This window comes from Brassica napus, chromosome C4 (assembly GCF_020379485.1).
Source record: "Brassica napus cultivar Da-Ae chromosome C4, Da-Ae, whole genome shotgun sequence".
NCBI classification, from domain to species: Eukaryota; Viridiplantae; Streptophyta; class Magnoliopsida; order Brassicales; family Brassicaceae; genus Brassica; species Brassica napus.
In genome coordinates this window covers 31,162,784-31,225,534 of record NC_063447.1, presented here as the reverse complement: position 1 = coordinate 31,225,534, position 62,751 = coordinate 31,162,784, and the positions used below count along the sequence as shown (strand labels likewise).

The following is a 62,751-nucleotide window of genomic DNA, read 5'->3' as shown; positions in this document are numbered from 1 at the left end:
TCAATTCTCCAAGACTTAGATCCTTGTTTGTCCTCGAACAAGGCCAAGCCTCAAGAACAGGGAGAAAGGTTTGAAAGAGTGGGAACTCGCTTTTCCTGAATAACCATGCTCTTACCACACAAGCTGTAGACTTAGGCCGCACACCCTTACCAGAACACCCACGATCTCTGTTCGAGAATCAGCTCCATACTCTCTATCTCATACCTGAAAAGGTTGAACTATCGAGACAAAACTCCTTAAACATCAATTAAGAACAGCGTGAGCTTCTCTTTACAGGCACTATTCAGAGTAGACGGGTTGATAAGGAACATGCTGTTTTATGGTGGAGCTGAGAGTGTTTAGGGGCTACCGTATTTGAGTGTATGCAGGATATCACGTAAAATAGCAAGAGAGTATGGATCTATTGATGTCCACACCCCTTACTCGTTTCTGCTTCACGGATTTGGTTGTTCTCCACTTCGGGTCAATCATATGACTGTTCTCCAGCTCTTGACTTCTTTTATTATTCCTCAAAAATCGGTACCAACTCCTTGCTCAACCTTTCCCAGTGGCGTGTATCTTCCGAAGTTACCTTCCCCATCTCCATCATAAAATAAATAAAAGCATACTGTATATAAATATTTTTTTTTTTTGAAGAACAGTGATGGGGTTTCGAGGGAAAGGTATCGGGGTGAATGTTTTGCAGCCACTGGTGGTCTATCCTTTTGTTTCTCACGGGTCACCATTGTTCCTCTGGTCAGATCATGCACCCTTGAATGTTCTTCTTATTAGGGCTTGATCTTGTCAACTGTTCTCATTATGCTTGCTCTCTCTTCTCTGAATGTAAGGCATTAACGAGTAAGGGGTTTCGTCAATCCTATCCTCTCTGACCTTTTTGCACATATCTGCACATATGACATTGAAAAACAGAATGCGTGAGGGTGAAAATAAAGGCTTAGGTACAAGGTTGGAACTAGCTAAAGATGAGCTAGCCACTCAGGATCAGCAAGATTGGTAAAAAGAATAAGAAGCCCTGAGCGTGGGTCTCGTTTCCCTGATCTAGTGCCCATAACAAGAAGAATTTCAGTCAGGATTAGGTTCAAGTTAGGTGGAGTTGAGTCTACCCAGTGTAACCTGATCGGATGAGAGCTTCTGAAAAATCAAATGAGATAAGTCAGAGGGTGTTCCAGGTCCAAGTGTGGGTCTTTCATCACTGCTAAGGTCACTGGATAAGAATGTTAGAGCACAAGGTGGTTAAGAGAATATATCACAAGGTCCTAATTCCCACAAGAGTTTTAGCTGACTCGATTCTAAACTGACTCAATAAAACATCCAAATGGCATAAGGACTGACTCAAAAACAAAGAAATAAAGTTTCAGCACACAGTGCTTCCCCTAGACTTAATTTACACCATCCCTGGTGTGAGATGAATCTGAGGTCAGCCTAAAATCAACACAAGGCATAAAAATAAAACATAAAAATAAAGAGTTCAGATGGATAGAACAATGAATAGAGAATAGTCCTCGCGGACTCACTCGGACTCGCCGCTCTCGGCTGGATCAAACGAACGTCTGTTGCGCGAGCGATGAACCTCCTCGGTCGAAGTGCCTGTTCCCATAGGCGCCTTTCCTGGTCGGTGTGATCGTGGAGTCTGCTCTGCTGGAGGCTGTCGCTGGTTACTTCCGCCAATGCAGCCTCCAGTGATGAGATGGAGGATCCTCCGCATGAGGCTGTTGTTCTTCCGCTACGAGTCAACCATCCAGCGTCGGTAAGCCTTATCATCGGTCACATCAGCCAGCTCTCCGAGGTCGTACGACGGTTCAGCTTCTGGGGTGATGTCCTCAACATCTTCCATGTCCGCGTCAGGTGCTGCAGCACGTGGATCAGTGCAAAGGAGCTCAGGTGGAGGGAGGAAGCGTATGTTGTCGAACACGCTGAACCTGGTGATCTCGGGGTGAGGCAGTTTGGTGAACAGCTGGGTACCGGCCTTATCAAAGAAGCTGTAGGTCTCTTCATCACGCATGATGTGGCATGCCATAAGGTACTTGATGTCAAGGTACTGAACCTCTTTGTTGACGCTGTACTTGCCGAGATCAATGCCGAAATGCTTGAAGAGCGGTGTGAGCAAGCTACCACTTCTGTCCTTTTTGTTCGAACCATGCATAAGACACTGCCGCCTCTCGCAGATCATGGTCATGAAGTTGAAACCGGGGTTCGTTTTGACCTTTTGAATTGGAATGCCGGACTCGGAAGCTCGGATTTCATCCTCAATACCAGCGTACAGGGTTTGCAGCTCCCCGTTGGTGACCGTTGAGGTGAGATCTTTAGCGAACAGGAGGTTTGAGATGATCTTTGCAATGACCCGAAGCGCCGGGTTCCTGATCTGCGACTGGTAAGCCTTTCCAGGTGTAAAGTTTTCATTCGCAATGCAATCCCAAAAGGCGTTAGAAGGGGAGAACTTTTTCGCCACCGCTACTCCTTTCGGTTCAGTGGCTGTCTCATAGATCTCATTGAGCTTGTCGATGGACAAGGAGCAGTACTCTCCATCGGCCATGAAAGAGAATGAGCAGTTGGCGTAGGAGGGTGCATTGGAATCCTCGTACGTGATCGTGGCGGTGGCGAGCACTTGGCGAGCAAGGTCTGGATAGAGCTCATGTGTTGTATAGCACAGAGGAGCTATCCCTATGGCGTGTAGCGTCTCGAACACGTCCTCGTCGATCCCAAGATCAACCAGAGTCTCCGCGTGGCAGAAACAAGTGGGTAACATGTCAACCCGGAGGAGGGCGTTGTAACGCGCTGCTGTTCCCTTATCCCATCTCTCGCAGTTGAAGTCCAAGAGCAGTGGGATGTCGAGATCAATCGGTTCACCCTCTTGTTCACGGGGCCATGGGTAGGTCATGGAGGTTTGTTGTTGTGCTTGCGGGGGTGCCGTACTGCTCGTGCAGGTCGCTCGCATTCTCTTGGCTGATTGCTTAGTGCGTGCCATCTGCAAAGCAAACAAAAGAAAGCTTTAGTTCTGTTATGCGCACAGAAGAAATGGAATAGAACAATTTCCATCCCTTCTTATGCAAACTGTAAATTGCCTTGACACGACAACCAACAAATCGAAACTCAACCCAATAACTCCATTCAACTATCCACAAACCGAATCCAAACAGTCCTATCAATTGCAAATCGCAAATGTGAAATGAATCATGAGTTCATCTTCTAAATCAACCCTAACAACAAAAGGGAAAATAGAAATCAAGTAGTAGAACAAGGATCGATCTATTGAAGCGGTTAGAATGATGAACTTTGCAAACTCAGTATTGCGATTTGGATGAGGATTGTCGAGCCTCTTACCTACAGAAACTGGTGAAGTGAACTGCAAAAAAAAAGAGAGTACTCGAAATTCCAAACAAGTGAGAAGCAAAAACCACTTAAAACGGTTGAGAGACAAAGATTTGGTGGTCGCTTAAAAATCGCAGGGGGAAAGGTCAGTGTACGGCGCATTGAAAAGGGGGAAAGTGGAAGGGTGTAGCCTTAAATAGGCAAACCCCTAACTGCCCTTCCTTTTTTATTTTATTTTTTTTTATTTTTCTTTTTTATTTTTTTTTATTTTTTTTGGTTCGGAACACTTACCTGGAACAGGCAATGGGTTGTTCTACCAGAAAAACAGTCCTTTGGTTGTTCTGACTGAAGTGTCCGATTTTTGACCTACAAAATAAATCTGAAAAGAAATAAAATAGACTATAGATAACAATGTACACACTAACCAGTGTGTTGCCTCCCACCAAGCGCTTGGTTAAAGTCATTAGCTTGACTTGGATCAGCCGATCAGGCTGATGGGGGATCGCTTAGGGGAATTTCTTCGCCCTCTGCGATAGTGGAGTCAGCAAGGTAATGCTTTAAGCGCTGCCCGTTCACTACGAACTCGTCTCCTTTTCTGTCCAGTAACACAACAGCTCCGTAGGGTCGAACTTCCTTAACAGTGAAGGGTCCGGACCATCTAGACTTCAGCTTGCCTGGGAACAACCTCAACCTTGAATTGAAAAGCAAGACCTTATCATTTGGTTTGAAATGTCTGGCAATGATTCGCTTGTCATGGTAGGCCTTGGTCTTCTCCATGTAAATTTTGGAGCTTTCATAGGCGAGGTGCCTTATCTCTGCCAGCTCATGGATTTGGATCATGCGTCGCTCGGTTGCTGGCTCGATGTCGAAATTCAGTAACTTGACTGCCCATGCAGCTTTGTATTCGAGCTCGACAGGGAGGTGACATGCTTTACCGTAGACCAGGTGATAGGGAGTTGTTCCCAGCGGCGTTTTGCGGCGTTTTGTAGGCTGTTCTGTAGGCCCATAATGCATCGTCCAGCTTAAGTGACCAATCCTTTCGTGAAGTGTTGACAGTTTTCTGGAGAATGCTCTTGATCTCCCTATTGGAAACCTCAACCTGTCCACTCGTCTGCGGATGATAAGCGGTTGCCACCTTGTGCTTCACTCCATTCTTTTTCAAGAGGCCCTGAAATGCCTTGTTGATGAAGTGTGTTCTACCATCGCTAATGACGACTCGAGGCACTCCAAACCTCGGAAAGATGATGGAGCTGAACATCTTAGTCGCCACTTTTGCATCATTAGTAGGGCTTGCTATCGCTTCTACCCACTTAGATACATAGTCAACGGCGACGAGGATGTACTCATTCTTGAAGGACGAAGGGAATGGTCCCATGAAATCGACTCCCCAACAGTCGAACACCTCAACCTCTAGAATGTAATTCTGAGGCATCTCATTCCTCTTGCTGATGTTCCAAAGTCGTTGGCATGCATCGCACCTGGATATGTAGGCTTGAGCATCCCTGAACATAGTTGGCCACCAGAAACCTGCTTGAAGGATTTTGGAAACCGTTTTGAATGTAGCGAAGTAGCCTGCGTAAGATGAACCATGGCAGTGATGTAGGATTCCTGGAATATCTGCCTCTGGAACACACCTTCTGAACAAGCCATCCTTGCCATGTCTGTACAAAAACGGTTCATCCCAAACATAACGCCTCGCCTCCCTTAAAAATTTCCTCTTGTCGTTTCCAGTGAACTTAAGGGGTTGCTTTTCAGCAGCAAGAAAATTCGCAATCTCAGCAAACCACGGGAGGTGAGAGTACTGCTTTTGGATCACGGTGACTGGATGTTCCGCGACGTGATAACAATCGGATCTCCTTCCCAGAGGTTGTTCCGCGATGCTAGAGCAGTCAGATGTGATTCGCAGAGGTTGTTCCGCGAAACGCAGACCAATCGCATTGACGTGTTCCACTGGGTGTTCTTCATCAAGAGTTGTGTCATCATCAATCTTCATTCTGGACAGATGGCCTGCAAGATACTTAAGAGCAACATGGTCTGTGTGCATCATCAATCTTTATCTCAAGATAGAATTCTTGGAGGAGAAGAATCCACCTTAACAACCTCGGTTTCGCATCTTTCTTTGTGAGCAGATACTTAAGAGCAGCATGGTCTGTGTGCACAATCACCTTAGATCCCACAAGGTAGGATCTGAACTTCTCGAATGCAAAAACAATAGCCAGGAGTTCTTTCTCTGTTGTAGCGTATCTGCACTAAGCTTCATCCATAGTTTTGCTCGCATAATAGATCACATGAAGTTTCTTATCCTTGCACTACCCAAGTACTGCTCCAACTGCAAAGTCGCTTGCATCAGTCATGATTTCGAAGGGGAGATCCCAGTCTGGCGGTTGCACAATAGGTGCCCTGACTAGAGCTCCTTTGATGGTGTGGAACGCAGCTAGACACTCACTGTCGAAATTGAACTTGATCTCCTTGCAGAGCAGTCTGGTGAGTGGTCTCGCTATCCTTGAGAAGTCCTGGATAAACCGTCTGTAAAACCCAGCGTGACCCAAGAAACTCCTGATAGCTTTCACATTTGTTGGTGGTTGCAAACTCATCATCACCTCGATCTTTGCCTTATCCACCTCAATTCCTTTCTCGGAGATCTTGTGCCCCAGAACAATCTCATCTGTGACAATGAAGTGGCACTTCTCCCAGTTGAGTATGAGATGTTTCTCCTCACACCTTTTTAGTACCCTGCACAAATTTGACAAACATACATTAAAGGAGCTTCCATAGACGCTGAAATTGTCCATGAAAGCTTCCATAATGTCTTCGATCAGGTCAGTAAAGATTGACATCATGCAACGATGAAATGTTGCTGGCGCATTGCACAGGCCGAATGGCATTCTCCTGTAAGCGTACGTTCCGTAGGGGCAGGTGAACGTAGTCTTCTCCTGATCGTCTGGATGTATAGGGATCTGAAAGAAACCTGAATAACCATCTAAAAATCAGTAATATGGGTGGTTAGCCAATCTCTCAAGCATTTGATCAATAAAAGGGAGTGGGAAGTGACCCTTTCTAGTTGATGCATTTAATTTTCTGAAATCAATGCACATGAGATGTCTTGTCACTGTCCTAGTAGGGATCAATTCATTCTTTTCATTTGTGATAACAGTGATCCCACCTTTCTTAGGTACTACATGAACAGGGCTGACCCATTTACTATCAGATATGGCATAGATTACACCTGCTTCAAGAAGTTTCATAATCTCTTTCTTAACGACATCTTTTAGATTCGGGTTTAACCTCCTCTGATGTTCGACAGAAGTCATTGATTCATCTTCTAGGTGTATTCTATGTATGCATAAATCAGGTGAAATGCCAGGTATGTCAGTTAGCGAATATCTTAATGCCTTACGATATTTCCTAACCTCACACAAAAGCAATGCAGTTTCCACATTATTTAGCTCAGCATTGACAATGACAGGATATGTGGAATTCAGACCTAAGAAAGCATATCTGAGCCCCTTCGGAAGGGGTTTTAGCTCAACCTTGGGAGCTTTAAGCTCGCTCCAGGGATCCTCTGGTTGGTTCGACAGAACAGGCGAGTTCGGTGTAGGGGTCGCTCTAGATGGAGTGGTTTCGACCCTGTTGCTTGCCTCCTCCAGACTTAGACTCGCTACCATTCTTCCCATACTCCTTGCGGAATCAAGCATCTTGGCATACCCATCTGCATCAATGTTTACGACACTCTGCTCGGCCTCAGCTCTTACTGGTGCAAGCTCAAGTGGGTCTTCTATAAGAATCTCCTCGATCATTCCTTCGCGAGGTTGCAGCGGGTCAATCCCTTCATCAACCTCAAAGGTCTGCCCATCTAACATCGGCTTTTTTAGTAGTTCATCCATCTCGAATTGCATGACTATGTCCCCAAGGTTCAGATCAATCTTCCCTTGTCGCACATCAATGATGGCTCCAACAGTACATAGGAATGGTCTTCCCAAGATGAGAGGATCCTTAGACTCTTCTTCCAGCTCCAGAACAACGAAGTCTGCTGGAACAGAGGTGTTTCAGACTTTTACTTGGAGATCCTCTAGTATACCAACTGGGGATTTGACTGATCTATCCACGAACACTTAGGACATCTTAGTTGGTTTGAAATTCGTGTATCCTAGACGTCGTGCTACAAAGTAAGGCATGAGGTTCACGCTGGATCCAAGATCAACCAAGGAGCATGCAAAAACTGTCTTCCCAATCTGGATAGAGAGGACGAACTTGCCGGGGTCTCCTCGCTTCTTTATCTGCCTGTTCTGAAGCACTGCGCTGCACTCCTTGGAAACTATCATGAATTCGCTCTCCTCTGATATTTTTCCTGAGATCAATCCCTTCATAAAGCTGCGCATGGAGGGCATCATCTGGATCGCATCCATCAAGGGGAGTCGAACAGTTAGGTCATCCAGCATCTTCCTGCACTTCATCTCCTCTCTGTCCTTACGAGTGGCCTTTGCTGGAACAGGGTAAGGGACTTTAGGAATGTATTCGCGAGGAGGAACAACCTCTGGGATCAGGTGAACAGCTTCAGCTGGTTGTTCTGGCCCTGGCGAACTTGTTCCAACTGCTGGTTCCGTATTCCTCTCAACTGCCGGGGTATCGGCTGGTAGTTGTTCCGACTCTTTATGCTTCCCTTTCTCAGCCGTGGTGAACCTCCTCTTCTCCGGCTCGGAAAGTTGTTTTCCGCTCCTCAATTGAACTGCATTGCACTCCTTAGGATTTTTGTATGTTTTACCAGGTAGAGTACCTTGCTGCCTCTTGACGCTCTCAGCAGTCTGAGCTATCTGAATGTCCATCTGTCTCATATGGCTCGCGACATTATCGTACTTGGTGCTCAAATCTCCGAACATATGGTTCATTCTGGTATTGATCTCGGTAGTAACCTGGTTCAGAGCTTTCCCTTGGAGCTGTTGTCCTTGGAGCAGCTGCTGCAACATGACCTTTGTCTCATCTTGCGGAGCAACGATAGGAGCGGAGGTAGCTGGTTGAGGGTTCTGGTGTTTCTGCATCTGGGGTGTGGTGTTCTGCGGTTTGCTTAGAACATAAGCCCGGGGTTGGTAGTTCTTTTGATACCCGGCATACTAACCTTGGTTACTCTGTGCAGGATCAGTTGGTTTATCTTGCTTAGGCCAGAAAAGCTGTTGGTTGTTCTGCACGTTAGGGTTTTGGTGGTAGTTTTTGAGCTGCCATCCTTGCCCATTCACGTAGCTCACCTCCTGCTGATCGTCCCCTGATAATTCAGCTTCAAACGCCAGGTCACCGGCACTCTTCTCAGGAGTTGCTTCTTCCATTATGAACACTTGGCTTTGGTTTCCCTTAAGCAGTTGGTCCACCTTCGCTGCGAGATCATCTATGCTGTTCATACTCTTCGAGCGGTCATGCTCCTTGTTCTTGTTTAGTGAACTTGATGCCATGTTCTCAATCAAGGCAAACGCACCAGGTGTGGTTTGAGTCATGAAGTCTCCATTACTAGAAGAGTCAAGGGTGTTTCAGAACTCATAACTCACTCCATCGTAGAGCACCTCCAATATATAATCATCATCAAACCCATGGTGTGGGCACTCTCTCTGGTATTCCTTATACCTTTCCCAAGCTTCATGAAAAGGTTCATCAGACTTCTGCTTGAAGTTGGAGATTCTGTGCCGTAGAGCCGCGGTTTTGGACTTTGTGTAGAAGTGGCTTAGGAATGCTGATCGAACCTTGTCCCATGAGGTGAGAGAACCGGTTGGGAGAGATTGCAACCAGCGAGAAGCTTTCCCTTCAAGAGAGAATGGGAACAACGTGCATTTGACATAATCTGGTGACACTCCATTAGAGCGAGAGAAATTGCAGATCCTCTCAAAGGCCTCTATGTGGTCCATTGGAATGTCTGAAGTGAGGCCGCTGAACGTGCTCTTCTGTACCAGACCTATCAGTGTAGGTCTGATCTCATAATCTTGTCGAGTACAGGGTGGATGGTTGATGGGGGAGCGGTTAGTAGCGAAGTTCCGCGGAAGGTTTCGCTCCCCAATAAAAGCACCACGCTCTTCTCGCGCGGCGTTCACGGCTGCTTGTTCCTGAGCAGCTTGTTGCTGATTTTGGATGGTCTGCTGCATCTGCAACATCTGTTGTTGCTGAGTCCGCATTTGTTGTTGAATGAGTGCCAATGCAGCAGTGAGGTCATCCATATTGCCGTGATCACCCATGTTGGTGTCGGTTGTTCTTGGCTGTTGACGGTTCTGTCTTTCTAATCTTGCGAGTTCGTCGTTGGTCAATTGATGTAGTGGTCCTTGTGCGTTGCTCCGAGTATGTCTACTAGTCATGCACTTGGATCATCTGTTCCAACAAAGAAATAAAGCAAGTTAGATATCTCAGACTAAATATTAAACCGAAAAATAAAGGTAAAAGCTTAGTCCCTGGCAACGGCGCCAAAACTTGATACACTAAAAATGAATCCTTGCTACTGTCAAGTTAACAGTGGTAATTGTAATATTTGAGATTCAATCCAAATGACCAGTTTACTCTTTACTCTTATGAGTTCAATAATAAGCTGAGAAAAAAAAATGGGGTTTTGAGAATTAATTGGGACGCAAGTAACTAGAATACCTAGATGGTTCAAATTCGATTTAAATGAAGCCGGCTTAGGGTTATTAATCGGGTGTCAATGCAAAACTGAACAACTATTCAAGAGCAATGAGGTGCAGTCTAGAACTCAGATCACTCGGTTAGAACAATCCACTATCATTGTCTTGCTCCCTTTGCAGATCGGTCTTGAATCCTAAGTTCTCACTTGGAACAAGACGCGATAACAAGCCTTAGAGACGAGATCTGATTAGTTCACTTAATACCCTAATATCTACTCTCGCTGATTAGGGATACAAAACTCATTCAATATATGTCAATTTATCTCCTAAGCGGTTAGCTAGGTGATTAAATCAGAAATCGAACATTAAGTGATCAATTCGATGTAAGCAGTAAGAACAATATGAATGAAGAACAGTTAAGATCACTTATTTGTGTTCAGTTCATGCGGCTAACACCCTACAACCCTAAGCAAGCTTAGCCTACAACTAAATCATAAAGCAAGATGACACAGACATGGTTTCTGAATAATACTGCATATAAAATAAAGTAGAAACACAAGGGTTCAGGATGATCTTCTCGTGAGGATGAAGCCGTCTCCCTTACAAGTTGCTTAATCCAAAGAAAATAGTTCTAGGTCTCTTGCAAAAACTAGCGTATGAAAAAGAAATGATAGCATAGGCCTTTTTATATGGAGGTGCTGGTGGTAAAGAGATAAGAGAGAGTGGAATCTAGGGCAAACTTCAGGAATAGGAAGTTTCCTTAATGATCGGGAACAGTCAGACGCTTGTTCTCTTCGGGAACAACCTTCGGGTTGTTCTAGATGGCTGTTCTGCATCGAATCCTTCAAAAAGACATCTGACTTCCTGAATCTCTCTTCTTTGCTCTTTCACCTGCTCCAAACCTGGAATGATATCAATTAAACACGAATTAGGACTGAGAATTAGCTCAAAGCACACATATAATGGTATTAAAAACACCATATATCACCACGCAACCGCGCGGGTTATTGTTTTCATTTATTTTAATATAAACATTTTGTTTTCAATTCTAAATTGGTATATATTATAATATATATGTGTCTATCAATTTTTAAAACATAATAAGTTTACGGTATATTTTTTTCATTGAATAGATTGTTTCAAACTTTCACATGTATTTGTATCTTCTTATATATATATATTTTTGGATTATTATATATTCTATTAAAAGAGATGTCATGACTTAATTCATGTGTGATTTTTTTAATTTGGACCAACCCTTAGAAAGTTGTTAAAATTAATTTTTGTATAAATACTTAAATTTTTTGAATCAATTTAAGACAAACAAATCAAATAGATATTCCTATATTTACTCTAAAATTATATCTGAATAAAATATTTTTATATCTTTTTATTTACAATATATATATATATATATAAATCATTGTTTATTAAAACAAACCTTTTAAATATTTAAGTAATTTCGTGTTTGTTTAACATAAATGTATATTCATTTTTCACTTAAACAAAACTTTTAAATATTTAGTTAATTTCGTGTTTATTTTAAAATTAAATTCATATTTCATTTTAACTAAAACGAACTTTTAAAATATCTAACTAATTTTTTAATTATAAGTAAACACATGTTCAATTTTGTATTAATCTGCTATATGAATTTAATTTTTCAATACATTTTTGATCTTTCACCAGTAAAATTTTTCAATTTAGAATTTTGTATCACTTGATTTAAAATATGAAAAATTTAAAATAAATAAATTAAATTATTGCATGTGAACTATAAAGTTTTTTTGTTTTAAAATATTATATTAAAAAATTAGTAATATGGTAAATATTTTAATTAATCATGTAAAACAAATAATTATGTGTGTAAAAATAAAATAATTATCTGCACGGTTGTGCGGCTCAAGATCTAGTTTCATTATTAAAATTGTAACTATATATATAAAGATTAGTAAAATATTGTTCTATTGTCATATTCAATGATATTGTAACATTTCACAAATTCAGAAAGTTTTTAAAAAATTAAACTTTTCACTTCATAGATTTATATTATCGAGTAAATAATTAAATATTTAGTTTTTGTTTATTTTTTTAAATAAACTATATAGTTTTAATTTTTTTCATTGATTTAAGGTAGTAAAGATTAATCATTATTAAATTGTATGATTTTTGTTATTTAAAAAAATCTGTATAATTTTAAAAGTTAACATCAACAAATATTTAAATAATTAACAATAGTATTACAACATAAAATTATATCTATTTAATTTATACTATCTATAAATCCAATGGATCATCTATTGTTTAAATTTAATTATTGATAGTCCAATAAAAATTTATGTTAGGCCCAAAATTTAAATGATATAACATGATTTTCTAGGAATATGTCCATTGGGTCTATTTTTAAAAAAATCACATATGAATCAAGATTCTGACTTCTGTTTTAATATATAAGAAGTTACATTACATAATGCAGTGAGCCAACGTTTCAATTGAAGTGCAATAATGGAAATTGATTCTCCATGACTCACTCACGTTGACAAAATAATTACTGTTTTTTGACCAAATCAATTCAAAGCGAATAAAATATTTTATATGGGGTTTTGCATTTTTATGTTCAAATAAAACATAAAAGATCATCATCAATAAAATTTGAAAGATTAAGTTATTGACATATTGTCCACCTAACAAAATCAATTTCAAATTCAAATCCAAATATCCAAAGTGATCCATTTGCTAAATGATTTATACTTAGCCAAATTTAAAACTTCATAAACTTTGCATATCACTAACTTTGGACCTCTATTTCTCATTCAACACTATTTGATTTTGACTAGCAAATACACTGACTCATAGTGTTCACGGTAACAATTATATCGTGCCCAAATTCCGGTCTTTTCGACAGACGTCTCCGTCGAAAAACCCATCGAAATATGGTCCGCACCACTTTGTCAAAAACGAGTTCCAACACCATTGGCCTTGGTTTGGTATTGTTTTGACTCCCACTTACTGACTTATAAGCCTTATCCTTCAAATGATGGTTTCTTTGCTTTGTTTCAAAGTCTCAGACATTGTGCATGACTACATACAAACGTCTTTCTTCCTATAATGACTTAGAAGACTTCAAGCAAGACGTCAGGTATAAATGCGCCACCATTATTCATAACAAAACCTCTGCTTATTCTTAACAAAGATTGTTTCTTCCTCTTCTTCTTTAAGGTTGTCGTTTGCACCGGTGAAACATGGAGGTCAAGCTTTCTCATGGACTGCAGGAAAACTTGAGACGAATGGTGTTTCCCTCTTTATTTCACCTTCTTCCTGAGATGTTCGAAGCCAGGTTTTTCAGGCTGCTGCTAGCTATGTATGAGGGTCAGCTCTCTGATTAATCTTCTGAAGATCTCCCAGTTGCACCATCATCATCACTAGTTTGAACTACTTTACTCCTCTCGCGGAACCGTTAATGTTCAACATTGTGACGCAAAAGAAAAGTGTAACTCAATTCAACCATCATTAACATTCTCTGTTCTTGAGGATTGTTTTGAAACTTTTAGAACTTATTGGGTCAAAAGCTAGATCGTATAGATGTTAAATGTTAAAAGTAAAAATCTATTACTAATTTCTGCATAAATCAACTTGGACTTTTTGTTGGGATAAGCTTGAAATAGCTTGGAAATCAAGCTATCCTAATCCTATATTATTGTGTTTATCTAAAAGGATTAGGAAAACATAAAACCTATTGAGTTTAGGAGTTATCTATAAATATATAAGGAGTTGCAGACTTGTTGCAACACTTAAGAAGATAAGGTGATTGTTTGAGTTGGCTTGAGTTTTGAGGAATTTTCTCAAGTAATTAATAAGAGAGCAAGTTCTTGTTAATTGTGTTCTTACAATCAAATACATGAAGCTTGGAAACCATATTTGGTATCAGAGCTTCTAGGAAACGATCACAATAGCTATCGGTGATCTTGTTACTACGAAAGTTAAGGGAGGAGGTGGACCTACCACCATAAGCTGTCCCATGCTATCATCGACAAATTATACTGTCTGGTCAATACGGATTAAGGTGCTACTAAAAATACACAAGGTCTGGGACGCCATTGAGGTTGAGTCTGATAATGGGGAAAAGAACGACATGGCCACTGCTCTGCTGTTTCAATCAATACCCGAGACACTGATTCTTCAAGTGGGAGAGTTAGACACAGCCAAGAAAGTCTGGGATGCGATTAAGGCAAGGCATATGGGGGCAGATCGAGTTCGAGAAGCAAGACTACAAACCCTTATGGCGGACTTCGACAGATTGAAGATGAAAGACAGTGACACAATCGATGACTTTGTGGGGAAGTTATCTGAAATATCATCGAAGTCCGCTGCTTTGGGAGAAGTTGTTGAAGAGACAAAACTAGTAAAGAAGTTCCTGTCTAGTCTGCCACGACGCAAATACATACATATTGTGGCATCATTAGAACAGGTGCTTGATCTTAAAACGACGAGCTTCGAAGACATTATCGGACGGCTAAAAACTTATGAAGAAAGAGTTGCAGAAGAGGAAGATGAGACGCAGGACAAACTCATGTACGCAGCAAACACTGAGTCTCAACCGGCTTCAAATTCTTCGAACCGAGACTACAATAATAACTATAGGGGTCGAGGACGAGGAGGCCGTTTCTATAACAGAGGACGAGGCAGAGGAAGATATAATGATCGATACCAAGACAACTTTGATATGACAAAGATCATGTGTTTTCGGTGCAACAAGATGGGACACTTTGCTTCTGTATGCCCTGACCGACTACTCAAATTGCAAGAGACAACATAAACAAAGGACAAAGACACTGATACAACGGAAGCTGAAGAACTGATGGTTCATGAGGTTGTTTACCTTAACGAGAAGAATGTAAACCCGCTGAACTTCGAGACAAGCTCAGACAACGACAGAGTGTGGTATCTAGACAATTGGGCGAGCAACCACATGACTGGAAATGAGAGTGTGGTATCTAGACAATGGGGCGAGCAACCACATGACTGGCCTTCGACAAATTCAAGAAATTCAGAGCCATTGTTGAGCAAGAAACCGGGGCTGTTATCAAAACACTTAGGACAGACAGAGGAGGAGAATTTGTGTCAAACGAATTCAGAGAATTTTGCGAGTCAAATGGGATAACAAGACATCTAACGGCTCCCTATACTCCCCAACAGAACGGGGTAGTAGAAAGAAGGAACAGAACGTTGTTTAACATGACCAGAAGTATCCTGAGACACACGAAGTTACCAAACTACCTTTGGGGCGAAGCAGTAAGACACGCCACTTACCTCATAAACAGAGCTGCGACTCGTGTCATTAAGGCAAAGACGCCATATGAGCTGTTTAAAGGACGAAAGCCAAACATAGAAAATCTGTGCGTCTTTGGATGTATTGGATTTGCCAAGATAGCTTCACAACATCTCAGGAAACTAGACAACAGATCCTGAATGCTGGTTCACCTCGGGACTGAACCAGGATCGAAAGCCTACAGGCTACTTGATCCAACAACTAAGAAGGTGGTGGTGAGCAGGGACGTGATATTTGATGAAACTAGAAGTTGGGATTGGAAGACAGGTAACAAAGATGAAGAAACAGGAACATTCCGCGTCGCTATTGGTCAGTATGGAAATCATGGCATCAATGAAGTTTATGCAGCTGAGGATATTGAAGAGGACGTAACAGAAACTCAAGATAGTGGTACACTGAGCCAAGAAGAAGAAGAAGTACTTGATGAGGTCGAACCAAAGCTGAGGAGATCGCAAAGAGAACGTCGAGCACCAAGATACTTGGACGACTACATCCTATTGGCTGAGATAGAAGGAGAGCGTCTATTACTAAGCTTAAACGATGAGCCGTGGAGTTATGATAAAGCTAAAGAAAAGAAGGTATGGAGAGATGCGTGTGAAGATGAAATCAAGTCAATCGTTAAGAACAAAACTTGGGAGTTAGTTGAGCTTCCAATAGGGGGAAAAACGATCGGGCTTAAGTGGATCTTAAAGGTTAAACGCAACTCGGATGGGAGCGTCAACAAGTTCAAGGCGAGGTTAGTAGCAAAGGGCTACATACAGAGGCACGGCATTGACTTTGATGAAGTGTTCGCGCCTGTAGCACGCATTGAAACTGTCCGATTCTTACTTGCTCTTGCGGCATTTATAGGATGGCAAGTACATCACCTGGACGTTAAAACCGCGTTCTTACACGGTGATCTAAAAGAAGAAGTATACGTCTTGCAGCCTGAAGGTTTTGAAGTCAAAGGACAAGAGAGCAAGTTATACAAGCTAAGAAAGGCACTCTACGGTTTGCGTCAGGCTCCAAGAGCATGGAACGAGAAGTTAAACCAGGTACTAGGAGATCTTAAGTTCGTGAAGTGTACAAAGGAGCCAGCAGTGTATCGACGTCAAGAGAAGGAGCACGTGCTGCTCATAGAGGTCTATGTTGATGACCTCCTTGTGACTGGTTCGTGTCTTGAGATGATTGACGAGTTTAAGAAAGGAATGTCTGAGAGGTTCGAAATGAGTGATTTGGGAACTTTAACCTATTATCTAGGGATCGAGGTTGATCAAAACGACGAAGGGATTACATTAAAGCAAGAACGTTACGCCATGAAGATATTGGAGGAAGGTGGAATGCGTGACTGCAATGCAGTCCACATACCCATGGATCCGAGTTTAAGAATGTCTAAAGCACAAGATGAGCGAAGCGTGAACGAGAAGGAATACAGAAGAAGTATTGGATGTCTTAGATATCTGTTGCATACTCGGCCTGATCTATCGTTTGCGGTTGGAGTCATGAGCAGATATATGCAGCATCCAAAGATCTCTCATGCCGCAGCAATAAAACAGATACTGAGATACTTGCAAGGCACGCTTAGCTTCGGACTGGTGTTTAGACGAGCGACGGAAACAAAGTTGATAGGTTACAGTGATGCAAGCCATAATGTGGATGAAGACGACGGCCGAAGTACCACAGGACATGTTTTCTATTTCGGGGAATCACCCATCACCTGGTGTTCTCAGAAACAAGAAACAGTTGCCCTTTCGTCTTGTGAAGCGGAGTTTATGGCGGCGACCGAGGCAGCCAAGCAGGCTATCTGGTTGCAAGAGCTGCTTGCTGAGATCGTTGGAAAGGAAAGCGAGAGAGTAGTGGTTCTGATCGACAATAAGTCTGCAATAGCTTTGACGAAAACCCCGGTGTTCCATGGGCGTAGTAAACATATACATCGGCGTTACCACTTCATTCGAGAGTGTGTTGATAGCAATCTGATCGAGGTTTCATCATGTACCAAGGAGCAAACAACGAGCTGACATTCTAACAAAAGGACTAGCAAGAATTCGATACAAGGAAATGGGACAGTTGATTGGAGTTGAAGATTTGTCTAAAAGAGATTTCAAGCTTAAGAGGGAGATTGTTGGGATAAGCTTGAAATAGCTTGGAAATCAAGCTATCCTAATCCTATATTATTGTGTTTATCTAAAAGGATTAGGAAAACATAAAACCTATTGAGTTTAGGAGTTATCTATAAATATATAAGGAGTTGCAGACTTGTTGCAACACTTAAGAAGATAAGGTGATTGTTTGAGTTGGTTTGAGTTTTGAGGAATTTTCTCAAGTAATTAATAAGAGAGCAAGTTCTTGTTAATTGTGTTCTTACAATCAAATACGTGAAGCTTGCAGTGCCGGCTCAACATGGAGGGCAAGGAGTGCACTCGCCCGGGGCCCACCCCAAAAGCCAATCAATTCAATAACAAAAGGGGCCCGTCTTTTTCTGTTTTTTTCTTTTAGAATAGGGTCCTATAATCTTAGTTTAATTAACTATCAAGTGTAAAAATTATTTTTGTCCAAGGGCCTAATACAATTCTAAGCCGGCCCTGGAAGCTTGGAAACCATACTTTTGACCCAGTTATCAAAAACCGTAATTTGTATACTCAGTGCTCTGTTAGACGCATTGTTTTTCGGCTTTAGGCCGAAATAAAGATGACAATTCTTACTACGTAATTTAATTAGCATTCACTAATAACATTGTAAAAAATGGCAAAATAGTCAAACATGCATCGGGATTAACATGCATATTAGGTGATTCTCTCGTGCTCATGCAGAGATAAAAATATTTGCAAAATAAATATATTATATAATTATTAATATTCTAACTTTAATTTAATTATTTTGGTTAATTATATGTATGATTTAATTATTTGGTTAATTATATGTATGATTTAAGTTGAGTATATTGAATTGTATCTACTTTCCCGAATTTAACCATGTGTGCTCATGCACAGATAAAAAATATTTATAAAATAAATATATTATATAATTATTAATATTCTAATTATAATTTAATTATTTTGTAAATTATATGTACGATTTAATTATTTTATTTAACCATCGTATTTTTGTGCTGAAATAGATAAAAATTCTGATTTTTTGCCTTTACAATTTCGATTTGGACATAAAATTTAGATTGTTTAAGTTATTCATTTTGTGGGTTATATTGAGTTACACATATTTCTTTAAAGCGAAGCACAATCACTTTTGATTCTAGTTAACCAAAATTTGATTAATTTTATTTATTGCATTAGTCCAGTTCTTCATCTTCATTATGCATATATACGCCGTAAATTATTTTGTATAGTTTAATATTTTTGGATTTGTAAAAAATAATAGAAAAACTATAATGATGATTAGTAAAAAAAATTATAAACGAAAATAAAATTTTAAAAACTCACGAACGGATATCAATATTACAAAATAATATTTTTTTTGTAAATTCTAAGTAACTTTATAATTTACATGTAGAAAATATAAATTAAAATTTTCTAAATTATAATTGATAAGTTTTAATTATTGCATTAGTTCAGTTCTTCATCTTAAATATGCATATATACTTTCGTAAATTCTTTTGTATAATTTGATATTTGTAGATTTGTAAAATAGTAGAAAAAACTAAAATGATGATTACTGAAAAAAATATAAACAAAATAAAACTTTGAAGACTGATAAACGAATATTTAATATTTACAAAATATTTTTTTTTTGTAAATTCTAACAAACATACTACTTTATATGTAGAAAATAAAATAAATATATTCTAAATAATATTAAGCATAAAAATTCATATTGGTTTATGTATTATTATTATAGTTCTATTATATTGTATAAATATATAAAATTTTTAAAAATAAAAAATAAAATATTAAGCCTTAATTATTTTTAGTAATCTGCGAAAATTGACTGATATAAATAAAATAATTTTATTAAATTTAGAATATATGTTATGTTGTTTGTTATTATGTTTTAAAGATATGATTATTTTAAGATCAAAACTGTTTTTGTGAACTTTCTTTTTTATGAAATAACATTATATATAAAATTTATTTTCATAAAATGAATTTTTTTTTCTTTTTTGTGGATATAATTTTTGTTTTTATTATATGAATATATTTTATTATTGTATATCTTCGGGAAAATTATTAAAAAAAATAAATACAAAATTAAATATTATGTATAATATAATCATATATAATATTTTAATCTATTAAGGGTGCATTTGTAATTAATCATAATAAAAATTAATGTGAGTGTGACACGTAGGAAACTGATTTCTCAAATAATATTATAGAGATGTGATATGATATATGAATAACATGTTGTATTGTCGTCATTTCCCTTAGACCACTAGCTAGTACTCAATTACAACTAATAATTTTTGAATGTGTAACAGTGTAAGGATATTGAAAACATGAATTATTAACATTATATAATCAATATATCAAGGAGAAGTGATTGTTTTTTAAATCATCATAAGTAGAAAGACAATGATACATTTTAATAGATTGAGTAAAAAGGCTTACCTGGTGAAGTGGTGATGCAGTGGAATGATCATCATTGGATTGCTGGACTGCCTTTTTTGCTATTAATTAACAATGTATTTTCAGGATATAGGAAAAAATTTTAACCATTTGAGCCACAGAAATTTGTTGTAGTTTATTTTGGTAGCAGCTGTAATAAGAATCATATCATTGCCAAAAGAAATGCAAGTCTATAGCAAAAGGGAAAAAAAATATTTTGTAGGAGATAATATAATATTTTATTCTCTAAAAAGAAGGGTATATTAACCTTCCAAATTTTTCATATGATAGACTTGCAAACTTTGACCAAAAAAAAATAGACTTGCAAACTAAATTTAAGTTCATTGTGTAGTAAATTATATACCCAAGGTGTTATATTAGTTTCCTACTATATAGAAAACAAAAAAGTAAAATTAAATTTGTTATAAAATATTAATATACTGAATTTATGATTTTAGTTACAAAATAGGAAATGTAAATAAAATCTTTTAATAAGTTTCTATGATTAAAATTAGGGGATGCAATAAAAGGAAATGTATCAAAATTTTGTTACCATATTTATATTAAAATCAAATCTACAATCTTTTTACATATCATCTATATATTAAAAGAGAAACATCACAACATTTGAGATAGTTATGTGTTATCACCACAATGAGTCTTGTAATCATTAGAGAAATATGTTGGTCCATCTAAATAGATAATAAGCTTTTTATTAAACCAACCATAAATTTATTATTAATGTCTTTCATTCTTTCCTTAAATAAAAACTAATGTATATATATGAAAATTAATGATTTTGAATAATAAAGATTTGATAAAAATTAATGATTTTGTATTTCCTTATATTTTTCTATATATGTTATATTTTGATTTTTTTAACGACGATAAATTACTAAAACTGTTAAAAGTCTCACATTCAAATTTTTGTGATTCATGGTTTAATTTTTTTTTTGTTATGATAAGATACAAATGATTACAAAATCATATAAGTAAAAATCTCATTTAATAAATATTAAGTGTAAAAGATATATATTAATATCGTTTAAATTAAAATATATACCATATAAAATACATAAATATTTTAATATCAAAATTTGCTTTAAACAAAAAAATGTTTTGGTAAAAGCTTTGAACAAATATTGACAACTTTTTTTTTTTTTGTCATCATATTGACAACTTAATATTTAAATTTTAAACTTAGCCTTAATTTTTTTAAAAAATTTTAAAAATACTAAAACAATTAAATCCCACAATGAAAATTTTTTTATCAATGATTTAAAGTTTTTGTTATAAAAATATACAACTGATCAAAACATTATATGAGTACAAAGCATATAATATATATCAATATTAAGAATACACTATATATATGTTAATGTCATTTAAATTTAAATATATACCATATAAAATAGAAAAAGTGATTGTTTGAATTATATAAATTTATTTATGTGTTCACACTAATTTAATTGTATATGTAATAGTTACTGACTTTTTCATTATTCAATATATATTTATTATTTCATAAATATGTAAAAAACTTATAGTACATAAAAATAATATATATAATGTTCATTCCGTACAAAGCGCGGATCTTAACCTAGTTAGAGATAATTTGAAAAATTACAAAATTCTGCAAACTACAAAGAAGTCTATAGGGTGATGAATTAACAATTGTGGAACAGTTTTTTTATAGCTAAATATTTATTCAAAATTAGTAGACATCATTTGTTAGTAGAAACACAAACAAAATAAACAATTAAACTTAAGCTCAAGAAACAAAAAAAAAAGCACTGATATGATTTCAGACTAAATTATATTTTTTAAGATATATATGTGATATAAAAACATATAAAGCCTTTTTGATTGTATATTATATAAAATAATAAATGTTAATTTTGAAAATTTATTTATGATTGTTTATCAATAATCAAAACGATATAGAATTTATGTGGATATATATTGAAGAACTAAAGTAAAGCTAAGAGTTTATAAAGAAAATGAATAAACAACAACATTGTTCTATAATAATTAAATAATTATTTAAGGATATTAAAATTTATCAAAACTTATATTTTTAGATATATTTTAAAACTCATTTATCGTTACATGAGCATATTATTATATGTGTATTTTTTACTAGTACATTCACATGATTAACATACCTAAAATACCTTCAATAAGATATAAGAAAAAATGGTTTGATAGCATTCTATAAATAAGAACTACTTAAAATAGTGAAAATTAATAAAACTCAATACTTCTAAATATTTTTCATAGATATCTATTTATCACTCCACGACATATAATGTAATACAAATAAACCTATTAGAGTGAGCCACGTGACACTAAACCTATTAGCATGAGCCACGTCAATTTCTGGATATGTCTTAATTATCTAAAATTGACCGATGACAAAGAAATGTGTAATGACATCAGGATTGCTATACATCAAAAAGTAACTTGTAAATATTAGATTTTACCAAAAATTCTTACATGGTGTTTGGTGAGTTAGACATCCATGCTTACTCAGTCACTATATATGTTTCCTTCTCTCATACCATCAACCCAACAAAAAGAACACAAATACCTTACCAACCAAATTGAAAGAATTGGAGTAGTCATGGAACCAACCAATGCTGCTCATGAGATGGTGGAAACTAACGCTAGAGCTACCACTGACGCTCAGCTGTATCCGCCACCCGAAGTGCTAGCCGTTGATGAGAATATTACTGCGAATCCAAGCCATGACGGGAGATACATACAATACAACATACGCGACAATATCATCGAACTCACTGCAAAGTATAAGCCACCAGTCATGCCTATTGGCAGAGGTGCTTATGGCTTCGTTTGGTAATCTCCTTTTAACATTTTTTCATATTATTTGTTTCATCCCTTAAGGGTTGTATGATCTTTGTTTTCTGGTTGCTCTGAATATTACTGACATATTAATAATTTTTTTTTTCTGTTTTTACAGTTCAGCTACAAACTGGGAGACCAATGAAAAGGTGGCAATAAAGAAAATTGATCAGGCATTTGAAAACAAAATCAAGGCAAAGAGAACTTTACGTGAAATCAAGCTTCTTCGTCACTTCGAGCATGAAAATGTCCGTATATGATTTCATCACTATTCTTTTTCTGAGTATCAATGAACTTGCGATTGTTTTTTTTTTTTTATTACCGTGAGAATCCGGCGACCAAAATCAACCAACTATCACACGAGGTCCACGGCGCTCCACCTATTCTCGCTATTTAAGGCCGTCCGGATGGCATCGAACCACTTTATTGCGATTGTTCTTGATACCTTTTTAGTTTCTAGAATATATTTTAATAATTAGGAAGAGTTCGGACCGGACCCTGATTTTGCCTAGGTCCGAGACCAACCATTACTAATATTTTATGACATGACGTAAAATATCTCTGTCATCGGGAATATCGGCTCGATTCTCTTCTTGATTTTTAATCTTTTTAAAAATTAATCATTAGACCCCTAATATTTAAGTAAATACCATTTTTCTATAGATTATTGGAATCAAAGACCTAATATTGCCTCCTCAGAGAGATGCTTTTGAAGATGTATACATTGCATTTGAGTTAATGGAGACTGACCTTCATAACATCATAACATCCGGTCAAGAGCTAGAGTCACTTCATTACGAGGTTTGAGTTTGATTTTTTTTTCTTAAAACTTCTATCATTTTATTAGAATTTGAAAGTATTCATTTTTTTTTTTATTTTGTAACGCAGTTTTTCTTGTACCAAATCCTGTGTGGATTAAAGTACATTCACTCAGCCAATGTGTTACATAGAGATTTAAAACCAAGCAACCTCCTCGTGAACGAGAACTGTCAACTAAAGATCTGTGATTTTGGACTTGCTCGTGGTACTTCAGAGCATAATGCAATGACTGAGTATGTTGTCACAAGGTGGTACCGTGCACCTGAGCTTCTCCTGAACTCATCTGCTTACACCTCAGCAATAGATATATGGTCCGTTGGCTGTATCTTCTTGGAGTTGCTGACTCGCAAAACGGTCTTCCGCGGTAGAGATCCTGTTCATCAGCTTCGTTTGATCTTGGAGGTAACAAAAAACTTACATTAAAACCATTTTAGTGATCTCTTTAACTTAGAAAAAAAATTACACTTTGATTTGCAGCTCCTAGGCTCTCCATCAGAAGAAGAACTTGGATCATTGAGTGAAAATGCTAAGCTATACTTAAGGCAGCTTCCTTATCATGATCGCCAATCATTCTTTGTGGTATTCCCAAACGTGCCTTACCCTGCTCTTGACTTGATAATGAAGATGCTAAAGTTTGACCCTAGACAAAGAATCTCAGGTTCGTAGATACGTTTATGTCTTTCTTTAGCTACATTGAAGTTTTGATTAGACTCTTATTACCATTTTCTTTACAATATTTTCAGTTGAAGACGCGCTTGATCATCCATATCTGAGAGAGATGCAAGACTTCACTGATGAACCAGTGTGCATGACCCCCTTCAACTTCGATTTAGAGGAACAGCCATTCACAGAGGGGGAGATTAAGGAGTTAATCTACCGTGAAGCCTTAGCTTTCAGCCCTTAACCAACAGCAGTTGGAAACGGACATTGACTTTGCCTTGGAAGCAATTCATGAAAAAATCCATCATCAGTCTTCTAAACTCATAAAATATTTCTATGTATTAAGATATTGTGCTAGATATCCTAAATAAACCATATTTGGTATTGTAAGATTATATAATATTTACCTAAATAAACTAGAGAAAGAAAATAAATGATTATGTGGGAATTATTATTAACTTTCAATCCAACAAATAATAATAATAATAATAATACATTGCAACAAGGAAGAAAACAAATCATATCCTAATTTGAGTATTTTGATCAAGGAAGATCTATTACTCTTGCAATGGTTCTTTTGCATGTTTGTTCATGTCAATTGTCAACTCTTTAGATTGCCAAAGAATCTAGAGAGTGGTACAGGGCCATCGTCTTTAGTTTTGCTAGAGTGTTTGTCTCTGCTGGACTTGTGCTTCTTCTCCTTCTTTGATCTTCTAGAACTTGATCTTGATCTTCTAGATTCTTCTTCATCGCTGCTAGATGAAGACTCTGAGGATGAATAATGCTGCAAACTCAACATGGTCAATGTTTATAGAAGCTATAAAAAATAACAAGGCACCATATCTGTTTTTAAGGGCAGTAAAAGCACCTTTCTCTTTTTGCTTCTTTTCTTCTTTGAATCTCTGTCTTTCTTATCTGTGAGATCATTGAGATATTGGAGAAAACATCTAATAATAAGATCCTCACAAAGAAGGTTTAGATATTCTATCAGAGTTAAGTTTGATGATACTACCTTTATGGGACTTATCACTAGAATAGTTCCTCCCCTTGGAGAGTTTCAAGGACCTTTCTGCATCTAGCTGAGCTCTATACTCACGCATCAGTTTATTGGTATCTGCTTCAAGTTCTCCCTTTTTCATCTCTTCTTCCTAATCATATATTCAGGTAAAAATAAAGATGCAATCTTAAACATTTTCTAATGTTCCATAATAACAAAGCAGAGAAGCTGCAGATGGTAACAAACTGATGATGCAGGATACTGAAGATGTTTAAGAAAAAAATGAGCTTAACCATCTATAGATTATGCAAAATAAAGAAGCTAGAGCTACTTCAAACCCTCAACATACATGAATACAAAAAGAGTGTGTATCCTGTAGTTGAAGATGAATTAGAACACGGAGAAATGAGGATTAAAGCTTCTAAACTGAAAACATTCATAGTAACCTTATGAAGACGTAGCGTCAATTTTAACTTAAAACATGATTATATAACAAGTATTATGACAAGACATGATGAAGCTTGTGTTAAGCTGTGGAAAGTAATAAAACGAAACATAAAAAAGCTTACTGACCTTTTGCTTATTTTTGTACTCTTCCCAGGTGATGGTGTGGGTAGTCTTGAGACTAGCCAAACGAGCCGCATGCCACTCTGGTGTATGAAATGAACCATCCACCTGAGACACTCCTCATCAGAAACGTTCCAAGTACAGACACAACAAATCATCATCAAGCCGAATTAAAAAAAATAACCAAATGAACAAAGAAGTAGCAAATGGTCCATTATCAAAGCATCTTATTGTTTTTACTCGTCTAAATGCTTTTTGTGTGTTACAGATTGCAATAGGAGACACTTTAACCACTCAGACACAAACCTCAATGCTACACTCTAAAGAAACTACAGATCAACTTCAATTTTCCTCAAGACATGAACATATATATATATCAATGTAAATTGTCCTAAGAGGTTCGATTACCAGTTGTTCCTCTGAAACTGAGACTCCAAATTCAGCTCAATCACTCATAAACACAAAGGTCAAAGTAACCAAAATCAATCAATTCTCAAATTGGGTTTCTCAAGGAGACAATCAAACGGCTGTTGAATCACTCTCACACATTAACACAGAGATCAAAACTAACCATAATCAATCAATTCTCAAATTGGGTTTCTTCAGGAGACGCAATCATTAAGAAAGGAGTATGAAAGGGTACAAACCATTCCATCTTCAACCTCATCGGGCTGAGCTGAGGCGGAGCCAACCCTGGATCTCTGCATAGCCTTGTACGCTTGATTCTTCCCCATTGCTCCCAGAGAAAAACAAAAAAAAAAAGTCCGAAACTTTCTTTCAGGGAGGAGATAGATTGAGGATCAACGGTCTAAAGGATAGGCTCTGTCAGAGAAGGCGAGCCAGAGAGAGAGAAGAAAGACGATAACTTTGAGTTAATAATAAAAGGACCAACTCGCAAATATTATTTATATATACTAAATAGTTTTGAAAATAACAATAACCCCCCCCCCCTCTGTTTACTCTATCTCTTTACCGAATCGTACTTGAGATTTAATTTCACCCCAAATTAAAAATTTAGTTGATAATAAAAGGACCCAATATGCAAATATTATTAATTTTTTGTCTGCAAGCTCGAATAAATTTATTTATTTTTGAAAATAATAATAAAACCCTTAGGTTACTCTCTCTGGATTCTCGCTGTGTCGTCGACTCGAGTAGGGGATTCGGGTATGGTTTTTCATCGGAAAGTTTCAATTTTTATTTGCTTGTTCGATCGAGTAGTTTCTATTGGATCGAAAGTTAGGAGCTTTGAGAGTACTAAGAACTGAGAGAGGTTGTTGAGGAATAATGTATGAGTTTCGTTTGTTTGGAGCGACACAGTTGATTTCAGATCTCTCTGTTTTGTGTTTGCAGTTACGTTAAAGGATAGTGATTTGAGGAAGAACAGATAAGATGAGTGGGAGTGGAGATAATAAAGTTTCTGGAACGACAAAGACACCTGCTGATTTCCTCAAATCCATCCGTGGGAGACCTGTTGTTGTGAAGCTCAACTCTGGTGTTGATTATCGTGGTCAGTCTCTCTCTCTCTGTACCTATCTTCTTCTTCTTAGGCTGCTACAAGTCTTGACTTTAGGCCTTGTTCCTGTGGCTAAGTTAATTGGAACCAAAGAGTTGCTACTCTTGTAACTTTATTCATTTGTAAGGGCTTATGGAAACGTAAGCCACTGTTGGATCACAGTAACCTATTTGTCTGTTTGTGTATACTCTCTTCTTGCCAATTCTCATTCTAAATATCTCCTTTTATTCATGTGCCCCCCTGCAATGAAGTTACAATTGACTAGGAGTTTGTTTAGCTTGGGTTTTCAGATCTTTGCTTTGTGGTTTTATGATCTACGTTTAATGCTATATATAAGAGAGATATCTATGTCCTAGACTAGTGCGCATGAGAAACTACTTATTTCATTGTCCTCGTCTTGTTCCTCTGATCAGTTTTGTTTAACTTCTTTACAAGCTTAATATCGAGTTTTTGATTCTTCTATTACACAGGCATTCTTGCTTGTCTTGACGGGTATATGAACATAGCAATGGAGCAGACAGAGGAGTATGTTAACGGGCAGCTCAAGAACAAATACGGTGATGCCTTCATCCGTGGAAACAATGGTAACCAACATCTCTTATATTCTTCTTCTCTCAACCTTCTTTTTTGTACATAGCATATAAACTTTCTTTGTTTTTCTTTGGGTGCAGTTCTTTACATCAGTACTGTGAACACACCTTTAGCTGACGGAGCTTAGACCCTTCCTCATGCATCATCATCATCAGCCATGGCTATCTTATACAAGTTACCTGCTTTGACCTCTTTCTAAAACAACTCTTGCACTTGACGATTGACATGTATCAAAGATGTTTGTTTTTCTTAAATGAATTTTTGTTATAAACAGGGTAATAGCAGACGTCATTTATATTTACTTAACGCAAACTACTTTAATTACTTGCAACTTGTACAAAATAAGCAAAGATAAGTGATTTATCAGGCTCGTCTTGTTGTTACGAGAAGCACATATACTAAAGTGTTAGCTCTTCAAATAGCTTAAGTTTGCTCAATCTCAGCCGCCTTCTATTATGTAAAGTAGAGTTTCTCTCAGTATTAAAAAGATAAACTTCATTACAACTAAAGAGTGTAGCAGTTTCTCCTCTAGTTTTCAAAAGAATCAGAGTGCTCTTTCCGTTTAATTTGATTCTTCTTCCTCTGTTGCATTTTCTTCTGGCTTACTTCCTAACCTCCCCAACCTTACAATGTCTTCCACCATAATTCTTCCCTCTGTTGAAACACCAGATTCAATACGAAGATCAATATACATATCAACTTCAGAGAGATTAAGAGCTCAACAAGGAGAGGAGTCTTTACCTTTATCTTTGGAGAGATTACTGATTAGTTGTTGAAGACCTTCATTAGCAAGTGTATCCTTCAGGTACATCGCAGCTGCTGCAACTTCATCAGGTGTGACCTTTCCATCTCGATCCCTGCATTGTGTGCATTCAAAACGTTACAGTCTCAGAAACAAAAAAAAGGTGGCCGATATATAATGTCTATATACCTGTCAAGAAGCAGCCAGCCTTTGCCAATTTTAATATCCACATCATCAATCTCCTTCTCGAGGTTTTGTATCAGACCATCAACCTTATAAAGTATACCTGAAGAGTTAGCTCTGATACACAAGTCTCATGGCAGTTTAAGATTCTTTAAATTGATTTTTGAGTCATTTTACCTTTTCCATTAGTGCAGAAGAAACCTCATCTGCTTCAGCAACTTCATCACTTTGGTCACTATCTTCTCTAGCTGCTTTGTATGCCTTCATTGCAGCTTTTTCCCCATCAACATCTTCTCTCTCGACCATTGTGTTATAGAACTCCACCTGGAAAAACAGATGAACAATGACTTCAATCTCGGACACAATATGCTAATCAAGCAAATTACTTATTGACAAGTGGACAATGTACCTCTTTCTTGACCAGCCTCAAGAACTCTTCGCGCTCTCTACATACTGACTGTTTATATAAAAAAGCAAACAGAGTCTCAAATAGCGAACAGATAAAATTGTTTTGCATATTCATTGTTGAAAAACATAAGAATCATTTTACTTACAGAAGCGGAAGCCAAAACGCCCAGTGCACGGCTAAGTTTGCAAAGATCATCTTGCTGTTCAAGAACTCTAGCTCTGGCCTGTTCTTGGGCTTCTCTGGCCGTTGGTATAGTCATCTCTTGCAGCGCCTTATCCTCTTCACCACCTTTAACATCCTTAATCCTTGTAAGCTCTTCCTCTTCTTTCTCTTCTTCTTTCTACATATATATCAATATAAAATTCCAAACATTTAAAACTGAGTTCTCTACCTCAAGCAAGCATAACAAAATACAATCAATGGTTTAATATCAAACCTTGATCAGTTCGTCTTGCATCTCAAGGTACTCTAGCTTCCTTAGCCGCTCAGATACAGGGTCTTCAGATGGCAGAGAAGTAACACCAACAGTATCCACAACCTCGTCAGGAAGAGAAGAAAGAGTTGCCCTGACAGCATCTGCCTCAACTCTTCCTGCAACCGTGAATGCCCTGAATATAAAGTCCAATCAGAAAGTTCTTCGCAGTAAAACCGATCGAAGAAAAAGATAAAGAGAAAAGGAGTTCTGGAACCTACCTAGATAGGATCAGTAACGACGAGGGGACAGAGTGACTAAGTGACAAGTCCATCCAGTCGCGAAGCTGCAAGATCGTTTTGATACTAAAAAATTAAAGCTGCAACATTATTTTTTCATCATAAGAGTTTGATAAACAAATAACAAAGAAACCTGTTGCCTCATCTCTTCAACTGAAAGCGTCCCCAGCATTCCCCGTTCCCTGCAATCTTCGCGTAGCTCAGCTTCTGAGAGGGAATCCACACCCTCAGCTCTAATCAGTTTATCATCTTCCTTGATGCTGCATTTGAACAGGAGGGAGAATTAAACATCAACGCAAGGTTAAAAAGGCCAATAACAATGAGACGTGGAAGCATTTTTACCTCCTCAGTCTTTTTCTGAGCATGTATCGCAGATAAGCATCTGTTCCATATGGGCTAATACCCATAATTCTACACATGCTAACCAAGCGAGGCCTGTAAATTGAACTCAAAGAGGTCAGAACATGTACACACAACAACACATCTCTGAGATTCAAATGAAAAGGAGCAACAAACCTGCTAATGTTATCCAAAGTAAGCTCATCGTTGAAAAGCTTTGCAAAGCCCAAAATTTCATCGTTTTGGACTAGTCGACCTTTCCGAACCTGCAAGGCGAGATTTTAAGAACGTAAAGGAATGAAAATTCAAAAATTCAAAAAGAAAGAGTAGTATGTGAGCCAACACAAGATCCATGACTTGCCTTGTCTAGAAACTCAACCAGGTCCTCAGCGGTTTGCTTCGCTTCACCAGTTCTCGAATGCTTAACTTCCTTAGCCATCTCTTTGGCAGTTTCCTGAAGAAACTTAGCGTATTCTATCCTAGCAAGTAACTTCCTTTTCAATGCTTCCTGACATTAACAAAAAGAGCACCATGGAAAATGTAACCCAAGGTAATAAAGCCTACACTCACTGGAGACATACCTCTTCTTTCATCTTGTCCTGGAAAGTCGACGGCAACATATTAGGGAAGAGCTTCAAGAAAACCGGTAGGAGAAACTCCATAAAGGGCACGAGAATGAACACAGCAAACGGCACTAATCTAAAGATATCAGCTGTTGTTCTAGTTAGCTGCTGCCTTTCTCTCCTAGAGAGACTCTTTCCACCAGCCAACTTAAGCAGCAACCTTGAACTGATTCTAGTGTCAGCCCAGAGCAGTTTCGTCCCCAGCCAATAATGTTTCAACGTTGACACAAACTCTTGTTTCCAGTGAGTAAGCTTCTTCGCCCAATCCGCCCTGTAGAGAAAACATAAACTCAGTACAGAAAATTCAACAACACACGGTGTTAGAAGAGAGCTCAAACCTGCTCATGGAGGCAACAGCTCTTAAAGCAGGACCAATCCCAAGAATAAAAGCCCAAGTCATCTGAAGAATCGACCGAGCAACCTTCTTGGATTCTTGTAAGCGTTTAGCTTTCGCCTTTGCTTTAACACTGCTCAGACTCTCAACAGCTTGGTCACATTCCTCAGGAGAAGCCTCTTTCCTATTCACACCATCTTTCTTCTCCTCTTCCTCAGGTTTCTTAGCTGCAACTGTAGTAGCGTTACGGATAGATACGCTCATGTATCTCATCCCCAGAGAAGAACCCATCTCTGAACTTCCAAAACCAATTCCCGAGACTTGAGAAGAACCATGGAACCTAGGACGCAAAAGCAGACCATATCCTCCAGTAAAGGGCTTGTCTTTGGCTACAGGATCAGCTTCCAAAGGAGGATTGTTGACTTTCCGAGCAGAGTTTCCAAAAGATTGAAAGCTTTGAGCTGAACGAGCGTAGACGTTCAAGTAATCAGAAACGATACTCTTTCTCCGTAAGATCGCTCTTGACGCCATTTTCTTGAAAGCCTCTTTGCTGTCTGGCTACAGATGAATCAGCTGTGCATCTCCCACAAGAGAGAAGAACCCTAATCCGATACACTGGAAGATCGCTAAATCAAAACTTACAAAACTTCGGAGAATCAGAGGACCGATGAAAACCCAAACGATCAATTGAAATCGGTCGGAGAAAGAAGTTGAAAACGAAAACCGGAAACGACGACGTATCACTTACAGATACGAGAAGAGGAGACGGAGGAATCTGGAGATGAGGTCTGATCTCCGGTGAGAGTTAAGAGTTTTGAGAGGTTTTAGGGATGCGGCAAATAAATCGTGAGAAAGGATTTTATATTCATTTTCTCTTTTTTTCTTTTTTCTTTTTTTTTTTCTTTTTTGTGTGTGTTAAGAACCGAGATTCAATTCCGATCGATCTTAATCGTTCTTGTTCAATCAATTTTGTGCTTGATTCGATTTTGTTTGTGTTCAATCTAAAGCAATTAAGAACACACACAATTTGTTTACCCATACTTCATTGCCTAGTGTCCGGAAAGAGATCAAAACTCTCAAGCTTTTTCACTATTGATCGAGATGATACAATAACAAAGATAATACCGAGATTGATATTGTTTACTTTTGTGCAGCTATTACAAGCTTCTACACAAAACATACACCGGAGAAGACTATCACAGTGACTACGACGAGGACACCTCAATGTCTTCCTCTGAGCTTTCAGACGTCGAAGACTTATAGCCTGAATCAGAGAAAGAGCTATGAACACTTCAGGATCTCTCTATCTTGATCGCGGAAGAGAACCAGGTAATCAGGAGCTTAAAGCTCTGATACCATGTTAGAAAATGAAGATCTGAGTTAAGAACAAGAGAGAGAGAGAAATGAGAGAAACGAGTAAAGAAAGAAAAACGTATTTCTTTAGATCTAAAAAAATGTCATTACAATAGGTTATCATGGGAAAGAAACAGAATGAAACATTCTTACTCTAGTAGCCAAACACCCTTGGCTTATTAAGAAAGCTAAAATAAAATATCTGTTTGTTTTTACTGTAGCTCCGCGGATATTGTTCATTCTGGCAGGTCTTGCTTGATTTCCTTTGGCAAGTCTTGTTAGCTTTAACCTTGGGCAGACCTTGCTAGATAAAAGCTTTCTTTTTATTTCTTCATGTCAATAGATGATAGTAAAATATTGCAAACTCATGACACTCGTTGGAGCTGCATCATCCAAGTGCAAGACCGAGTTCATTTCTTACTTCTATCCAAGTCCTCTTGTTAATCTTTTAGTTAAGTCTTTATGGTGCAAGACCGAAGTTTATACTGGTTGTGTTTGATGATGCATGATTTGTGTGTGTTTCCAAAATAATAATTATTTTTTAATCGTGATTTGAAGCTACGTATCACAGTTTGAACGCACCGTTTTATTCGAACCTACTTGCAAAGAAGTTGTTTCCTAGGGAGATGATTACTGATTCATCAGATCCTCTGTTTTTGCTCTGTTCGTTTTATCTCATATACTCTGTTCTTGAGATTGCACACTGCTTGTTTCTTTAAAAAACTATGTGTTTCCTTGAACATGAATTATATAATGGTTTGTTTACTTCAACACCATCCTCGTATGTGACCTGGACAAAGACACTGTTGTGTTATAGGTTTCTGAAGATAAGATAGTGGTGAGCAACCAAACTGAGCTAAGTTTACGTCCAAAGTGTTTTCTTGAAAATTCATCAAATTGTCTAATGATGCCAAAACACCTAACTATTAAAGTCAAAAGACGTCATATCATGAATCCAAAAATCAATCTGCAGGGTACAAGGGACTAAAGAGGTGGTCAATGAGCGTTTTGACAAAGAGAAAAATCAAATTTACCTCTGGTTCATGGGACGAGCCAACATAAAAACCACACCAATGCAGTTCGGGCGACATGTTTTCCTTCCAACAAGATAGTTCCAACATTGTCCTGACGCATCCAAATTGTTCTTCCTTACCTCTGAACTGAGAAGCATGTCGAAAGTTGAGATTGAAGTATTAACACTAAGAGAAAACAGCATTTAAACACTGAACTTACTCAAATTTGCCAAAAAAAATTACACCAATTCTTCATTAACCTGAAAAATAACAGTTACGTTGACTTGGCCATTTTATATATGAGTTTAGTCAACATAATTCAACGTTAATTGGCCATTCACGTTCACCTCAAAAGAAATTACATCGTTTCAAAATTAGAATCTCATAACTCAAATTCCCAAATAAAAAACAGAAGAAAATCAATTTCTAACCTCTCTACTCTCTTTATTTACAGTGGGACCTGAAATCAGCTTCATCTCCTCTCCTCTCTTCAAATTGACTTCAATTCTTCTCCTAAAATCAATTTCATTGACTTTTCAGGTTGGCTACATGAAAGAAATGAGTTCTAAAGCTTGAAAACATTGAGAAAGATAAAAGTTCAAACGCCAAGACAAAGTTGATATTTATATGTCTACTATGTTATGGTTGTGCAGCCCTGTACACAATTTACGTTGAAGATCCTGTCAAGTAGAGGAACAAGAAGCTTGGGAATGAGGTATTTATTTAGATGTACATATGGAGTGTTTGGTGGGTTATAAAACGTGGAACTAAAGCTTCAGTTCAAGAAGAAACGTGTGTGTGGTATATTGTTTGGATTGTAAACCATATTCTTAGATGTTGAAACAAGACTTGTCTTAACACTTAGGGCATCATTATTGCAAGTCCTTGTGTTTGGGTCCTTAATATATATATATATATATATATATATATATATATATATATATATATATATATATATGTATATATTATATATGCGTATATAATTGCGGGTTAAGGACTTTACGGAAATCCAAACCGAAAATTCCTTAATTAAGGAATAAGGAACTTTCGGTTTGGGTTTCCGTAAAGTCCTTAACCCGCAATTATATACGCATATATAATATATACATATACATATATATATATATATTAAGGACCTAAGCACAAGGACTTGCAATAATGATGCTCTTAGATGTACATATGGAGTGTTTGGTGGGTTATAAAACGTGAAACTAAAGCTTCAGTTCAAGAAGAAACGTGTGTGTGTGTTATATTGTTTGGATTGTAAACCAGATTCTTAGATGTTGAAACAAGACTTGTCTTAACACTTAAAAGCTAAATCAGAGTTTTCTCAACGCAAAAAAAAACATGTTCGCTATAGCAGCACAAAGATCTGAGCGCATGAAGCAAATATTAACTTTATCCTAACTCCACATCAGTGAAAGGAAATGAGAATTACTCTCAAAGTTCCAAAAATAATCACTCAAAACTTATTTTATTTCATTGATCAAATGGCATTTATATAATAAGCAAGACATACAAAAGGTTACATACAAAAGGTTTAGTGAAAACCTAGAAACTTGAAAACTCATAAATATTGTAGACTTGACTAAAGACTAAAGACCAAGACTTTGACCGAATTTGGGAATTTGTGGTCGCAAAACTCTTCCGCTGATCGTGTCCTTTTGCAAGGTCAACGGTCTCTGAATTACCGTAAGATTGATATATTATACACTCATTACTTGTATTTTCTTGTTGGGTTTTTTCTTTGGGCTGAAACATGTTCATAAACATATTTTTCATAAATTCTCAACCTCAAGCCCATCTTGTTTAATCCAAAAACAAAAACCAAACCTTTTTTATTTGTTTCTGCTGCTGATTCGGAGTACATCACTCCTGATCCCAGACATTTGGACCTAATAGGTATTTGTAAATTTTCGGTTCGGGTTCGAGTCTATAATTAAAATAAATATCCGTAATTTTCGTGTTCATATCGTGTTTGGGTATTTAGAATCTAAAAACGACACGAGATACGTAAACTCCATTTGAAATCTATCGTATCTATTTACAATTTTACAAATTTGGAACGGCTTGTTGGTGCATTCACTTGTGCAGTTGCAGCTAGACGAACAACTTGAGAGTAACGTCCTATAAAAAAATGAAAATGTAGAGTGATATTTAACATCAAGGAACGTACGAACTACAACAAACATTAAACATTGATTATTCATCTGAATGTAGTTTTCAACCAACAAACACTATCAGAAACAGAGACAAGAGTAATATTAAGATAAATAACATACCCACAACTGCAATCACTGCCACAGAGAGTTGAAGAGCCAGGAGATAAAGAGCAAGAACAGAATATTATATGATCTTTGACCTTCTTCTTTAGTTTCTTCTTCAAGTAGATATCTTAGAACTCAAGATCATGTGAAAACAAATAATATTCATAGGGTAAACCATAACATGAATATTCATCTTGATGTAAACCGTAAGTCCTTAGTTTATATTTTAACTAGGGTAAAACCCGTCCTACTGGCGGGTAACCAAATAAAAAACTGTTAAAAATAAATTAATTAGTAAAATACATTTAAAATGCTTAGTTTATTATATCTATATTGAAAGTTAGATTACATTGACTACTTTATTTTTGTTTTTGAATGAATTGGCGTCTTTTCTTTTGTTTTGAAACTATGATTTTCTTTTGTTTTTGAATGAATTGAGACTTTTAGTTTCTCGTATAGATTTTCTTTTAAACATATTGATTCAAAACTAACCAATCCCATTGTACTAAACTTTAAACAAACCATTTAATCTATAATATATTTTTGTCATATAAACATATAGTATACATGCAAACTTTGTATTATACGTATATATTAAATAGCACAACAAATTTCTTACTGCTTACTTTTTTTTGTTAAAGTATTTTTTATTCCTTTTGTGTTCTTAATAACTCGTTTAATTTCGGTATGCCGCATACCTTAGCGAATAGCGAGTTTCCTACAAACTAAAATAAAATGAATTGGTTTACAAAATATTTGGTATTAGTATAGATTATATTATTACATTTCATTATTTAGATGTGATAAAATCATAATGAAAACATTTATAAATTTATAGATCTTATATTTTACTGCTATATAAAAATTTATAACGGTTATAAGATATATTATGTGTTAAACTACTAATTCATTTTAAAAGTTAATATTATTCTCTTAGCAAAGATTACTATTTGTGTGTGTTAGTTAGAGACTTTTTTTTGGGCCACTGAGACAATATTCACTGAGACGATATTTGTTCACCAATTCACTGAGACAATATTCACTGAGACATACAAAACCTATGAAAGATGATACGTAGTTCGTTTCATGAAATACTCGATTTAATATTTTATTATAAAATATTATTAGTTTTATAAAATATTTTTCATAAAGTGGTTTTATTGTATGATAGATTTATTCCAATTACCAAAAAAGAATAGGAAAAGATAGATTTATTCATCAAATCATTCTTCTTCCTTAATTTGTTTTTATTTTCTTCTTCGCTTTCTTTTTGACTCCTGCAATTTTCTTTTTTCAATTTCTTCAGATATTTTCTTAACTTCTTCAGATCTTTTTTTTTTTGAAAAAATTCAGATTTTTCTTTATGCTTTGACGTTTACTTAATTTCTTTTAATATATTGTTTCTTTTCTTTCATTGATCATACATCCTTTGCTTTTAAATCCAATAGTTGCATTAACTTCTGGGATCTTTGACTTCTTTTCTTCCCAACACACTCATTTTCTTGTCTTCGCCTTTTTTCTATCTTTGACTTATTTTTTCCTTTTCATTTGCATGTTTCAGATCTGACTTCTTGGAGAAAAACGTGGAGAACCATTTACACATCACCACCGACGCTGTTTACATTTACCATATTTGCAACTGAGCACTGTCATTTGTTCCGGCCACCACCGTTGTCATTTCTTCCACCATCGCCATTATTGTCATATCTTCTTCTACCGACATAAGTATTTTAATGATTTAAAATCGTTTTATATTTTCTACTTTATTATTTTGTTAAGATTAGAATTTGGCCCAATTTAACAAAGTAACCCAATATGTATAAGTCTCGAATATACATTTGGAGTTAATTCTTAGTGGACTGGACTTTATAAACTAAAATAATGACAACAGAAAAAACGAAAACCCAGATGGAACACAAACAAAAATAAATGAAACGCATCGTTTTTGTGAAAGGGGACAGGTGTCGCTTCTAGGATGCACGACTTAGTGACGTGGAGGCACAGGAGAGAGACAAACAATACTTTATATATATAGATACTATGACAAACCCACCCTACGGGCGGGCAAGTCAATAAACTAATAGTGTAGTATGTTTTAAGAAAAATGTTTAAATTTTTCAAAAATTTATGTTTATATAACACCAACAAAATTTACTTAATCCAATTTCCTTAACTAATTGATTTAGTTAATGGATTAGTTACATTTTGAACCGAAGCTTTCTCAAAGAAAAAAAATTGACACAGAAGCATTCTCCGTTTTTATGAACTGTAATGACCTGGTTTGCTTAACCAATTGGTTTAGTTAATGAATTAGTTAACATTTAAACCAAAGCATTTCTCTGGTTTTTTAACTGTGTGTATATATGTGTGCCTACATATCTAATTATTTATCTTTTGGTCAAAAACATACTTAATTATTTAGACCTTTTTCTATGGAGAAATTTTAATTATACCACAAGTTTAATACCAATTTTCAAATTTACCTCTAATGAATGACTATTTTCAAAAATAACCTAAATTTGTGATAAATAACACTAAGTTAAGAGGTGTTACAAAAAAAAAAAAAAAAAAAAAACACTAAGTTAAGTTTTCTAAATATTTATAAAACATTTATAAACCCAAACCAGACCCTTAAATATTAAACTCTAAACAATAATCACCAAATACTGAACCCAAATGTTAGTATATTTTGATTGATAGTATTTTTGAAAATGAGTACTCAACTTGTCGTATTTTAGACAATTTCTCTTTTTCTATAGAAATAACATAGCGATTAGTGATTTGATGAAAAAAAAACATAGTGATTAGTGTAAGGCTATTGTATGTCTTTCTTTGAAAATGCATGGTACCTATCACATTCTATCTTCCTCTTTGTATCGGTTTAGACTATGTATATATAAGTTTCTAGCTGACTCTTTTTATTATAACTAAATTAGAATGAAAATTAAAATTTTCAAAAGTAAAATATATATATAAATAGAATTAACCATATAATCTATTAAAAATAATAAAATGAAAATAGTGGAAGTTCGTGTTGTATTCAATTGAGGGCAAAATATATATTTCTAAATGTAAACTAAAATTTAAATAGTTTCTGCTTGGCAATAACATAAATTGTTAATATTATCTTTAAAAAAAAATATGTCCAGTAAAAGAAAGGACGGAACGTACAGAGCCTCTGCAGCTACAGAGATTGCAAAGCAAACATTTAACATCATACACAAAAGTTAAATCAACTGATCAAGACAGGAACGGTAACAGCCATAGCGTCTGAAGCACATACTCTCTGGTGTACCTGAAAGGACGGAACGTACAGAGCCTCTGCATCAGTCGGTCTGTTGCATGGATCCCAGAGCAGAGCCACTGAAAGATCATGTAAAAGGCAAAAGATTAGGGCCAGAGAATAAATGAACCTGATGGAGTACCACATAAACTGATACTAACCAACTTTTAATGTGTATACATAGGACTGTAGAAGTACTTCAGGTGCCGATTACCTTCATAACAAAGCTTTTAGAGTCAGTAAGGCAGCAATGGTGTGTCAACTAATCGACATATGGGTAACTGAAGTACATATATACACATGTATTGATATTCTAAAAGAGACATTGCAACAAAAAAAGGGAATCAAATCTTGACCGGCGTATAACAACATACTCTATAAATGTGAACCCTGATTAACCACACCTGCCAGTCCAAAATCAGCAATGTTAATGATGGGTTTAGAGAAACAGATCTTTTAACAACAACCAACACAGCATAAACATATATTATTGACAAACAACTAAACCATGATTGTAAGAGAGACATAGTGGCTAAAATAAATATTGTCAACATTCATAGCGGATGTTTGAAGCTTTGTATCGATTGACACCTCAAGGCTACCAATCAACTGGCTTAAGATCGGTTGGAGACAACCACACTGATACATTTAAGAATCATCTTCAACAATGTAATATCCCACTTACACTTCTATATTAAGCTCAGCTTAATCCTGCTTGCTTCTCTTGGATCCAACAATCTCTCCTGAAACCTGATCACAAACACCAAATCAACATCATAAAGAAGAACACTTTCTTATAGTCAGAGGCAAGAGAGAGAGATTGTGAAACTAAAAAAACCTTTGAACGCTGTAGGAGACAACAACGCTGGAGACTCCAGCTGGGATCAACTTTCAAACTTTCTCTTCCTGAAGTTTGGTTTCATTGTCTGAAACCGATCTAAATGTATCAGCGTGGTTGATAACCTTTGGTTTCAGTCTTTGATCTTATCAGCCTCTGGAAACAAATAATGGTGATATTCTTTGTTTCAGGGAAGAGAATATATTTCCAAGTGATACATCTAAATCTGTTCAAATCAGCAAGTAGAACAGATGATTAATCCATTACGATAAAAATCAATGATGATTATCAGGATGAGTTTCACCGGAAACCTGCTAATAGTAAATAAGGTTCACCGAAAATAATAAGTCGGGATCTGGAAAGAATACTTACATTAACATCCACCATCAGCATATCAAGCCACATGAGCGCCTGACATTCCTGGCCTCCCAGAATCGCAGCAGAACACTTGCCGGACTTCAGATCGAAAAAAAACCTCTGAGTTAGCCATTAAGCAGTGAATCTTTAGAACAATATAAGAGAGTCGAGTAGAAGAGTGAGGAAGAGATTGTGATTTCCAGAAGAAAAATACTGACCTATTTATACCCGACCTCTCAATTGATGGGATTAATCACAGACCCGTTTCATGGACGTTGAGGAAGTTCTACCGTCATCGTCGCCGAATAAGGGAGAGAAGGGATGAACAGATTTGATTTTTTGACAAAAAAAAATTAGGGTTACCACATACTATAGTTGACTGGGCCAAATCACTCCCTTAACCTAAGCCCAATAGGATTGTACGTACACATAACGAAGAAACAGCCCAAACGACAAACGGCAACAAACGAAGAAGCGTTGCATTCTATCCGTCGTACACGTGTTGTCTCTGCAGCGAACGACTTAAACTTAATGACCTGTCATCCGACGTGTCTTCGTCTGGAAAGAAAGAACTGTACTTTATATAGATTATTAGGGTCGATCCGCCCTACGGACGGGATGCATATTTAGAAACAATCGAAATAGTTTAAGTAAATAATTATTTTAATTTTTATTAGTTAAAAATATAAATAGTAGCTAAATTATGTACTTGTTTTTCTTTTTTTAAGTCTAAATAAACTATGCTATTTTGATAATTAGTTAGGTTTTATTTTTTCTTTGGGATGACAATACATCAGTTCTTGTTGAGATTTCATGATGTTGTACTGTAATTTAATGAAGGAGAATACCCTTTTTTATTATTGCTAGCTTAGTGTAACCATACTAAACTAGATTTTTTCGTAAAAAATATTTTAATTTTAATTTATATGCATATATTTAGCAAACTCAACATACAAATGCAATATTAACTCATCTGTTTATATACAAAGAAAATTTGAATTGTAATATTATTTTAAAGCTAGATCTAGTTTGAATCCAAAATCAATAACAAACCGAACAAAATCTAATATGGCATCAATTAATCAGAGTGGAAGCTAAAAATAATAATAAATGTTTTAGCACTTTATTTCAGTTTATCTATCAAATCGATAAAACCAAAAATCATTAGATCCTAGTAAAAAACCGAAAATAATGCTAGATGATTAATGTTTTAAAGTTTACGTGTTAACATGAGGGATAGGTAATTGTCTCTCTAAGAAGAGACTAAATTATATTTTAGTGTTATAGATCGATTGGTTGTGTTTTTATTAACAGTTAGCTAAATCTTGTATTAAATATAAATATATATTATTTTATAAATATAATTTATTTAAAATTATTGAATTTTGTATAATAAAATGTTTAAAATGTTATTATACCATACATCTAGGTGATGTTAGGAGTTTTCAAGGCTCTTAAGACAAATGTTGTAGTATAAATGATTGTCGAACCAATTCTAAGGGATTTCAAGCACTGAGAATGCAAGTACTTACTTAATCTAAGTGCAACCGATGATTTTAAGGGTTTTCTAAACTAATGACAAATACTAATGCAGTTTCAGAATAATAAAAACGGTAAATGAGTTGACTTTCTTAACTAAGGAAAATGAGAACTCATGGGCATAGGAATTAGACCTTGGGTGATCAAGTTTCGAACTAAGGATGGCAGACGAACAATCAAACTATCAACCTTAAGATTAGACACGATCCTAAACAAACTCTATGTCTAGATGAATGTTCATTTACTAACACATTTCAAACAACAAATGTCGTTGGTTGAATAATATAGAAGCAATCATTACTAACAGGTCTAAGGCTATCTTAGCACTTCTAACAACAAATGTCTTTGGCAAAATATGCTAAAAGCTTAGAAGGGTTGTTTCAGGCATTTCATCGAACACCTTTTGGGTGGGAAATGCCTAAAGATCAACTTTTGAGAAGCTAACTCAGAAGATGCATTATGATTACTCTACTAGCAAGGTTTTGGAATGATCTACTCTAAAACATCCTAGCTCTAACCTAATCACCCTTAATCTTCCTAACCCATGAATTCAAATGGTGATTACTCACTATTCTTCATGATTCCTCTTAAACTCATTTTGGATTTCAGATTAATCATACAGAGGGATACAACAACGAATTGGAAAACACAGAATTGCAATAACTAGATGAACAAAGATGATTCAAGAGATGAACTTTCTAAAGGTTTTTCTTAGAACAAAGGATAATCTGTCTGGTGGCTGCTAAAGGTACTTAAAACATAGGTTTTCAGAAGTAAAAACATGCATAATGAAATGACCAAAAGGCCCTTGAGTAGAAATGAATTCCGAGCAAACAGAAGGCGCGCAGCGACCTCCAGTAGTCGCTCTGAGAGGTCGCTCCAGGCTTCGGGAGCGACCTGGAGGGGTCGCTGCGAGACGTCGCTCCGGGTCGCTCTTCGCGAGCGACCTCGCTGTGTTGCTCCGGTCACGTCGCTCCCAGCTGGAGCGACCTTATAGTGTCGCTCTGGCCAAGTTGCTCTCGTGCCTCCGAGCGATGGAGACGCGAGCGACATCGGGGTGTCGCTCTGGCCAAGTCGCTCTGAAAGGGTGTCACAGCGACTTCACGGTGTCGCTCCGGTGAGGTCGCTCCCATGCACTGCCCGTCCAATGATCACTTTTATCACCTCTTTTGAGCTCCAAATGCACCCAAATGTCTCCAAGAACTCCATGTGGTACTCCAATACCTGATAAGGACTCATGTATGCAAAATGCAACCTAAACATGACAAAATCCTAGTCTATATGATCAAAATGCACATGGATGAATGGATAAGACAATGAAAATATGCAAGATATCAACTCTCCCAAACTCGTTCTTTTACTTGTCCACAAGTGAACTTTCTAGAACTCATAGGGAGAGAGGTTTGAAGGTGGGAGCTCATAGCCAAAAGAAACACAACTAGCACTCGATTCAACATCTAATCCAACATGAGCACACTCTCTTATTACACTCTAGCTTCTCTAGGCCTGTCTCAACTCCTTTTGCCCTTATACTCATCATCAAGCATCCACACATTCAAATCAACCAACTCTCACATTCATTAAGCATAAAACATCAAGTGAATTCTTGCAAATGGTCAATTGGTCCAAATCATTTGGTTGAGTAAGGGAATGCTTTTATTCAAGTGGGTCAAGAGGTTCAAAATCCATGATCTTTTAAAGTTGTTTACTCTCAAAACGAGTAGCCTTGACATTGCACATAATATATCTAAGAAATGGACCAACTCATGCATACAATGCTCAATCTCCATTGTTCTACCCTTTTCCCAAACATACAAGTTACACAATCACTTCATAATGTCAAACCCAACTCTCATCTCTCACCAAAAGATCCCAATAACACTTTGCACATAAAACTCTTTTTCTTTAAAATCTATAAAGGATTTTCTCAACTTCTAAACAAATCTTAGCTCTAAACAACTTTGCTAGCCCTTTTTTTTATATATATATATATTTTTTTTTTCTTTTATTTTAGGGGCCAAGACTTTTCACAAATTGAGCTAGAAGTTTCTCTACTTATCCCATAAAGACTAGTCAATTAAACACAAGAGTTCACTCTTTTCCTTCAACTTTCTCATACTCCCAAATCAAACTTTACAACACTCACCCCCATCCTATGGCTAGACAATAATGTGCCTAATCTAGTAAGAATGAAGATCAAGCATTGTCGTTCCCGATACTCTCAACATTATGTGCATGTAAGACTTTCCGAAAAAGGCCTCACTCATCAATCAATGAAGGCTTAAACGGAGGAAGGGATTTTGGGGAGAGGTCTACCACTAGAGGTTGTCAAAATGATTGGCATAAAGGATGTGACAACTCAAGTGTGTATATCCATGATTCAGTATACAAGGGACCATGAGCAAGATGCATTAAGTTCGTTCAGTTCAATAAGGTTGTAGTTGGCTTCAAAGACTGAGTTTCAGCAATCAACAAGTTTCAGGAAGAGTTTTCAAGGCTCGAAGCATACAAGTCTTTTTGAGAGGTGCATAAACTACTCAGGTGCAAAGTAGTGTTCTTTACAAGGCATTTAAAATCATTTCTCCCAATGCAAGTGAATGCAACCTATATGCTCTAGACTCTCCTAGAAATGCAAATGATGCAAACTAAATGATTTTTTTTATGCAAATAGGTATGCAATGCATGACTCAATGAAACAACATCAAAGCAAACATGATCAAATACTTGGTACCTCCCCCAAACTTAAATGACACAGTCTATGTGTTGTCAAGGAGAGAGAGATACCCAAAAAGAGAAAACTAATATGCAAAAATGAAATGGTATATACAAGGGAAAGTAGAGAAGTACCTTCAAGGATAGTAAGTGGGGGCAGATGCCCCAGCATCATCGTCGTCCGGTGGGAACGTGGTGTAGTAACCTCCATGTCCTAAGCTGTAGTCTCCATACCATTGTTGGCTCTGAACTTCTTCAATCTCAGCTTCACTTTCTGAAGAGGCTAGGGATGGAGACTTGTTTCCAGAGGCGGAAGGCTGAGTGGGTGGGTTCCTCCATTGTCGCTGGAGCTGTCTATCAGTGAGTGGGAAACCAAGATCAGTGGGCTGAGGTGGGGGCTGGGGGACTGATGTGTTCGCGAAGGCGAAGTCCGCTGAGCTACATCCAGCTATTCCTCCTCTGGTCAAGACATCGGCCACCTTCTTCATGAACTTGGCTGAAGTCTTTGCTTGCTTCTTCACCGTCTTGCTCAGCGCCTTGCACTTGTCCTTCAGCTTTTCGATTGTTCTGTCTTGTGCCTTGTTCCATCGCTGAAGTCGGCCAATGTGGTCATGAGCATCACGAAGCGCACCAGGGGGAAGGACTCCATCATGTGGCTTGAAGTAGTAGCGTGGAGGTCCATAGATGGGTACAGATTCTTCCCTAGGAGGTTCCGTGAAGTCGTGTCTCGTCGGAACACTCCTTTTCCTTGGTGCAGCAATGGGACCGAGAGACCCGTGTTCTCCAAGAAAGTCTTCTTGGGATAAGTTGAAGCTGATAGCTCCAGGTCTCTCTAAGCTCGTCAGTCTCTGGTTTGGAAGAACCACTTCGACCGGCTTGCCCTGCAAGTAGTAGTGGTAGACGTAGTCCTTCCCATACATCCCACTGAAATAGGTTGCAATCCTCAAGTAAGTGCCATCGATGAACTTAGGCCCTGCTGCGTCCTTTCCCAAGGGAACATTCAGAAATTGGAGCAGTGGTGTGATCATCCCGCCTATCCCAATCTTTGGTTGCGAATCAGTTGTGTACCATGCCCAGTCTCTGTAGTGCTCGAGACGATTCACGAAGAAGCTGACCATCCCGAAGGAAGCATAAATGTCGTTGCTTGGAAGGGGCAACGTTCCAGGTGGGGCGTAGGGGCGGATAGCCGGGCAGAGCAGTCGCATGTCTTCCTCGGTGACATTACCAGCTTGCTTCCGTGGGTAGAATGCATGGACGAGCATCCTATGGAGGTAGCGTACAGACGGGTGCCGGATATGTGAGTTCTTGTCAGCCCCGGTAGAGTGCTTGTTTCCAGTGATTAACTTCCAAAGCTGAGCGGGGAGGTTTTCACACTTGGGAAGGGAGTAGTCTGCCAAGTCTTGGAAACCCATGACTCTCCCAATGTCTTTGAAGTTCATGTTGTACTCTCTCCCATTGACCTTGAACTTTATTTTGCCCCATCCTTGCCTCACGTGCGGAGTGTCATGGTAAGTGACCTCAAGGGAAGACAAGAACTGACAGGAGACATCCCGGTAGGCAGGGTAGGCCATGGTGAGGAGTTTGGGCATCTTCAGGTGCCCCAACATTGCCTCAATATCAGAATCGAGACCCACCTCCTTCAGCAAATCAAGGTCAGCGAATCTGGTTGGAGTCCAAGTTACTCCATTCAGCAAATGATGATACAGCTCTTCCTCAGATGGAGTTTTCGCCCTGTCTCTATCCTCAGCAACCTCTTTCCCCTTGGACATCTTGGCCCTCTTTGTAGGAGCCTGCTCATCTGCACTTTCATCGCCACTCTCCTCATCTGTGGCAACTGCTATACTCTTTCCTGCCCTCTTCTCTTGCTCCTTTGCCTTCTTTGCAGCCACGGTTTGCTGTCGAGAAGTCCTTTGTGTCCCAGAACCAGCTCGTTCCGAGGCTAAAGCCTTTCCTCTCAACGAAGACTCTTGACTTTCAGGTTCTTGCCTCTCAGCATCCGACTTTCCCTTAGTTTTCCTAACCATTGTACCTGAGAAATACAAAACTTGGAAAGGGATAAGTCGATTGACTTTGCAAATGTAAACTTCAAGAAGCAACGTAAAGAATCACAATTCTCAATCTTTTCATCATGTGAAAATTACAAGACAAGTAAAATTCAATAATCAAAGTAATTCTAGAATGAGAGGGTTCTCTAATCAAACCTTTCAACACCTTAACATACTAACTCACCCACTAACACACTCAATTAGGATCAATTTCGAAAAGCCCCAAATCCATGAACCCTAATTTTGCCAAAGTTCAAATTAAGCTCAATTCCACCATCAATTCAACAACCCAACTTGATATATAAGCTTTCCTAGTCTATTTTACCACAATCAAGCAAGAAAATGACCAAATTTTGATTTTCAAATTCTAGGGTTCATGGACCTACGAATTTGAATTTAAAAACACAATACCTTGCTTTGGATGAAAGGAAATGGGGAATGGGTGGTGAGGAATAGACTGTTGGGGCGAAAACTTGGATTTAGAAACAAGAACTTGGAGACTTGGGTGAGAATTGAGAAAGTTTGGAGATTTTTGGTGTGAGTTTGTTTGAGAGAGTATGAGTGTTTGTGAGAGGAAGGGAGAGTGAAAAAGATGAAGGTCGTGGGTATGGGTAGGTCTAGGGTCATCTGGTTAGGTTTAGGACTGGTTAACTCGAATTAAACCAGACAAAATCGAAGAGGTACTTACCTGGACCGGCTCGGGAGCGACCTCACGTGGTCGCTGCGAGACGTCGCTCCAGTCACAGAAAACGCGAGCGACCTCACGTGGTCGCTCTGATCACGTCGCTCCAGTCACAGAAAACGCGAGCGGCCTCACGTGGTTGCTGCGAGACGTCGCTCCAAGAGCGATTCTCGAGCCCCGGAGACCCAAAACGCGAGCGACCTCACGTGGTCGCTCTGATCACGTCGCTCCCCAGTCATAGAAAACGCAAGCAACCTCACGTGGTCGCTGCGAGACGTCGCTCCGAGAGCGACTCTTGAGCTCCGGACACTAAAAATGCGAGCGACTTGGACCAGTCGCTCTGATCACGTCGCTCCAGCTGGAGCGACCTCGTGGCGTCACTGCGGAACCTCGCTCCCACGCTCGATTCTTTGCATTGACCGGATCGATGAACCACCTGAACACTACCTCAACACTTTTCCCTTTTTTTTTTTATGAAATATGATGAAAATGAAAATACCAATGCAATATGTACAAGGATACGCATGGGACTTCCTCCCAAGTGAGCTTGTTTTAAGTCTCTAGCTTGACTTTGCCTCCTTTTGGATTAGGCTGGGGTAGGATCAGACAGTGGAGTTGAAACTCCATCTTCCTCAGGTGCATCTACCATGTAGAGCTTAACCCTTTGCCCATTGACTGTGAAGTCTCTTCCATCAGTACTCCACAAAACTATTGCTCCATATGGCTTAACCTCTTTGACCTTGAAAGGGCCGGACCACCTTGACTTAAGCTTTCCTGGAAACAACTTCAGTCTTGAGTTGTAGAGAAGAACTTGATCTCCTTCTTTAAACTCTCTCTTTAGGATATTCTTGTCATGGAAAGATTTAGTCTTCTCCTTGTAGATCCTTGAGTTTTCGAAGGCATCCATTCTTATCTCATCAAGCTCATGTAGCTGAAAAAGCCTTTTCTCCTTGGCACTCTTGATGTCAAAGTTCAGCAACTTTACTGCCCAAAGTGCCTTGTACTCAAGCTCCACTGGTAGATGGCAAGCTTTCCCGTACAATAGGTTGAAAGGTGTGGTCCCCAGAGGTGTCTTGTAAGCTGTCCTATAAGCCCAAAGCGCATCATCAAGCTTAACTGACCAATCCTTCCTTGTAATCCCCACAATCTTCTCCAGAATGGACTTGATCTCTCTGTTAGAAATCTCAACTTGACCACTTGTTTGAGGATGGTAAGGAGTTGCAACCTTGTGCTTAACACCGTTCTTCCTGAGAAGTCCCTCAAGCAGTTTGTTGATGAAATGAGACCCTCCATCACTGATTACAACTCTTGGAACTCCGAACCTTGGAAAGATGGTGCTCTTGAACATCTTGATTACCACTCTTGCATCATTGGTGGGACTTGCAATAGCTTCCACCCATTTTGAGACATAATCAACAGCTACCAGGATGTACTTGTTGCCATGTGATGATGGAAATGGCCCCATGAAGTCAATACCCCACACATCAAACACTTCAACTTCAAGGATTGGATTCTGAGGCATCTCATTCCTCTTGGTGATGTTTCCCCTCCTTTGGCATGAATCACACCTTGAAACAAAGTCTTGTGTGTCCTTGAACATGTGTGGCCACCAGAATCCAGCTTGTAACACCTTAGCAACAGTCTTGAAGGTAGCAAAGTGGCCTCCATAAGATGATCCATGACACTGTGTAAGGATCCCATCAATCTCCTCATTAGCAACCACTCTCCTATAAAGTTGATCTTTGCAGAGAATGTAGAGGTAGGGCTCATCCCAGTAGTATCTCTTCACATCCTTGTAGAACTTCTTCTTGGCATAACCCACAAGATTCAAAGGCTCTTTTTGTGGCTAGGTAATTCACCAAATCAGCATACCAAGTTCTTTCTCTTCTGTTGCCTTGACTTCTTCAAGCTTCCTTCCAGTCTCACAAACTGCTATCACTGCTCCAATAGCCATGATCTGTTCCTCAGGGAGTCCTTCATCAATGGGATGCCACACTCCACTCTCAGCCTGGACAAGTGATCAGCTACACCATTCTCAACTCCTGGCTTGTCCTTGATCTCTAAATCAAACTCTTGCAGCAAAAGAATCCATCTCAAGAGCCTGGGCTTTGCATCCTTCTTCGCCAAAAGGTGTCTCAACGCAGCATGATCTGTGTAGACAATGACTTTAGATCCCACCAAGTAGCTTCTGAACTTCTCAAAGGCAAAGACAATGGCTAGCATCTCCTTCTCTGTTGTGGCATATCTCATCTGAGCATCATTCAGGGTTTGGCTCGCGTAGTAGATCACATGGGTCTTGCCATCTTTCTTCTGCCCCAAAACAGCTCCCACAGCATAATCACTAGCATCACACATGATCTCAAAGGGGAGATCCCAATTAGGTGGCTGGACAATTGGAGCACTGATGAGTTCACCTTTCAGCTTCTTGAAGGCTTCTAGACACTCCACATCAAAGCTGAAGGTGGCTTCTTTGCACAGCAGCCTGGTCAATGGTCTAGTGATCATGGAGAAGTCCTTTATGAATCTCCTGTAAAACCCAGCATGACCAAGAAAACTTCGGATGTCTTTCACTGTCTTTGGTGGGGGCAAACCAACCATAACATCGATTTTGGCCTTATCCACCTCAATCCCCTTCTCTGAAATCTTGTGCCCCAGCACAATCCCTTCTTTGACCATGAAGTGACACTTCTCCCAGTTCAGCACAAGGTTGGTGTCTTCACATCTCTGTAGGACCCTGCACAAATTTGACAAACAAGCAGAAAACGAAGATCCATAGACAGAGAAATCATCCATGAACACCTCCACAACATCCTCAATCAGATCAGAAAAGATCGACATCATGCACCTTTGAAAGGTGGCTGGAGCATTACATAGACCAAATGGCATTCTTCGATATGCGAAGGTACCATAAGGACATGTGAATGTTGTTTTCTCCTGATCATTGGGATGTATGGGGATCTGGAAGAATCCTGAATATCCATCAAGAAAACAATAGAATGGATGATTTGCAAGTCTCTCAAGCATCTGATCAATAAATGGAAGTGGAAAATGATCCTTTCTAGATGCAGAGTTCAGTTTGCGGTAATCAATACACATCCTATGCCCAGTGACTGTTCTTGTTGGTATCAATTCATCCTTGTCATTTTTAATCACAGTTATACCACCCTTTTTTGGCACAACATGCACAGGAGATACCCATTTAGAATCTGAGATAGGGTAGATAACACCAGCATAGAGTTTAAGAATCTCTTTCTTTACAACATCCTTCAGGTTAGCATTTAACCTTCTTTGATGCTCGATAGAAGTCATTGATTCATTCTCAAGATGTATCCTATGCATACACAAAGAGGGTGATATTCCCTTGATGTCATCAAGTGAGTAACCTATTGCTTTTCTAAATCTTTTAAGTGTTTTCAAAAGTTCAGATAGCTCAGTTTCAGTAAGTTCACTACTCACAATGACTGGATAAGTTCCATTAGGACCAAGAAATGCATACCTTACACCATTGGGGAGAGGTTTAAGCTCCACTTTAGGCGCCTTAAGCTCGCTCCAGTCGTCTTGCTGGGTGTCCCCTTGTTGAATGACCGAGGCTTCCTGATGGACAATTTGAGGCAGCTCCTCATACTGATCCTTACTACCAAATCCTCTGTGTGAATCCAACATCATCCCATAGGCAGCACTCTCCAGGTTCTGAATCACTTCAGCTGGCCTCTCTATCGTCAAAGCATGCTGTAGAGGGTCTTCTAGTGACAATTCTTCAAGGAGCTCATCAGCAAGGGCATCCATCTCTTCAATGTAGAAAACTTGCCCTTGAACTGTTGGTTTCTTCATTACCTCCTTGATGTCAAAGTGAAGAACATGCCCTTTACCCAAGTGGAGATCAATCTTGCCCTCTTTCACATTAACAATTGCTCCTGCTGTAGCTAAAAAGGCCTTCCAAGGATTAAAGGATCTGCAGCTTCCTCACCCATCTCAAGCACCACAAAGTCTGTAGGGATCTCATATTTTCCAACCATAACGGGGAGGTCCTCCAAGATACCCACAGGGTACTTACTGAACGATCAGCCAATACCAGAGACAGTCTACACTTCTTGTACTGAGTGAAACCAAGCTTCTTAGCAACAGATAAAGGCATCAAGCTGACACTAGCTCCCAAATCGCAGAGACATCTATCAAATACCATAGGTCCAAGAGCACAAGGTAATGTGAAGCATCCTGGATCTTCTAGCTTCTTTAGAACAACAAGCCTCTGGATGATGGCACTGCACTCATGAGTGAGAATCATCATGCCCTCCATCTCCTTTTTCTTTGCAGCTACAACATCTTTTAGGAACTTGCTATATTGAAGAATTAGTATGAAAGCATCAATGATGGGCATTGTGACTTGAACTTCACTCATTTGCTTCTCAAATAGAGCTTTGTACTTCTCTAGCAGCTGCCTCTTGAATCTACCAGGGAATGGTAGTTTGGGTTCATAGGGAGGAGGAACAAAAGAATTATCACTTGCTGGAGCAACAACTTCACCATCTTTCACTGTTTTCTTCTCTTCCCCAACCTTTCGTTTACCTTTTGCTTCCACAATCTTCTCCAAGATTTCATCATTGATTTTCTCATCAACAATCACCACTTCATCATCTATGTTGATGGCAACCCCCTCACCTTGTTTCTCAGCATCCTTGGTGAGAGCTTTCTGAGGTAACTCCTTACCACTCCTGAGGGTGATAGCTTTCATGGTCTCCTTGGGGTTTTGCTCAGATTTTCCAGGTAAAGAACCTTGTTGGCGATTTTGTTGAGTGTTCATGGCAGCAAACTGGTTCTCCAAGGTTCTGAACTTGTTGTTGAGCTCATTGTAGCTTCCATCAATCTTTGCGTGAAGGTTTTTCAACTCATAGCCAACATGCTTCTCACTTCTTGTCTGAGACTCCAAGATTTGTTTTAGTAGGGCATCAGTGCTGCTGACTGGAGGAGTAAAGGTAGAAGTAGTAGGTTGTTGTTGGGCAGGTTGTTACCTTTGTTGTTGAAACCGGGAGAAGGGTTTTGTTGAGGCTGATAGCTGCCTTGCTGGTTGTTCCGAGGCTGATAACCACTCTGTTGGTAGTTGTTGTACTGAAAGTTTGGCTCTTTCTTGTACCAGCTACCATTGTTGTTGATGAAGCACAACTCTTCTTGCCCTTCCAAACCATCAACTTCCTGGACAACAGGTGTGGCTTCTTTGTTTGGGTTACCAACAAAGTGCAGCTGCTCCTGGGTGTCCTTATCAGCAATGAGAATATCAATCTTATCCTGGAGAGCCTTTAACTCCCTCCTCGTCTGCTTGTCATCTGTTCGACTGCCTCTGTCGTGGTCTCCACTGTAGACTGCATCACTCTTTACCATGTTGTCAACCAGCTCTTCTGTCAATCAGCTCTTCTGCATCTTCCTCAGTTCTCCCCAAGAAGAACCCATTGCTAGTTGTATCCAGTCTGGCCCTATACTTAGGAAGAGCACCACGGTAGAATGTGCTCAGCAAGCTCTCCTTAGAGAAACCATGGTGTGGGCATTGAGCTTGGTAGCCCTTGAATCTCTCCCAGGCTTCACTGAAGCCTTCCAAGCCTTTCTGTTGAAAGCTGGAGATCTCATTTCTCAGCTTAGTAGTTCTTGAAGTAGAGAAGAACTTCTCCAAGAAAAATTTCTTGCAGTCATCCCAAGTGGTGATTGAGTCACTTGGTAGAGACTTCTCCCACTGTCGTGCCTTATCCCCCAGAGAGAAAGGGAATAACTTCAGCTTTAAGGCATCCTCAGACACACCATTGGTTTTTGACAACCCACAGTAGCTGTCGAACCTGTCCAAGTGATCAAATGGGTCCTCTAGAGCCAAGCCATGATACTTGTTGTTCTCGATCACGTTGAGGAGTCCTGATTTGATCTCAAAGTTGTTGGCTGCTACAGCTGGTGCTCGGATTCCCAATCTATGACCATGAATGTTGGGGCGGTCATAAGTGCCAATGGGTCGAGCTGCTCGCTGTTGGTTTTGTGGAACGTTGTTGGCATCATTTTGAGGTATGTCTCCCATATCAGTATCCGATATCTGCAAGTGAGATTGTTGCTCTTCTTCTCTTCTCTTTCTAGCACACACTCTCTCTAAAGCTCTGATGTATGCGGCTCTTGGAACTAGGTTTGATGGACCCCTGCTCCTCAAGTTCATACACCTGTAAATTAAAGGGAGGTGAAGAAGGAGAATCAGTAACTAAAGAAAATAAAAATGACTTAGTCTCAAGCAAATGACTAAATCTCAATGTTCAAATCTACTTAGAATTTGGCAACGGCGCCAATTTGATGTTAGGAGTTTTCAAGGCTCCTAAGACAAATGTTGTAGTATAAATGATTGTCGAACCAATTCTAAGGGATTTCAAGCACTGAGAATGCAAGTACTTACTTAATCTAAGTGCAACCGATGATTTTAAGGGTTTTCTAAACTAATGATTAATACTAATGCAGTTTCAGAATAATAAAAACGGTAAATGAGTTGACTTTCTTAACTAAGGAAAATGAGAACTCATGGGCGTAGGAATTAGACCTTGGGTGATCAAGTTTCGAACTAAGGATGGCAGACGAACAATCAAACTATCAACCTTAAGCTTAGACACGATCCTAAACAAACTCTATGTCTAGATGAATGTTCATTTACTAACACATTTCAAACAACAAATGTCTTTGGTTGAATAATATGGAAGCAATCATTACTAACAGGTGTAAGGCTATCTTAGCACTTCTAACAACAAATGTCTTTGGTAAAATATGATAAAAGCTTAGAAGGGTTGTTTCAGGCATTTCATCGAACACATTTTGGGTGGGAAATGCCTAACGATCAACTTTTGAGAAGCTAACTCAGAAGATGCATTATGATTACTCTACTAGCAAGGTTTTGGAATGATCTAGGCTCTGTTCGTTTGTACATCTGGAAGATGTATCCAGATGGTCCATCTAGATGTCTTATCCAGATGCTCCATATGGGTGTTGTTTGTTTCTTCATTTCGTCCCTGCATCCAGATCAATCATCTGAATGCAACTATGTTCGTTTGCTTTTCATTTTTTTAATTTCCATCTACATCCAGGTGGATTTGTTAATAAAATGATTAAAATATAATTTTCTACGTTTCGGCGGAAAAATAGCATTTTTACGGTTTTGGCGGAAAATATTTTTGCGGTTTTTGAGAAAAAATGTGTTTTTGGCGAAAAAATGCATTTTTGTTGTTTTGGCGGAAAAATATGTTTTTATGGGTTTGGCGGAAAAATACGTTTTGCGGTTTGGACGGAAAAATTGTGTTTTGCGGTTTTGGCGGGAAAAGTGTTTTTGACGAGAAAAGTTTTTTTCAGGATTTTGGCGGGAAAATTTTTTTTTTGCGATTTTGGCGGGAAATGTTTTTTTGCGATTTTGGCGGGAAAAGCATTTTCGTGATTTTAGCGGGAAAAACATTTTTGCGGTTTCGACGAGAAAATACATTTTTTCGGTTTTGGGTGGGAAAATACATTTTTTCGATTTTGGCGGGAAAATGCGTTTTTCCGATTTTGGCGAGAAAATGTGTTTTCCAGTTTTGGCGGGAAAATGCGTTTTTCCGGGTTTGGCGGGAAAATTCCATTTTCCGGTTTTGGCGGGAAAATTTGTTTTCCGGTTTTGCCGGGACAATGCGTTTTCCGGTTTTGGCGGGAAAATGTGTTTTTCTGGTTTTTGGGAAAATTCTGTTTTCCGGTTTTGGCGGGAAAATTCTGTTTTCCGGTTTTGGCGGGAAAATTGTGTTTTCCGGTTTTGGTGGGAAAATGCATTTTTCTGGTTTTGGCGGGAAAATTGTGTTTTCCGGTTTTGGCGAGAAAATTGCGTTTTTACCGGTTTTGGCGAGAAAATGCTTTTTGCGGTTTTGGCCGGAAAATGTTTTTTGGAGTTTGGCGGAAAAATGCCTTTTTTGGGTTTTGGCGGGAAAATGCATTTTTTTTTGTTTTGACGGGAAAATGCGATTTTTCGGTTTTGGTCGAAAAATGCGGTTTTACTTGTTTAGGCGAAAAATGTGTTTTTATGGAAATGTGTGTTTTATGTTTTTTTGCGGAAAAACGCATCTTGAGGTTTTTGGCGGAAAAATGTGTTTTTCATTTTTTGCGAGAAAATGTATTTTTTGGTTATAGCAGAAAAATGTATATGCAAAAAAAAAATAGAATTTCGGGTTTGAAAATAATATTTTGATTTTAAAAGGTCATTTTTGTCATTTTTCTTTTTGGACTGAACTAGATGCATATGCATCCAGATGCACCATCAAGACTCACCTTCATTTGGGTGAGAATTTGAGATGAGTTTTTAAAAATTTAGCTAGGTGATCCATTTGGATGTAGCATTATAATGCACAAAACGAACATCAATTTGCATCTTCACCCAGATAGATCATCTGGGTGAGCAAACGAACATGGCCCTACTCTAAAACATCCTAGCTCTAACCTAATCACCCTTAATCTTCCTAACCCATGAATTCAAATGGTGATTACTCACTACTCTTCATGATTCTTCTTAAACCTATTTTGGATTTCAGATTAATCATACAGAGGGATACAACAACGAATTGGAAAACACATAATTGCAATAACTAGATGAACAAAGATGATTCAAGAGATGAACTTTCCAAAGGTTTTTCTTAGAACAAAAGATAATCTGTCTGGTGGCTGCTAAAGGTACTTAAAACATAGGTTTTCAGAAGTAAAAAACGTGCATAATGAAATGACCAAAAGGCCCTTGAGTAGAAATGAATTCGAGCAAACAGAAGGCGCACAGCGACCTCCAATAGTCGCTTTGAGAGGTCACTCCAGGCTTCGGGAGCGACCTGGAGGGGTCGCTGCGAGACGTCGCTCCGGGTCGCTCTTCGCGAGCGACCTCGCTGTGTCGCTCCGGTCACGTCGCTCCCAGCTGGAGCGACCTTATGGTGTCGCTCTGGCCAAGTCGCTCTCGTGCCTCCGAGCGATGGAGACGCGAGCGACATCGAGGTGTCGCTCTGGCCAAGTCGCTCTGAAAGGGTGTCACAGCGACTTCACGGTGTCGCTCCGGTGAGGTCGCTCCCATGCACTGCTCGTCCAATGATCACTTTTATCACTTCTTTTGAGCTCCAAATGTACCCAAATGTTTCCAAGAACTCCATGTGGTACTCCAATACCTGATAAGGACTCATGTATGCAAAATGCAACCTAAACATGGTTAAATCCTAGTTTATATGATCAAAATGCACATTGGTAAATGGATAAGACAATGGAAATATGCAAGATATCACTAGGCTAAATTTAAATTTTATAAAAGTTATAGTAGTATAACTAAATTTAGTTATGTTATTTTAAATAAATTATGATGTATTCAGGTGTTCTGATTTGAGAATAATGTCACTTATGTATCTTATATATTAAAACAAAAGTCATGACTTATTTCATATGTGATTTTTTAATTTGGACTATCACTTAGAAATCTTACTAAATATATTTTATTAAGACTAATAATACGTAGAATATTTAAAATGCTTTAATCATAAAATCTTTTGATATCTTTTCATTTTAAATATAAATATATTTATTTTAAAATTCTAACAAATCAGTTTTAAAATTTTTTTACAAGATCTTCATTTTCAAAATTATATTTAAATATTTTCACTTATTTCGAAATTTGTTTGAAATATTATTATACATTAACATATTCAATTATCGTTTATAAAATGAAAAATAAAAAAATTCTATAATATTTTATCTAATATATAATCATAATCAATCATATTAAAAGAAATTATTATATTGAGCTAAATATAATAAAATTATATTAAATTTATAAATTTATGAATTTTATTTTCGTAAGTATAAAATATTTATGTTCAAAAATAAAATCTAATATGTTGGTAAGATGGGTTAACATGTATTTCTTTAAAGCTAATAATATAAAATCTTTGTAAGTACTGCAATCATATATTTTCATTTTAAATATAATATATATTTATATATTATATTTTAAAAATTTTATAAATCTGTGTAAAAATATTTTAACCATAACTTAATGTATTTTAAGTTATCATTTATAAAATGAAAAATAAATAAATTATATCCTATTTTATCTAATTTATAGTCATGATCATGTTAAAATACAATTATTATACTTAAATAAATATGATAAAAGCATATTCAACTGATAAATTTATAAATTTTATTTTCATAAATATAAACTATTTATTTTTAAAATATAATATGATGATACATGTCTAAAAATTAACATATGTGATGTCAAAAAAAAAATTAACATATGTTATACTTTTGTATATACTATAGATAATAATATATTATCTAAAATGAATACGCATAAAAAATATTAGTAAAAATAAATCCAACTTTGAAAAACGGGTCAGAATTTAGCATAAATTAAATACAAAATAATTTTCAAATATGTTTTCTCATGAATATATTAATTTTCTTAATAACTAAATGCAAATAAAATAAGATAAATATATAATAAGAACTGACAAATATATACGGTTTTAAACAATTGATTAATTATAACATATAAATTATAAAATTATTGTATTTGAAATAATTATATAAACATTTAAGTATATGATTAACGTTAAAAATATATATCACTTATGTTCTAAAATAATAATTTATGTATAGAAAAATGAAAACAAACATCCGCGCGGTTGCGCGGATCAAAATCTCGTTATTTTTAAATAGATGGTCATGTTTTTAGGCGTCTAGTGAGGTGTTTTTTCAGTTAAATTGATATGTGAATGCATTATTGAGTTTGTTTTGTCTAATATCCATATTTTGTATTAATGAACTTTAGTTATTGGGTTATTAGTGGACTTTAACTTGATTGGGTACATAAAAATTAAATGAAAGGTTAACTGAACTAAAAAAAAATACTTTTATTGTTTCTCTCTCAGCCGACTAAACCTAATTTTCTTCTTTCTTTTACTATCTCTTCCGGCCCGTATTTTTTTTTCAACACCTCACCTTCGTCTTCACCTCCTCACCACATCTTCTTCATCACCTAATCTCCCTTTTCATCTCATCCATCTTCTTCATTTAACCACCACACCATTCTTCTTTACCACCTGACCCCATCTTCTTCTTCACCACCTAATCTCCCTTTTCATCTAATTATGCTTCGTCGTTCACTTTTCTCTTCTCTATTTTACTTGATAAATTAGGATTTGATTCACAGTTCATCAACATAAAGTGACAGCATTTTATCTGTTTGGTTCAATTATATAGATATTTCTCAGTCTGAAAAAAAAAACATAAAACAGTTTAACTTAATCGATTTTTTCCAGATTTACCTAAATCACAGGCTTAGATGTAATCCTTTGGAGTTTTTGACGGAAACAAAGTTTGTTTGGAATTTTAAAAAATGTTTGGATTACAGAGTTTTTTTGGTTGGAGAAAAGGGAGATGGTGGACTTGGGCTCAGAAAATAATTTCCAATAATTCATTTAATAAAAACGGAAGCCCACTCGTGAATCCCAAAAAAACAAATTAAAAAGATGAAAAAACAGAGTTAGACACGTGTCACACTGAGAGGAATTGACTTAGTGACGTGGATTCACCAGGAGAGAGGAACATTTATTTATTATCTATATATATAGAGTAGACATTTTCCCTTCTTCTGACAAGTGGCAGGGGGGTTTGCTGCCACGTGTCCTCTTTTATTTTTTCATCAAAATTCACATGTTTGTTATATTAAAAAATTACTGATGGAACTTGAATAATGCAAAAACTCAGAAAATTAGAATAAATAAACAAATAACAAAAGAAAGCAAAATTTTCTAGTCTGATAGAATTTCTGAGAATTTTAGTTATCTAATCGTTCTCGCACAAAGAATCATTATATGAAATTTGAGAATTATTTTATTGGTCAGTAAAATTCAAGATGAATAAAGAAATAAGTAAAATAATATAAATAATTTTAAATATTTAATTTATGAACAACTAAAAATAATATTAACTTTCACTATTTATTATTTTTTACTATTTTCTATTTTTTAATTTACAAATTAAATATTTATTTCACTATTAAAAATCATAATATAACAAAACTAAGAAGAAGAAACTAGAGCACACCATTTGGTCTAAACCTAAAACCTCTACAACCACAAAAAAAAAGGTAAAATTTCATAATAATACTAACTCAATAAAGGTCTGAAACTGAAAAGAGATTAAGAATGAAGACTAAATTACCTCATCTTACTAGAGAGTGTTTTAGCTAAAATAATCAGAAGTCAGAAAAAAGTAAAAAGATAAAATTTGAGACAAAGCAATCCTCCGAACACAAATGTGTGTGATAGAGTACCAACGCAAAGAACCAAAAAGCAAGTCAGAAGAAAAATAATGACCAAAATGCCAAAGTCAGCACGAAGTAGGAAGACACATGCCTAAAGCCCCAAAAGCCTAGCCACCAGCTAAGAGGTAAGAAGCACCTCACAAACTAAAGCAAGACGCCCATGCCAACGAAGAACAACAAAACTCTAGATAAAAAGGACCAAATCTCCATGAGATTAACTCCGTACGCCTATACCAAGGGAAACATGGAAAGAAAAGAAACAACCTGAGGGAGCGAGAATGGAAGCCAACCACCGAGAAACCAGAGCTCAAGCTTGATACCATAAACAACCTTCCAAGCCCACCGAGCATACACGGAGGAAAACACTATCCAAACCTAGAGTGGCAAACATGACAGAAATGAGAGCTACTAGAGATGCGAGCAGCAATGAAAACTGCAACGAAATGAGAGAACAGCGAGGGAATGGAAAACAAAATGAAATTAACAAACCGTAGAGCCGTACTCAAGCTATGAAAGAGATAAAAGAAGTTAGATCACGAAAAAAACAAAATTTTAAAACCAAGACGAGCAGAGACCATCGACGTCAAGCCAACGACAAGGAAAAAACATCAACGACGCCTAAACTCTGACCCAACCCTAGAAGGTGCAGTCTCCAACATCAGCTAAAATTTAAGGAAGAAGAGGAGCAATCAATATTGACCGAAACAACCTACAATGCAGTGAGAAACAACCGCACAACTTGGAACTCATAGACCCGACCTACAACAAATATGAGATAATCTCACAGGACAAGACGGACAATAACTCTACTCCAAAACATAACAATCATTCCTGGGAGAAGCACCGGTGAGGTAAACGAAATACAAAGATGGTGATAGGTAGGATCAAAATATAGAGATATGGCTAAAAACATTTCAAAAAAATAATGTTCAAAATTTTGAAAATACAATAAAATATAATTTTGACTCTGAAATCGTTAATCTTAGAATCAACAAATATATAAATGCAAAGTTATTGAAATTAAATATGCTTTATATGAGAGGCTCACGTCACCACTAACAAATACTATTATATACACGACAACACATTATTAAAAAACAAACACAAAATATATTAACATATCACTTACTACTACATAATACAGTAAAAATACAAATAATACTTTTAACAAATAAAGACGACTACATAATTATATCATCCAGAAAACTCATACTTATTAACAATAAAACAATATTTGGGGACACCCCCTAGTATAAAATATATTTACTTGGATTATGGTAATGCACCGTTTAAATTAAGGGATAAGAAAGGGGAACTGTGTTGACATAATACATACTAATAGGTTGTAAGTGTAAATAATAAGAGTGTAATTGTGCAAATTCCCAAAACTCGGAGGGTTTCCAAGAAACAAAAGACGGAACAAAACAATTAAATCCGCAAGAGCTTTGCACAAAATCAACGTGGGAAAGTAAGGTGAAGAAGACGCAAAATGTGTTTTGCTCTCTTAAGTACATTATAAAAAAAAAGCTGCAGTTAACCGGATCCATTACTGATTAGTTGTTCAGGTACACAATGCAGCAGGTGTGACCTTTCCAACTCGATCCCTGTGTTGTTTGTGTGCATTCAAAACGATACAACTTTAGAATCTTAGTCTCACAAACGAAAAAGACAAGTGGAGTATGTCTATATAGATACCTGTCAAGAAAGCCTTTGCCAATTTTCACATCATCAATCTCCTTCTCCATGTTTTGTATCATACCATCAACCTTATCAGTAGTGTACCATAAGAGTCAGCTCTGACACACAAATCTCACGGGAGATACAAGACTCCTTACAAAACAATTTCTTAGTCATTTTACCTTTTCCATTAGTGCAGAGGAAACCTTGTCTGCTTCAGAAACTTCATCACTTTGGTCACTAGCTGCTTTGTATGCCTTCATTGCAGCCTTTTCACCATCAACATCTTTTCCCTCCACCTTGAAAAACAGAAGAACAAGACTTTCAATTTAGGACAAAATATGCTAATCAAGCAAACTGCTAGCTTAAGCTGTTGTGGACACAGTACCTCTTTCTTGACCAGCCTCAGGAATTCGTTTCTGCTTTCATCCTCCCAATCATTGACTTTGACCATCCCTGCATCAATAACCGCAATGGAAACAAACATACAAAAAGAGAGTCATATTCCCAGTTGATAGGTCTCGGTCAATACCTATGATGCACCGGGACGGATACGGGTACAGAAACGGGGACGGAAGCGGGGACGAGAAACGGGAAAATTTAAAAATTATGGGTACGGGTACGACAAATATATACTAGTAAAAAATATAAAATATTTATAAAAAAATAAATTTATATAGTGAATCTAACATAATTAGATATAATTTACTATAATATGTCTATTTTGCCAATTAAAATTAGAATCAAGATAACAGTGACAGTTAAAAAACAATTGCACAAGCATTATGTCCCGTGAAAACTAGTCTTACTCATAGCTATGTTTTCTAACCGTCCCCAAGCCAAAGCCGTACCAGTGCTGTCCCCGTGAAGTACCCGTCCCCGAAACGTTTCCGGTACCGGTACAGCACCTAAATCGACGTCCCCGTGCTACATAGGTCAATACAAAGATCTCACTTCAGAGATTTTAAGAGCTCAACAAGGAGAGGATTCTTTACCTTTATCTTTGGAGAGACTGCTGATTAGTTGTTGAAGGGCAAGTCTGTCCTTGAGGTACATTGCATCTGCTGCAACTTCATCAGGTGTGACCTTTCCATCTCGATCCCTATGTGTGTCGTTTGTGTGCATACAACTTTAGATTATTAAGTCTTAGAAACCAAAAAAAGACAAGTGGATGATATAATATATGTCTACATACATACCTGTCAAGAAGCAGCCAGCCTCTGCCAATTTTGGCATCATCATCAATCTCTTTCTCCAAGTTTTGTAGCATACCATCAACCTTATATATATATATATGTACCATAAGAGTTAGTCCTCATACACAAATCTCATGAGACTCATGATGCGATTGACCACATATTTAACTTACAGAAGCGGAAGCCAAAACGCCCAGTGCACGGCTAAGTTTGCAAAGATCTTCTTTCTACGTATATATACACTAGGTGTGTAAAAAAATTTAAAATATTTTTTAACACCTAAATATAAATTATATTTTAAAATAAAATTTTATTAATATTATAAATTTTCTTTTTCGTATCAAT

The 62,751-nt window shown here is 37.4% G+C and overlaps 6 protein-coding genes, 2 long non-coding RNA genes and 2 other non-coding genes across 12 annotated transcripts; 4 read left to right on the top strand and 6 right to left on the bottom strand.

Annotated features, from left to right (window-relative positions):
• Positions 1–5,618: 5,618 nt before the first annotated feature.
• LOC125586000 lies at positions 5,619–8,345 on the bottom strand. The gene is made up of 3 exons (XM_048755761.1): positions 7,463–8,345; positions 6,720–7,336; positions 5,619–6,266 (listed from the first exon to the last, which is right to left on the bottom strand). The coding sequence occupies exons 1-3, from the start codon at positions 8,343–8,345 to the stop codon at positions 5,619–5,621; spliced, it is 2,148 nt and encodes a 715-aa protein (XP_048611718.1).
• A 535-nt stretch (positions 8,346–8,880) lies between these two features.
• Positions 8,881–8,987, top strand: LOC125586721. The gene has a single exon (XR_007323257.1). It is a non-coding gene; the product is annotated as a small nucleolar RNA R71 (small nucleolar RNA).
• A 13,271-nt stretch (positions 8,988–22,258) lies between these two features.
• Positions 22,259–24,491, top strand: LOC106396913 (mitogen-activated protein kinase homolog MMK1-like). Its single transcript, XM_013837421.3, has 6 exons — positions 22,259–22,622; positions 22,747–22,876; positions 23,292–23,429; positions 23,517–23,849; positions 23,925–24,105; positions 24,191–24,491. The coding sequence occupies exons 1-6, from the start codon at positions 22,288–22,290 to the stop codon at positions 24,349–24,351; spliced, it is 1,278 nt and encodes a 425-aa protein (XP_013692875.3). The 5' UTR covers positions 22,259–22,287; the 3' UTR covers positions 24,352–24,491.
• A 46-nt stretch (positions 24,492–24,537) lies between these two features.
• On the bottom strand, positions 24,538–26,559 carry LOC106396914 (protein FAM133B). Its single transcript, XM_013837422.3, has 5 exons — positions 26,319–26,559; positions 25,678–25,779; positions 25,120–25,255; positions 24,976–25,022; positions 24,538–24,891 (listed from the first exon to the last, which is right to left on the bottom strand). The coding sequence occupies exons 1-5, from the start codon at positions 26,403–26,405 to the stop codon at positions 24,709–24,711; spliced, it is 555 nt and encodes a 184-aa protein (XP_013692876.1). The 5' UTR covers positions 26,406–26,559; the 3' UTR covers positions 24,538–24,708.
• A 180-nt stretch (positions 26,560–26,739) lies between these two features.
• Positions 26,740–28,102, top strand: LOC106396814 (sm-like protein LSM6A). Its single transcript, XM_013837308.3, has 4 exons — positions 26,740–26,838; positions 27,025–27,181; positions 27,658–27,771; positions 27,859–28,102. Exons 2-4 carry the CDS (start codon positions 27,064–27,066, stop codon positions 27,903–27,905), a joined length of 279 nt encoding a protein of 92 aa, XP_013692762.1. The 5' UTR covers positions 26,740–26,838; positions 27,025–27,063; the 3' UTR covers positions 27,906–28,102.
• An 18-nt stretch (positions 28,103–28,120) lies between these two features.
• Positions 28,121–31,944, bottom strand: LOC106396813 (mitochondrial proton/calcium exchanger protein). The gene is made up of 15 exons (XM_022700922.2): positions 31,868–31,944; positions 31,124–31,734; positions 30,744–31,056; positions 30,524–30,670; positions 30,340–30,428; positions 30,166–30,258; positions 29,957–30,083; positions 29,806–29,870; positions 29,549–29,720; positions 29,258–29,452; positions 29,113–29,160; positions 28,881–29,027; positions 28,710–28,792; positions 28,520–28,635; positions 28,121–28,432 (listed from the first exon to the last, which is right to left on the bottom strand). Exons 2-15 carry the CDS (start codon positions 31,648–31,650, stop codon positions 28,341–28,343), a joined length of 2,214 nt encoding a protein of 737 aa, XP_022556643.1. The 5' UTR covers positions 31,651–31,734; positions 31,868–31,944; the 3' UTR covers positions 28,121–28,340.
• A 658-nt stretch (positions 31,945–32,602) lies between these two features.
• LOC125585128 lies at positions 32,603–34,343 on the bottom strand. Its single transcript, XR_007322035.1, has 4 exons — positions 33,917–34,343; positions 33,706–33,745; positions 33,507–33,632; positions 32,603–33,262 (listed from the first exon to the last, which is right to left on the bottom strand). It is a non-coding gene; the product is annotated as an uncharacterized LOC125585128 (long non-coding RNA).
• A 4,514-nt stretch (positions 34,344–38,857) lies between these two features.
• LOC106396815 lies at positions 38,858–40,692 on the bottom strand. 3 transcript variants are annotated; one of them, XR_001279550.3, is made up of 6 exons: positions 40,449–40,692; positions 40,246–40,329; positions 39,874–40,099; positions 39,392–39,785; positions 39,197–39,249; positions 38,858–39,115 (listed from the first exon to the last, which is right to left on the bottom strand). It is a non-coding gene; the product is annotated as an uncharacterized LOC106396815 (long non-coding RNA). The 3 variants fall into 3 exon arrangements; XR_001276660.3 differs by having other exon boundaries at positions 39,410–39,785; XR_002657768.2 differs by having other exon boundaries at positions 39,197–39,785.
• A 12,038-nt stretch (positions 40,693–52,730) lies between these two features.
• On the top strand, positions 52,731–52,837 carry LOC125586549. The gene has a single exon (XR_007323086.1). It is a non-coding gene; the product is annotated as a small nucleolar RNA R71 (small nucleolar RNA).
• An 8,012-nt stretch (positions 52,838–60,849) lies between these two features.
• Positions 60,850–62,486, bottom strand: LOC111205292. Its single transcript, XM_022700923.2, has 6 exons — positions 62,410–62,486; positions 62,206–62,312; positions 61,599–61,666; positions 61,393–61,509; positions 61,229–61,299; positions 60,850–61,137 (listed from the first exon to the last, which is right to left on the bottom strand). The coding sequence occupies exons 1-6, from the start codon at positions 62,478–62,480 to the stop codon at positions 61,095–61,097; spliced, it is 477 nt and encodes a 158-aa protein (XP_022556644.1). The 5' UTR covers positions 62,481–62,486; the 3' UTR covers positions 60,850–61,094.
• Between the last annotated feature and the right edge of the window lie 265 nt (positions 62,487–62,751).

Excerpts from the sequence above, each read along its gene's own strand:
- LOC125586000 (XM_048755761.1), bottom strand. The coding sequence starts at position 8,345 with ATGCAGAAACACCAGAACCCTCAACCAGCTACCTCCGCTCCTATCGTT. Across the intron at positions 7,337-7,462 it reads GCCTTACTTTGTAGCACGAC|ACTTCGTTGTTCTGGAGCTG; the intron begins GTCTAGGATACA and ends CTGTTCCAGCAG. Across the intron at positions 6,267-6,719 it reads CTGCATTGCTTTTGTGTGAG|ATCCCTATACATCCAGACGA; the intron begins GTTAGGAAATAT and ends GGTTTCTTTCAG.
- LOC106396913 (XM_013837421.3), top strand. The coding sequence starts at position 22,288 with ATGCTTACTCAGTCACTATATATGTTTCCTTCTCTCATACCATCAACC. Across the intron at positions 23,430-23,516 it reads TAGAGTCACTTCATTACGAG|TTTTTCTTGTACCAAATCCT; the intron begins GTTTGAGTTTGA and ends TTTGTAACGCAG. Across the intron at positions 24,106-24,190 it reads CCCTAGACAAAGAATCTCAG|TTGAAGACGCGCTTGATCAT; the intron begins GTTCGTAGATAC and ends CAATATTTTCAG.
- LOC106396914 (XM_013837422.3), bottom strand. The coding sequence starts at position 26,405 with ATGGGGAAGAATCAAGCGTACAAGGCTATGCAGAGATCCAGGGTTGGC. Across the intron at positions 25,023-25,119 it reads TAGTGATAAGTCCCATAAAG|ATAAGAAAGACAGAGATTCA; the intron begins GTAGTATCATCA and ends ATGATCTCACAG. Across the intron at positions 24,892-24,975 it reads AAAGAAGCAAAAAGAGAAAG|CATTATTCATCCTCAGAGTC; the intron begins GTGCTTTTACTG and ends TTGAGTTTGCAG.
- LOC106396814 (XM_013837308.3), top strand. The coding sequence starts at position 27,064 with ATGAGTGGGAGTGGAGATAATAAAGTTTCTGGAACGACAAAGACACCT. Across the intron at positions 27,182-27,657 it reads CTCTGGTGTTGATTATCGTG|GCATTCTTGCTTGTCTTGAC; the intron begins GTCAGTCTCTCT and ends TCTATTACACAG. Across the intron at positions 27,772-27,858 it reads CTTCATCCGTGGAAACAATG|TTCTTTACATCAGTACTGTG; the intron begins GTAACCAACATC and ends CTTTGGGTGCAG.
- LOC106396813 (XM_022700922.2), bottom strand. The coding sequence starts at position 31,650 with ATGGCGTCAAGAGCGATCTTACGGAGAAAGAGTATCGTTTCTGATTAC. Across the intron at positions 30,671-30,743 it reads AGGACAAGATGAAAGAAGAG|GAAGCATTGAAAAGGAAGTT; the intron begins GTATGTCTCCAG and ends TGTTAATGTCAG. Across the intron at positions 30,084-30,165 it reads CTCAGAAAAAGACTGAGGAG|CATCAAGGAAGATGATAAAC; the intron begins GTAAAAATGCTT and ends GTTCAAATGCAG.
- LOC111205292 (XM_022700923.2), bottom strand. The coding sequence starts at position 62,480 with ATGCTACAAAACTTGGAGAAAGAGATTGATGATGATGCCAAAATTGGC. Across the intron at positions 61,510-61,598 it reads TGAGGCTGGTCAAGAAAGAG|GTGGAGGGAAAAGATGTTGA; the intron begins GTACTGTGTCCA and ends CTGTTTTTCAAG. Across the intron at positions 61,138-61,228 it reads GGCAAAGGCTTTCTTGACAG|GGATCGAGTTGGAAAGGTCA; the intron begins GTATCTATATAG and ends CAAACAACACAG.